The sequence below is a fragment of the Pleurodeles waltl genome, chromosome 5 (assembly GCF_031143425.1).
Source record: "Pleurodeles waltl isolate 20211129_DDA chromosome 5, aPleWal1.hap1.20221129, whole genome shotgun sequence".
Taxonomy (NCBI): domain Eukaryota; kingdom Metazoa; phylum Chordata; class Amphibia; order Caudata; family Salamandridae; genus Pleurodeles; species Pleurodeles waltl.
In genome coordinates this window covers 1,456,161,675-1,456,233,763 of record NC_090444.1, presented here as the reverse complement: position 1 = coordinate 1,456,233,763, position 72,089 = coordinate 1,456,161,675, and positions in this window count along the sequence as shown.

The following is a 72,089-nucleotide window of genomic DNA, read 5'->3' as shown; positions in this document are numbered from 1 at the left end:
AGCAACGCTTGAAGGGAAAACTGCAAGGGAAAAACCGTGACGGCTAACCAACCCAATCGGAAATGGCTGCGCCAATTCCACCCTCCTTGCAAGATACACTGGACAAGATCCTGGGTGCCATTGAAGAGTGTAAAACAACTCTCCAGTGAGAAATAAGTCTGATGTTAGTGGAACTTGGGTTGCTGCAAGCGGATCATCAGAAGCTTGCTGACAGAGTGCGATGTGCTGAGGCTACACTTATAGCTCTGGCGCAACAGGACCGCCATGCCAAGGTGGTGCAGTGAACGGACCGGGTCCAATGACTGGAACACCTGGTTAAGGATGCAGAGGGTCGCAATCGGAGCAACAATGTAAGCATAATTGGCCTTCCAGAGGGAACTGAGGGATCAGATGCAGTGACTTTCCTTGAGCAATGGCTACTACAGGAGGTTGCTCCAGATCTACTTACCCCCTTTTTTGCCTTGGAAAGGGATCATTGAGTACCTTCAAAACCTGTTGAGGCGGGACGACCCCCGCAAACAATAGTGGCCAAATTACTACATTACGGAGACAGAGATATCCTGCTCCAATGGACCAGGGAGGGTAGGCCCTTCCGAGTGGACAATAGCTCGGTGACACTATTCCCAGACTTCACGTCGGAGGTGCAGTCCAGGCGTGCTTCTCATACAGCAGTGAAAAGGTCCTTGAGGAACACGGGCATCAAATACTTACTCTTGCTCCCGACCAGACTCAGGGTGATATAGGAGGGATACATCACGTTCCTTCAGACGCTGGAGGAGGCCTGGGAATGGTTGGAGACACACATGGTGAAAGTCAACTCCGGTGCTCAAGTGGGACTGGCGCTTCAGCAAGATCGCAGGAGGGAACGGAGGAAGCGGAATAGATCACACCCAAGAACAAGACTGACACCTGCACAGAAAGAGTTGGACGGACAGGCTGTGCTGGAGGCGGCGGCCTCATTGCAATGGGCGGCTTCGGCTGAAGAGATTAGCAGAGATGAATCAGATTGCTGCTCTCACTCTCTTGACTCAGAGTCGCACCATTTGGATGTGGCTCCACGGGTGACACCCCAAACAGCTGATGATTTGTGCTAAGGTTCTACTGGGGGGCCCTGCACCCCACCCGGGGCATATGCCAGTCTATGGGCCCATAGAGGCCATGGTCCCCAACTTTTGTTCTTCACCGCTACTTGTTAGATGGCAAGAACACTACATGACTCATTGTTAAGGATTTGTTTTCTTTGCTTTTATTGGACAACCGCCTGTTTCGGCATTGCCACGGACAGTGGAAGTTGGGGTTTTTGGTTTCCTTATTTTAGAATGTGCTGGAGCTTGACAGTGTATGTTCTAACTATTGTAGTGTTCGTGTGGGACATGGGAGGATGATGAGTGTGGACGGGAGCGGGTGGGAGTGGCTGCCCCCTGCATACTGACTTATGTCACATGATGGCTCTTAAGTTGCTAACTTGGAACATCAGGGGGATAGGGTTTCCTACTAAATGGCATAGGATTCTGGCTTACCGCAAAAGAAGGGGGGGTACATATTGCAAAGCTCCAGGAGACGCATTTCACCACTGGGGAGGTAGACAGGTTAAGACGCAGATGGAGGGGGCAACTGTTTGCCACCACGTACTCAGAATTTGCGAGGGGCTCGCTGATCTGGGTGAGGGCTGGGGTCCCATTCACGCCTGTATCCGTGGACTTGGACACTGACGGCAGGTATGTCTTGGTGGAGGTTAGGCTACGGGGTCAACCTACTGTGTTGTGCTGTATGTATGAGCCCCACCAGCAACAGATTCCCTTTTGGCAGACTCTCTCGGGGCACTAGGCCAGCTCCATGAGTGACTGCTTTTTGATTGGAGGTGACTTTAACTGTGTATTGGACACTGATATGGACCGCTCCTTTCCACCCCTGCCTTGGCGCACAAGATGGTGAACATCTCGTTGATTGGTTGACTCACCAACTCCACACAAGAATAGACCATGCACGTGCTCCTTCTGAGTGAGGGGGGGCTAGTGCCTACTTTGTCATGGTGGCTGCAGCCAAGGGCTCTAGAGGACCCGGTATAGAGGGAAGGGCTTAGGTCGCACCTCTCAGAGAATATCAGTATCAACAGAGGCTCCACTGCATCACGCTGTGTGGGAGACTTTAAAGGTGGTGATGCGTGGTTACTGTTTGGGACAATCAGTAGGGGTTATACGTACGCTGGTGTGCAAGGTAAATCAGTTGGAAAAGGAATTACACGACAGGGAGGTGGAGCAGGGACTGGATCCGCCCATGCAGCGACGACTATGTTGGGCACAGAGTTTGTTCCATCAAACATTGGAGAGATTACATTGCCACAATTACCATTGGCCTATGATGTCCATACAGAAGGAGGAGGGTAAGTCGGGTAGGCTTTTGGCTTGGCTGGTGCACGCAGAGGGAGGAGGCGCCCCGATCGCGAGTGTACAGGGGGTGGATGGGATACATGTGTATGGCCCACTCTAAATAGCTGACACATTTAAAACATTCTATACCTCCCTTTATAGTTGGTCCGTAGAGATGCTGCTGCAATCTTTAGAACAACATTTAGGATCCCTCCCACTGGTCACACTACTGCCGGAGCATTGGGATTCGCTAGAAGGACTGCTCTCCCGGGAGGAGGTGAAAATCGCTATAACACAGCTGGCCGCGGGCAGGACGCTAGGTCCTGATGGACTCTCTATGGAGTTCTACAAGACCTATGTAGACGTGCTGGCCACTGTATTGGTAGATCTCCATGCTGAGGTCTACGACGTGGAGGCTTTGCCGGGAACTATGAGGGAGGCACTTATGGTCCCCCGCCTAAGACCAAGTCACAAGACGCATCAGTGTCCGATTTTAGGCCTTTGTCCATGCTAAACTGCAACTTCAAAATCCTAAGTAAAACCCTAGCTAATAGACTCCTACCCCATATCACTCGCCTCATTCATGCGGACCAGAATGGTTTTATACCTGTACGCAAAACCTCCCTGAATTTGAGAAGGCTCTTTACACTTCTACATCTCCCACATGGGGAGCGACCTCCCGGGGCCGTACTATTGTTAGTGGACCTTGAGAAAGCATTTGACTTGCTGCGATCAGACTTCCTGAGGGAGGTGATGGCCCGAATGGGATTGAGCAAGAGCTGGATACGATTGGTCGAACTCTTGTATTGTCTACCAGTGGCGAGGGTATGGGTGGGACGGGCGATGTCAACTTCTTATCCAATATTTCGGAGCACTAGACAGAGCTGTCCCCTTTCGCCTTTATTGTTTGTGCTAGCCATTGAGCCGCTGGAGGCGCAGTTCCGGATGGAGGGGAACGGCCAAGGGATACCATGGGGTCGCGAAGACCATATTATATTACTTTACGCAGATGACCTGCTGATTTATCTTTGGGATGGTGTATCCGGGATCCGGTGGGCCCTTACTTTACTTGAGCGGTTCGGTGGCTCGTCTGGTCTTCAGGTAAACAGGAGAAAGATATCTGTTTTTCCGATGACCGAGGGTGCAGAATGCCCTACCTCCTGTCTGGCAGATATTGCTTTGGCTCTTCGCACCTTCAAATACCTGAGTGTACAGGTCTTCCAAGACCTGAGTGACCTCCGTGATGGTAATCTTGGCGCAGTACTCAGATCCTTACGATCTTGTGTGGCGTTTTGGCGCTCCCTCGAGCTCTCCATGATGGCTCGAGTGACATTAACTAAGATGGTTATGTTACCCTGCCTGCTGTATTACTTTGCCAATAACCTGGTAAATATACCAGTGGCTTGGTTTAAAGACCTGAACATGCTCCTTCTGGAACTTGTGTGGGATGGGGATCGCCAGAGGACGTCCCTCGCCACCCTCCGCTGACCTACTTCGGTGGGTGGACTAGCTGTACCAGATTTTGAGCTATACTATTTGTCGTGTCAACTTCAGTGGGTGGCTAGATGACTGGCAGAGAGGCAGTGTCTGGAACTGACCACACCCAGTGGCGTGATGTGACAGGATAACCTTATGTCTGGATTGTTGGGTGCTTGGGATGCGTTTCCTAAAAGGATAGTTTTATTGCAGGTGGCTCTCTCTTGTTGGAAACGCTGCCTAAAGCGCACGCGTGCGAGGGTCCCTACTCACCCGGAATGCCACTGTCCGGTGTCCCTCTAGGGTTGCGGGGACACACCGTGTTGTGGGGGCGGTTGGAAGCCAGGAGCTGGGTGGGAGTGCAGACTATAGGGGATCTCTTTAGTGAGGGAATTGTACACCTCTTTTCGGAGCTCGTAGGGGAAAGAGAGGTTCAGAGAGGGCAGTTTTTGACATATAGAACGCTGGTACTGGCTATGCGTAGACTGTGAATGTATATTGTGAATGTAGAGCCAGTGAATGTGAATGTAGAGCCAGAAAAACACCCTATATTGCACCTTTTAGTTCACCGGGAGAGGATGCACACTTGATTACTAGGCTGTATGGTGCTCTCACAGAGGCCACACTGCCCTCTCTGCAGAGACTGCGGATGAGATGAGAGGAGGCAGTGGGCAAGGACTTGACAGATGTGGAATGGCAGAAAGCACTAGCGTACCCCTGGAGTGTTTCCAGGAATACACGCTTTCGATATATCCAATACAATTTTGTCCATCAAACGTATCTCACTCCACATAAGCTTTGATTGGCATACAATGGAGAGCCTAGAGTTTGTCCTAGATGCGATATAGTGGACCCGGGTTTTTATCATATGGTTTGGGAGTGTCCTATAATACAGAGAGGTTGAAAGGGAGCGCTTGAGGATGTGGGGGAGACACTTGCTAAGCAACTGAACTTAGACCCCTACTTGTGAGAGGACATGCAGGACTGGAGAGGACGGGGCACCCTTGGCTGCTGGTTGAGAAGTAGCCTAGGAAAAGGATGGCTCGAAGGGACACCATGACTGGCCGAATGCAAATGGTTTGGGTTGTACCACGTAGGAGAGAGGGAGGGGTGCCTGACTTAACCCCCCTGACACCTACCTTCATTTTACCTACATTACTAGCCCCAATGACTACTGCTTATTAAGCCAGAACACTTTTTGTTGTTCGATTTGCCGTTCTTTTACTCTTTTTAATTTAATTACTGCAAGGGTTAAAGTTTATATGGTTCTGGTTAGAATGATGTGGAAGCCGTCAAACCTCAATGTAGAACGACAACTGTAATTGGGCAGGACCTGATTAATGTGAGGTACATATTGCCATAATGTATATTGCCTGCGAGAGGGACGAATGGTTATGTAAATGAATAAGTATACACTGCTATTAGAATGTATGGATCTGGATGGATAACATGCAATATAGGGCCACCCTTGTATTGTATGTTTCTAAATAACAAAAATACCAATAAATAAATTACAAAAAAAAATTGAGGAAGGTGGAATCCCTACTCAGGCAAAAAAGACAAACCTTAACAAGGTGAGCCACAAAAGTCACAACATTAGCCTGTGTTTGATAGTTTGGCACAAAACATTCAGGCTTATCTTAAAGGGATATATGAACTATTTCTGCAGCATGCCAACAGTAATAAAGTGAAAATACACCAGAAGAAAAATCCCAAACCAGGTTAGATAAAGTAAATTTTAATAAATAAAATGGTACCAGAATAACAAATAATCAATCAGCAGAACCAGATATCCAATTTGAAGGCTTTAGTTCCATTCATGATGAAGGAGGCCATGAGAAACAGGAAGAGCATCGCAGATGGTCATCATTGTAGCACAAAGAACAGGCATGACAATGTGGATGTTCATCCCTGTAGTGCAAAGATCCAATTAGACACTGCAGACGGTTGTTGCCGGAGGTTCATGTTGGTAGTCACCATGAGGTGATAGTGCAAGATATTGTGATGTGCAGATCTCGTGTTGACAGTCATCACTGATGGTCACTGTAACATGAAGAGTCTGGTTCACTGGAGCTTCACATAAGTGCTACAGTCTTGGTGCAAATGGGCCAATTCATGGTCACGAAGAGCCTCAAACTTTGCGATTTCACCTTTTTCGCAAGAAGAGATCAACCAATGTCAAGACCTGGGGAGGCATTTCCTGAGGATCAGGAACTCACTCCAGCATAGCCCAGTAGGGCTGGCATTTCCAGTTGCAAGTGTAGGCAGAACCAGTGCAGAAGGTCAGCTGGGCAGTTACGGGGGGGCTCTGAAGCTTGTTGTGTCCCTGTAGCCCAGATGGGAGGTCAGCCAACTGGCCTATGGAGTCACTAAGGTTAGCCTGGGATGAAGGGAACAGGTCCAATCTTCATTCTTAGAAAGCAAAGCACTCTTCAAGCAATAGAGCAGTCAACTAGTAGCAGCAGAACAGTCCTCTGGTGGTCAAGGTAGACCTTCTTTTGTAATGTTGACAGATCCAGGAGTGTACTGAAGAGTAGCTCTGGAGGTCCACTATTGCTGGTTCCATCCTTTAAAGTGGATGATTCCTTGTACTACCCTCACATCTGGTTCTGAAAAGTTCTTCCCTTCCCCTAGCAAGGCACCAAGAAGTGTGGGGTGACAAGTGACTAGTGCCGGGTTCCTTTGCGTGTGATGGAGGCAAGCCCTTTGAAGTGTTGAAGGGGAAGGGCTCAGCTCCTCCTCAACCATCTTGGCAGGATGCCACATCCAGCCCACATCTAGTGTCATTTTGTGTTACTGGAAGGAATGCAGAAGCCCTAAAAGCAGAGCCATTCAAGGTCATGTGATCCAGGATAATGGCAGAAGGCACAAATGGTTAGGACAAGAAAATACCAACTTTCTAAAAGTGGCATTTTCATACATCTTCAGAAAAAAACAGAGTACACATCTTTACATGTGATCACTGTTACATGTTGTGTGTACAAAGGAGACTTAAAATCCTTTTTTTAAAGGGATTCACAGTTCTAGTCCCAGCCAGGATGACAAATGTCCCAAAAAATGATTCTCTTTTAAAAACTGGGAGACTTTTTTCATGGTAGAGGAGCAATATAATGGTTTTACTGTTCATGAACGCCAGGTTTTACTTGGTGGTGAGAAACAGTAGATAACAGGCTGGGCGGACATGTGACTATTTCTTTGATGCCCCTTGCTCCCCAGGGCTGTCAGCAAAGTTTGGCCATGGCAGGCACAGATTAGTCTCTGTGGTCAAACTTAAGGTCTGCCTGCATATAAATTTTGGGTGGACCACTATACTAGTGGGGAGTGAACTTCACCACAATGGAGTACCCTCTCTGCCAATATTAAATTAGGCCATTTCTTACTTTGTAGATTTCTGCCTTTTTAATTCCTTTTAAAATAATATGCCATGAGCAGTGATGTAGCAATTGTGCCATGGACCCCAGTTCAAGCAAGTAAAATTTGCCCACTTAATCCCTCCCACCCCTGCACAGCCCATTGGTTGTACAGTAACATACACCACACATTGGGCTGGTGGTGACATTGCACCTGCAGCACTGTGGATAGCAAATCCCCTGGCTGTGGAAGCTTCTCTTAACAGCAAGCAGGAAAATAACGAATTTGGAAGCAATAATACGTCTGAGAAAAATAGAGAGAGCAAACTGACTGTTCAGTGTTATTTGTTACATACACACAGTCTTCTTAAGCTATTAAAAACATATCCATTGAGATGGTTTTGAATTGTTAACTTAAATATTGATACCCCGCACACATACCTATAAAGGGGACCAATTCTCATGTACATGTATATATATTAAATAAAAAACAAACCTGTGCATACTGAGCACCAAGTGCGTGCATTACATATGAATTGTTCATTGCTCTCAAACAAAAATGCGTTTGGGTAACATATGAGTATGGATAGAAATGGTGAATATTTACAACATGTGCTAAAACACACATAATGAGCTTTAACATTACAGACCTATTAGTACAATGACGTTTCGATGTTTAAAACTTGAGTAAAAGTTGAGATATTTAGAAAACTTTGTTTTGCTCATGCTGTGAAAACTAATCATGCCGTGGTATTCTCAAATTTGCAATTTGCATATTGGACGACTGATAACAATTTCAAGGCAATCAACTAAAATGCATTTTAGATCATGTTTTCTTCACAGCATGCCATACTCTCAAAATTAGATTTAGCGATAGAAAATACGATTTAAATTTAGTTCTAGCCACATTATCTGTTTGAACTTTGTTAGAGTACATAACAGTTGAAAAACTAATTTATGGAAGTTGTTATTTCAAAAAAGAAGCACGTGTTTGTTTCTCCTAATACGTTCTCGCACATTGGTAGGTCGCACCCACTTCAGGAGAAACAGCATGCATTTTCAATAACTTTCATTAATATTGCTGCTACTATTCCGTTAAATCGTACAGAAATTGGCCTCTATGAATAAGAGGTATGACAGTATTACACTGCGTTTAAGCAGAGTAAATGCTGCAGCACAATCACACTGTATTAAAGTATGGAAAACTAAATTCTTGAAAACACATTTTTTATTGTTTATCTGGCATGTATCATCAAGTCAGTAGTATTAGTTATAAAAATTTGATCGCTATTGCAACTTTATATAATCTTGACAAAAGACAACCATTACATAGGTCCTCATTCTGAACATGGCGGTGTTAACCACCGTGTTCAGGCTGGCGGTCATTCAACTGACCGCCAGCCTCCCTGGGACCCCGCCAGCCGCATAAAGAACATTCTGCTGGGCCGGCGGGCGGAAACATTGTTTCTGCCCGCCGACCCAGCAGAATCCATGGCCGGGACATTCCCGGCGGCTCCACATGGAGCCGCCATCAATGCCTCTGTGCAGCGGGTGCAGCTGCACCTGTCTCGCAAATCACTGCCGACCTGTGCGATGGGGCACTGCACAGGGGCCACTGCACTGCCCATGCCACGTGCATGGGCAGTGCAGTGGCCCCAAGGGGGCTCCAGAGTACCCCTTCTGCCAGCCTTTCTCTGGCAGGGGAACCCGCCAGGGAAAGGCTGGTGGCAGTAAGGATCATTATCCGAGGGGCAGCAGCGCTGCCCTGATGGATAATGATTCCCTCCACCATCAGGCTGCCTGTCAGAGGCAGCCTGGCGGTCGAAGGCGGCCCTCCATGTGTTCTTTATATGGTGGTACAGACCGCCATGCAGGTGGCAGTCTTTTCACCCGCTGCTGCCATGGCGATCTGAACCGCCGGGGATCATAATGACCACCATAGTCTTTCTTTCTCTCACCTTGTCATTTTCCTTCTATCTCATCTCACTTGTTTACTTCTCTTGTTCTATCTTGACCACTTTCTTTAATGTCATCCTTTTAGAGCTGTCCTATTTTTCATATAATGGGTCTAACCAGTTTGGAGTAGCAGTTTGCCTCCTTGACCATGAATGCCACCAGGCGGCTGAGTGCAGTTGCTGGGTACAGTCACCCACTTTTAGGTTCTAATTTCTCCTCAGGAACCCCCAAGGCTACACTAGTTGTGGTGAGTGAGTCATCCAGTGGAGATGCAGTACATGCATGTAACTCTCTTTTGGGGGATCATTGACAGACCCTTCATTACCTCAGATTCTCCCTTAAAGCTGACCCTCTAAATGAACTAAGGGGCATATTTATTCCCCATTTGCACTGAATTTGTGTCATTTGTTTTAACGCAAATTCATCGCAAACCTAACTCCAAATTTATGCTATGGCGCTAGACCCGTCTAGCACCAAAGTTTTGGAGTTAAAGTCATTCTTTGCTAGCAGGAATCTACCTTGTGTCAATGAGATAGAAGGTAGGCGTTCCCGGGCAAAAACTGATGATATGGCCTTAGCGCCATATCTATCCCCCCATGCTAGCATCGAGCACGGGGGAGGTGGGCCTTAAATATTGGCGATAAGCTTGCTTAGAGCCATTATTTAAGCCTCGGTCAGGGCAGGCGTTAGGGGACCTGTGGGCCTATTTCCACCTATTTCCATGGTCAGAGACCATGGAATGAGCCCACAGGTGCCCTTCCCTAGCCCTAGGGACACCCCTACCCCCACCAGAGGGATGCAGGAGGATGGGGGACACCATACTCTGGCGAGTAAGGTAAGTACAGGTAAGTATATATATTTTTTATTTTTTAGAAGTCCCATAGGGTGACCTAACTTGGGCATGGCCAATGGGTGGTGGGCATGGCTCCTGTCTTTATAAAAACAAGAGTCATGTCCATGGGTGTTATGCATCAAAGGATGACGCTAGTCTGGCTAGAGGCATTATTTATGCCCCTGCCCATACTAGTGTCATCTTTTGACACACAACCTCCTGTTTCCCCTACGCCTTCCCCACCCAGCTAGCATTATACAATAAGCCTTACCTCCAGCTACCGTCATACCATAAATGTGACGCTCGGCCTTCGTCTTGGGAAGGTGCTAGCCTGCAGTATACTTTTTCACGCAAAACTGCGTTAGGGCAGTTTTGTATGAAGAAGTATAAACCAGGGCCTAAATGCATACCCAACTTATCAGCATATATGTAGTATGTCTGCACAGAATGTCTTTGACACTTCACATAATTTATCAGTATAGAGTTCACATATTGACAGAAGAATTTACTGATTTCCTTATGGTGCTTTTGAAATAGTGCTAATTCAGGATTCAAAAATACATCAGTGCTTTTAAAAAACATTTGCACAGAGGTTGCAGATTCTGTAATGTGTCTTTCTCTGCATTTAATATGAAACACAATGTCAAAGGGACAAATTTATAAGCACGTTATACTTAAACTGGGTTATTACTTTATAGGCTTGAAGACTGATTTAAAGAGAAAGAGATTATTGCCAGATATTTAGTGGAAAACTGCATTATGTGCATATCAGAACAGTACTGTAGGAAATTGGTTTACTGGTTGAGGGTTAGGGGTGAAACCCACAATTCCTCTCAGGATGAAGAAAAAGGCAACCTAAAGTTAACCTGTGCTTTATTCTCTGGTAGCTCATCACAAAAGCAGTCAGGCATAAGCTAGAGGCAATACATTAAGTATTTGTACAGCACTTCAAACAGAAGTAAAGTGAAACCACAACACAAGAAAAATTGCGCACCAATTTAGAGAAATCGAGTAAACTTCAATAAATTATTTGTGGCAAAAAAATAAAAAAACAAATCAGTAGAACCAGAGACATGCAATTCTTAAGATTTAAGTAAAATTAGTGTCTAAAGGCACAGAGCATCAATTGTGGTCTAGTCAAGTAGGACTGGGGTGAAATTACAAGTTCAGGTCAACCACAATGAAGTGCAAGCCAGTTAGGCTCCCTGAACAAAGTACCTTAAATCCTGTTTGTGGAGTGTTGCAAGATCCTGCATTGAGGATGTGTCGTGCAGCAGCAGTTGCAAGAAAGCTACAGGGCAGTAATGTGGGGTCCTGTATTGTCGTTCAGGATGCCGTCAATAAGGTGCTTGCGGTGTGAAGTCCAGTTTTGAGGATGCATTGTACAGTAGTTATTGCGAGGAATATGATGTGATTTCCTACGTCAGGGATGTATTGCACAGATGATGTTTTGATGCAACTGTGAGAAGATGCATCACGCTGCATGGGTTATGCTCACAGGGACACAGCTGGGGTGGCAGAACACATTCACACCCACTTACGGGTGGTTAAATCTATTTCTGTCCCTGAGGCTCTGAAAAAGAGGCTTGCCAACTAGCCCTTGCAGTCTCTCTGGTGGTCCAGTGTCAAGATGCAGGTCCAGTCATTTTCTCTCAGGGAGCAGGATGGTAGAGCAACAGATTAACAGTCCAGTCAGTCTTTCAGAGCAGCAAGTCCTTTGTGAGTGTGCCTAGGCAGAGAGATTGTGATGTGCAAGTGTGACAGATGATAACTTCTTCCTCTCTTCAATATATAGATGGCCCACTCTGCCAATGCCTATTCCATCTTTGTCTCACTTTCTAAGGAGCAATATACAACAACCAACTGCCAGCTCCACCTAGTCATGTGACCTAGGGTAAATGCTGCAGGCACCATATGGTTATGACAAGAGAATGCCAACTTTCTAAAAGTGGAATTTTCAAAATTGTGACTTAAAATCTAACTTTACCATTAAAGAGGGTCTAAAACTAAAATTCTTTAGACAAAGAACTCAAAATTTGCTACATGCTCCCAATTGAAAGTTAGCAGTTATTAAATGTAATAAGGTAACCCAATGCTATCCTAGGGAAGAGGTAGGCCTTGCAGTAGTGAAAAATGAATTTAAGAGTTTTTCACTGGCAGGATAAGTAAAAATTTAATGTATGTGCCAAATGTTTCACATACACTGCACCCTTGCCTCTGGGCTCTTCAGGGCCTACCTTATGGGTGACTTAGATGTAATAAAAAGGAAGGTTTAGGCCAGGCTAAAGGTTATTTTGTCAAGTTGAAATGGCAGTTTAAAACTGCACACACAGCCTGCCGTGAGAGGCACTTTACTAAGGAAGTACAAGTAATTTAAATGTGCCAATTGGGTATCAGCCAATTCTACCATGTTTGGGTGAGAGAGCACAAGCACTTAAGCACTGGTTATCAGTGGTAAGGTGCACAGAGTCCTAAGGCTAACAAAAAGAGTTCAGCAAAAACTGGACGGGTGAAGGCACAATGTTTGGAAAAAGACTACATTAAGGTTCACAGGTCTAACACTTGTCCCCCAGGTTACAGCAGGGAGATGGACCACCTCAATATTTTGGGACTCTCACCCCTCATCTATATCAACTATCTGAGGGGCCTGTGGCCTGTCAGAGCACAGGAATTAGTCCCAAAAAGGTAGGGTCTCAGCTTCTTCAGTACCTCAATAACATCAAAGGCTTCATTCTCAATAGCTCCTTCTCTGTTCCCAGGGAAGTACCCACCTACTAATGAAGGCTGCAGGTTGGTCTAGGCCCTCCTCATTCATCTGTGATAATACTGCCCCATACCATGCTCTGAGTCATACATTTGCACAATAATTTCTTTGGACAAGTCAAGGGCCTTGAGTACAGGGGCTGTACACATCACCTGTTTGAGGGAGCCAATGACTTTCTCACAGGTCTCTGTACAGATCACAATCATTGGCTACTTTTGTGAAGTCAGCTAAGTCAAGGGGGCAATAATGGTGCCATAAGCCTTGACAAACCTCCTTTAGTAACCGGTGAGATCCAGGAAGACCCTCACCTCTGTTTGTGTTTTGGGGACTCCCAGGCAATGATGGTTTCTAATTTGGCCTAGAGTGTCTGCCTCCCAGCAGGTATCCCAAATCCACCTCCGACCCCTGCTCTATGTGCCATTTACTGACCTACCTGTTGCAGAGCCTGAAACACTTCCTGCAGGTGAAATAGGTTGCTACTGAAAACTGCTCCGTCATCCAGGTACTCACAACTGAAGGCTTCCATTCTAACCAAAACCTGGTTCATCAGCCTCTGAAAAATGGTGAAATAATTTTTCAGGCCAAAAGCCATCACCTTGAATTGAAAGTGGCCTTTTGGTGTGAAAAATGCCAACTTTTCTTTGGACGCCTCGATCAGGGCAATCTGCCAGTACCCAGAACTTAGAAGGTCCCCACAAACCAATGACCTCATCAGCTTGTTGGATAGGGAGAATACCAGTCTTCATGAATTACTTGAGCCTTGTGGGGTAGCCTTGGGAACCAGCACTACTGAGCTGGACCAGTGACTAATGGAGTGTTCAGTCACTACCAACTCCAGGATCTTTGAGTCCTCCTCCATGATATTGGCTCGCACCTTGTTTCACGGTCTGTAGATTTTCATTTTAACACATGGACAGTCACCAGTGTCAATGTCAAGGGTACACAAGTGTGTAATCCCAGGAGTGAGGGAGAACAGAGAGGCAAACTGTCTCAACAGCTGACGACAGTTCCTCTGCTGCTCTGGGGTCAGGGTTAGGTGGAGAGTGACACCCTCCACTGGCTCACTTTTCTCCTTGGATGACAGGGGATCAGGGAGAGGTTCACTCTTCTCCTCTACTCCATCATCCATCACCAACGGCATTGCTACCTCAAAACACTCATAGTGGGTCTCGAGGTGACTGATGTAGAGGCCCTGTAGTGGGTTTCTTGGGGTCTTGAGGTCCACCAGGTAGGCGGCATCACCATTCCTCTCAATCACCTCATAGGACCCAGTCCAGAAATCGTGGAGGGCCCTGGGCTCTACTGGCTCCCTCACCCACTCCTTCTAGCCAAACTTAAACTCTACAGGAGTGGATATCTGGTCATGCCACTAATTCATCACCTCCTGGCTAGCTTCTGAGTTCTCAGAAACCTTATTCCAGAGCTTCTGTATTTGGTTACGTTTGGCTAGCATGTAGCTAACGACATCCTGAGGGGGAATTTTGGAGTTGCTCCCAACTCCCCTTTACCAAACTGAGAGGTCCCCTCATGTGGTGACCATGGCAGAGTTCAAAAGGGCTGAACCCTACACACTTCTGTGTTACCGGCCTGAATGCAAAGAGTAGACAGGGCAAGAGAATGTTCTACTTTTGCCTCATTGATTCAGGTAAGCCTATAACCATGCCCTTAATGGCTTTGTTAAACCTCTTATCAAGCCCGTTAGTCTGGGGATGATAAGGTGTGCAGAATTAGATTACCCCACATTCCTTCCACATGAACCTCATTTATACAGACATGAAGTTGGTGCCCCTGTCTGATACTTCTTCCTTGGAGAAACCCACTCTGGTAAAATCCCCATCAGGGGCCTCTGGGTACCTTTTGGCATGCGCATGGCCCACAGAAACCAGGATAAACCTGTTGCCCATAGCAGTTTTCAGGTCTAGGGCATAATATTGATGTCAACCCTCTCAAAGCTGGTGCCAATGACAGGCACGTGAGACGGAGGGGCATTAGGAGTCTTCTCTGTCTTCCCACTGGCTTAGCATGTGAGACAATTTCCGCACAAAGCTTCTGAGGCTCTCCTCATCTGGGGCTAATAGCCATGGGAGACAAGACTGGCAAATGCTTTATCCTGCACTGGATATTCTGCTCGGGGTATTTTGTGAGCCAAAGCAAGTAGGAAGTCCCTGTAACACTAGAGGGGAACATGGGGTGCCTCATACTCAGGTGCCTTAGCTTCACTATAAAGCAGGTTGTTCTCCCAGAATCTAAAGAAGTGTCACCAGCTGCTTGGACTGCAGCTTAACACCTCAGCCTCTCTGGGGTTGGGAACGCTCTCTGCACCTTGCATAACTCATCCCTGGTGGACTCACCTCAATTTGGCACCCAGCAAGCTCAGGTAAGTCCATTAGGGAGGCAATGCCCTCCCTGGTGGGCTATGGACTACCTCCTCTGGTGCCCTATCCACCAGTACCACTGAAACTCCAGAGGTCGGCTTCTCATGCCTCCTGCCCTTCCCCTTCTTTGCAGCTGCCTGGTTCTCTTGACTCTCCTCCTAGCCAGCCATGAACTGAGTGGTCACACAGGCCCAATAATGCAACCTCAAAATGTCCGTGTGACTTAAAATCCACATCCTTCCAGGTAGTGTGCTACAAGTCATTCCCTAGCAAACAATCCACAAGCATGACAGGGCTCACCGCTAACTTAAGAGTACCTGAGGACCCTCCCCACCACCCGACCATGAGATCCACTACCCACTGGCTCTGGTTCCTTTTGTCTGCTACTACATCCTGATGACATGCATTGGGTAGCACCTGCTTGGAAGATACCAGATAATACCTGACAGTAGTCTCAGTGGCTCCTGTGTCTCTCAGACCATCCACCCTCCGCCCACTGATGGTAAGCCACAGCAAATTTACCAGTATTTTTGTCTACAAACCCTTTATTTTGGTGAGCAGATTGGGAACAGGACCCTTTCCCCTGTGAATTGTTTTGGGGGCCTTGTGAGAACTACTTGCTTTTACCTCCCCCATCCTTTTTCTAATGGGAACCCTGACCAATGTTTTGGGATTCCTCACTGATGCCTTTTTAGAAACTTGGTAGTGACCCAGAGGTCAACCTTTTTAGCAAGCTTCCTGACATCAGCCAGCTTGCTGTCCTCCAGGTGCTGGTGCAGCTCTGTAAACCAAATATTGAGCATGTGCTCCCTCAAAAACATGATGAGCAGCTCATCATAATTGTACATTTTCCTGCCCCTCACTCAGCCCTAGCTAAGATAATCCATTAAATCCACCCAAGGCTGGTCTAGAAGTGTAGATGGCTCTGAACCACTGATGGTTCTTCTCAGGGTCAGCCCAAATTAAGTGACAGATATGGCTTTTATGGGACAATACCTTGCCTGATCACCTACCCCTAGTGTGAGAAGTACGTCTCTAGGCAATTGTTTCCACAGATTACTCCCCAATACTCCTCTGGGATCTTGTGTACCGTCTAACCTACTTCACATGTGGCAAAATATTTGCCAATATCAAATCCCACTGCATACTTAGACACTAGAGTTTTAGGGAGGTAGACTTTCTGCCACCCTCAGGTACTGCAAATCTGCTTCCACCACTGCTGGACTCGGCTTGCCTCGCTTTTATGTCCAGCTCACCTAGATGTACCTCAAGGGCCATTGTCTTCTTCTCCATCTTGAGCTTGGCCATTTCTAGCCTGATCTCCCTCTTAACCTGTCCTCAGTCTCCCCTAAAGTTCCTTTAAGATACAGTGCTCCATGCCCTCACATTGGGCTCTTTCAGTGGGCAGATGGTCTCTCTTCCAATGAAGCTCCTGCTACTGCTCATGACCCAGAGATAGGGGCATCCTCCACCCCTAAAACATGTTCCCCCTCATCAGGATTATCCTCATCAAGATCCTCCTCAGGCTCCTCAGGATTGGATTGCATCTTTGCAACCTCCTCATAGGCATGGAGAGCAGTCCGATGACTAAGCTTTGTGGCCTTGTTTTGTGCATGTTACGCCCTCTCCTTGCAGAATTTCTGCAGCCCAGCTCTGCTGAAGCTATCCACATTGAGCATCTACACTGCCATTGTATAAGACAAAGAGAGAGGGATCTTATATTTAGAAAAAGGAAACCATCCAATCAGAAAATTAGGGATAATTTGTAAAGGCTCAAATTGGTCTCAAATTACTTATCTAAGAATTCTAGTATAACACAAAATCACTGTATGGTACAGTACAAAAAGAAGTCCTAATCCTCACCACTGAAAAAAACAATGACTAAAAATTGTGTTACTGGTTGAGGGGAGTAAAACCCCACTCAAGAAAGAACCACAATTTTTGTCAGGGCGAACCTATGAGCAAACCCAAGTTAACCTGTGCTTAAACTTCTGGTAGCTTGACACAAAATCAGTTAGAGACGATATGCAAAGTATTTATGCAGCACTTCAAACAGTAATACAGAGAAACAAAGTATACAAGAAAAACATCACCAATTTACATAAATATAATAAACTTTAATAAATAATTTAGGAACAAAACAACAAAACTCCAATCAGTAGAGCTAGACATATGCAGTTTGAAAGATACAAGCAAAAATAGCTTCAAAAAACACAAAACGACAACTGGGATTATCTGATCCCGCCAGACCAGGATAAACTGACAAGTTCAGGACAACTGTGATGGTGTGCAGGCTGATTGGAGTGGCCTAGTCAGGCTCACTGAAAAAGAGTACCTTAATGCTGATTGCAGAGCTTCACAAGGCCCCACGTCAATGATGTGTCACACAGTTGAGATGATGCAAGGTCTTTGGGAGAGGAGATGTATCATTCAGCATCAGTTCCTGGAAGCTGCTAAACTGCAATGTGAGTCATGCATCAGCAACAAGGATATAATAAATGAAAGGCTTGCCATTCAAAGATCGGCACCAAAGATGTGTCTTGCATGGCTGCTTCCAAAAAGTTGCTGGGCTTGAAATGGAATGGCCAGTGTTAGCACCAAGGAGACAGTATACTAGGGGCTTGCAATGTGAAGGCCGGGGTTAAGGATGCATCATGCAGCAGTGGTTTCAATAAGATTGTGGGCTGCATTGCAAAGTCCTCCCTCAGGGATGTGTTGTGCAAGGGCTCTGATGCAGAGTTTCCTTGAGGTGACATATCACACTGCCCTTTCACTGCCATTTGCACTGCACCAGGTCACTTATAAGTCACCCATATTGCAGGCCTTATAGCCCTGAAAGCTGGGTGCAGAGTACCTGTGTGTGAGGGCACACCTGCACCAGTAGAGATGCCCCCACGACCTCCAGGACCATTGTCCCAGACTTTGTGAGTGCGGGGATGCCATTTTACGGGTGCACAGGACATAAGTCACCACCTATGTCCAGCTTCCCAAAGGTAACTCATAATATGGCCATGTTTGGAATCAAACATGTTCGACTCATACCCCAAGGCTTTTGCAAGCATTGGTTGTATGATTCCATGCACCCTGGGAGCTCCTTAGAGGACCCCCAGCACTACCATTACATCCTTCTGAGGTTTTCCACGCAACCCCATCTTCTGCCACCTCACAGACAGTTTTCTGCCCTCCTGTTGATTGAGCAGCTCAAGCCCAGGAAGGCATAACAAAGGATTTCCTTTGGGAGAGGGATGTTACACCCTCCCCCCTTGGAAATAGGTGTTACAGGCATGGGAGGGATGCCCCCCAGAGCCTCTGGAAATGCTTTGAAGGGCACAGATGGCGCCCTTCTTGCATAATCCAGTACCTGCTCTGGCATAAAACTGGACAAAGGAAAGGGGAGTGACCACTCCCCTATCCAGAACCGCCCCAGGGGTGGTGCACAGAGCTCCTCCAGAGGGCCCCCGGGTTTTGCCATGTTAGATTCCAAGGTGGCAGGGAACTCTGGGAGCATCTAAGTCACCAGTGCCAGCAGGTGATGTCAGAGCCCTCCTTACCTGTGTAGCTGACCAATCCCCCTTTCAGGGCTATTTGGGATCTCTTTCTTGGGTGGTTCTTCAGAATCGGATTGCACGACTCCAGCACGAATCCTCTGCATACCTTACTTCACCTTCTTGCCAAAGAAACTGCATGTGGACCCTCCAGGAACTCTACAAACTGCAACAAACAAACTGTAGCTGTTTCCAGGTAATGCATCCTCAAAGAACTGCCTGTCTTCAGCCTGCACCAGAAGAAAGACGCCATCTGCCTTGAAGAGAAGGAGTCACTCCCCTGCATTAGCAGGCACCCCTCTGCAGAGACGACCGGTGGCGTGGGTCCCATCTCCTGATGAAGTGCATGGATCCAGCAACACAGGAGGTGGACTGAAGTGGTTTCCTACGGTCCTGACGTCCAACTGTCAAAATTTGGCATCCCCACGCAAGACAGCACCCCCATGACCTCTGTTTTTTGTAGTTGCCAAGGTTCTTTGGCATCCTTCCATTAAGTTCTTTGTGCACCGTGCAGCTGCAGCCCCTAGCACCCTACCCTGTCATACACAGCTTCCTGAGTGATTCTCCGGCGGCATGGGATCCCTTTGTGCAGCGCTACATGCACCTCCTTTTGCACCCTCTTTGTCCCCATGCTATGGGAGTCCTGTGCATGCTGCCTGGTCCTCTGAGGGCTCCCTGAGTTGCTGAGAGCCCCCTCTGGCTTCTCCTGGGTCGAGTCCACCAGGTCCCTCCCGGTCCCAGGCACCAACATTTTCCGCTAACCGCATGCTTTAGGTGCGAGAAGGCTTGTTGGCGGAATGCAGCGACGCAAACCAGACTGCATCCAGTGTGGGACATCTGCAACAACCAGGAACCCACATCCCTTTTCTTGGGTGTAGTACTGACTGTTGTTCTTTACTGGAGATTCTTCTTTTGCACCTTCTTCCCAGTTAGCAGGGGCTCCTGTTCTCCTTCGACTCTTCAGTGCTTCTTTGACTTGTTCCCCTTCTTTCACAGGTCTTCAGGTCCAGGAATCCATCATTGGTATCTTGCAGTCTCTTCTGGTTCTTGCATAATCTTCTTTTTCGTGTTCTTGTGTGTTCTAGGAAAGTTACTGTGATTTACTCCTGCTTTCCTGGGCTCTGGGGTGGGTTCTGTTACTTACCTTTGTTGTTTTCTAATACTCCCTGTGCTCCTCTACACAGTACACTTGCCTAGGTTGGAAACTGACTTTCACATTCCACCTTCTTAGTATATGGTTTGTGTTCCTCCTAGGCCCATTTCTAACTATTGTAATTTTCACTATTTGCACTGGTTTCTCAGGTTTTTTTTTACAGCTATTTCTGCATGCTAGTGTATTTAATTTAGGTATTACTTACTTCCTAAGGGAATATAGTCTCTATGGTGTTTTTGGATTTTGTGTAACCAAAATAAATTACCATATTTTTGTAACGCTAAGGACCTCAACACGACCCTGGAGGTCGTTGATAAAGTGGCGGTAATACGACCAACAGGCTGGCGGTGAGTTCAGCCAAATTATGACCATGGCAGAAAGATCTCCAAAAGACAGCCAATGTACCACACCGACAGCCAGGTCGGAAACAACAGGCACCACGGCGGTAGCCATCTACAGCCAGGCGGAAGGCAAAGTTCCGCCCACCATATTACAACAAAACAATCCACCACCTTTTCCGGGGTGGTACCAATGACATCAAAAGCCTGGTGGAAACAGACCTCAGAAGTGAAAGGACTCACCTTTGGAGACACAGGGAAGAACCACGCAGCCATGGAACCAGAACTGCAGGTATTTCCGATTATATTCTATGTTCTGCTCCACCACGAACACCAACGCCGGAGAAGATGACGACGGTGAGTACAGCCGCCTAGCACACAAGGGAGGGAAGGAGGAAAACAACAGTGACACACACACACACACACAACACACACTCCATACACACATACCATACACACAACCAGATGCACAAGAAAACAAGTTAATCCCCCTAAATCAGCTGACTAATGCAAGGACAAAACAAATTTACCAAATTGATTGTAATATGATCAACACAGTATAAATAATAATTTCACCAATGTAACGGTTATTTAAAAAATGTACAGAACAAGGGACACTGCCCAGTCGTCAGTTTGCTTAGGCCACATGGCCACATGCCAAAGTCCAAGGCCCCACTTGTCACCTGCCTCAACACGGAAAGAACACTGCAGAGGCATCAGGTGGTAAATAGGCAGGAATCTCAGGGGGAGGGGGCACCTCAGCAGGGAGCTGAAACAAGACCACTGGTTTGAGAGGAGGCAACAGGCCCTGTGCTTGGTCCTGGGGAGTGATGGGCCACAGTCTCTTGAGTAAGGTGAATACCCCACTAGTTCTGGAGGAGGCAACATGCCCTGTGCTTGGTCCTGTGGAGTGCAAGGCCACAGCCTCTCGAGTGGGTGTCTTACCCACTAGTTCTGGAGGGGGCAACATGCCTTGTGCTTGGTCCTGGGGAGTGATGGGACACAGTCTATTGAGTGGGTGAATACCCCACTGTTTCTGGAAGGAACAACTTACCCTGTGCTTGGTCCTGTTGCGTGCAAGGCCACAGTCTCTCGAGTGAGTGTCTTACCCACTGGTTCTGGAGAGGGCAACATGTCCTGTGCTTGGTCCTGGGAAGTGATGGGCCACAGTTTCTTGAGTGGGTGAATAACCCACTGGTTCTGGAGGGGGCAACATGCCCTTTGCCTGGTCCTGGGGAGTGCAAGGCCACAGTCTCTTGAGTGGGAGTCTTACCCAATGGTTCTGGAGGGGACAACATGCCCTGTGCCTGGTGCTGGGGAGTGCAAGACCACAGTCTCTCGAGTGGGCATCTTAGCCACTGGTTCTGGAGTGTACAGGCCGCACAGCAGCCCATGGATGCAGGATTACATTGCGTTCGCTGCAAGTGATGGCTGCACTGTGTTTGTGGTGGTTGGAGGCTCCTGCACATCCCCTGCACCCTCAGATGGATGTACTGTGGTGGTGATGCTGGTGGTGGCAGGCTCCTGCACATGCCAATGACGATGAGGAGGCAGAGAATGAGGATGAGGACAACAGAACATCTGTGATCCGTCAAAACTTCTAATGACACACGTAGGACAGTGTAACTTTACATTTCAATTTTGGTTGTAATCTGATGGCATGCAGATATTAGCCACTTCTATGCCCACTTACTGTTCCCTCTGGCAATTCATTTTGTAGATGTTGGTGACCTGACATATACTCATGTGTGTGATCACTTCAGCCAGCTACAAGTCATTAATCTATGCTCAGTCTATTTACAGTTAATTTGCAGTGTTTGTACGTGTTTCAAATAATACATATTTGATGTACATGACATACTTCAAATGGATGTTTTTTAAAGGGTGTTTATTGAAGTGCTAACATGTAGGAGGCAAGTGCAATGGGATGGGGTGATGATGGAGGAAACTCCAGGGTATTGTCCAGTCTGTTTGTAGTACAGGTGCATTGTCCAAGGGGACCTAGGAAGGGGAGCAATGGCAGTTCAAGGTGGACAGGGTGACTGAGTGGAACACAAGGGTAACAATCAGGAGAGTTTCATTTCCTGGTGGGGTCTTGGCATGTGTCTCTGGCTTCTGTCTGGTTCACAGTGAACATTTGAGGGGTGGTTCACCTTCTGGAGGGGGAGGGATGCTGATTGCCTGTGAGTCCTGTGGTGGGCCTCCTGACCACTAGCGGGAGTGGAGGTGGAAGGCTGTGCAGCTTCCTGGCTAGTGGCAGGGGGCCATTGTTTTGAGACTGCCTCCCTCATAATGTTGGCCATGTCTGCCAGCACCCCTGCTGTGGAGATCAGGGTGTTGTTGATGGCCTGCAAGTCATCCATGATCCCCTGGTACTGTCCCTCCTGCAGCCGCCTGTTCTCCTGCACATTGTCCAGGATCTGGCCTATCGTGTCCTGGGAATGTTAATAGGCTCCCGGGATCTCAGAGAGTGCCTCCTGGAGAGTCGATTCCCTGGTCCTGTCCTCCCCCTGGTGCACAGCAGTCCTCCCAGTATCCCTGGTGGTCTGTTTCTCAGTCCCCTGAACCCACTGCCACTGACCCCAAGTCCCTGATTGTCTTGTGTGTGAGGTGTGGCCTGGGGTCCCTGTAAAGGTGGACACACTGCTGGTTGACGTGTCCGGGGGAAAGCGGTGTGGGTATGCTGGGTGGGTGCTGCGGTGGTGTTTCCAGATGGCGGAGGCTCTGTGGTGGTGTGTGGCTGTGCCTGGGTAACTGGCTGTCCAGTGGTCCCTGATGGGCCAGGTAGGTCTTCCAGATCCTGAAGACCAGAGTTGCTATCTTCACTGTGGGCCTCTTCAGTTAGAGGACTGGATAGTGCTGGCACCTCTCTGCTGACATTGGCTGGGGTACCTGTGGGGATGTAAATGATGTGTTATGGTTTATGTGTCTGACATATTGCACATCTGTGGCTTCCCCTCTATGGTTGAATTTGCCCTGCCAGCTTTCACTTGTGTATGTTGGTGTATGGTGGGATTGTTAGTTCTCTATGGTATGCATGCTTTAGTGATGAGTGTCCATGCAGGGCTGTGAGAGGTGTCCATGCATTGGTACAGCTTGCAGGGCTTGGCATCGGGATTCGTGAGATGTGATGGTGGAGTGTGTGGGATGAGTGGAGTTATGGGAGTGAGGGTGAGGGTATGTGATGGTACACAGGTAGGGGGGTGATAATAGTAGAGAGTTGACTTACCAAAGTCTAGTCCTCCTCTGACTCCGGCCAGTCCCTCAAGATGTAGTATTGCCAAGACTTGCTCCTCCCATGCTGTGAGTTGTGGTGGACGAGGTGGGGGTCCACTGTCAGTCCTCTGGATAATGAGCTGATGTCTTGTTGCTATGGAACATACTGTTAGACTTTTTCATCCTTGGTGTGGTCTCCCTTAACTTTTTGCCTCTGTTCCCCAGGTTGTTGATGTGTGCTGGACTCTGATTTTGCTGTTTATGTTATTCTGGGAACTTTTCCACTGCTAACCAGTGCTAAAGTGCAAGTGTTCCTTTTACAAAATGTGTATGTATTTGGCTTATCCATGATTGGCATATTTGGTTTACTAGTAAGTCCCTAGTAGAGGTGCCAGGGCCTGTAAATCAAATGCTACTAGTGGACTTGCAGCACTGGTTGTGCAACCCACATAGGTAGCTCTGGAATCATGTCTCAGACCTGCCACTGCAGTGTCTGTGTGTGCAGTTTTAACTGTAAATTCGACTTAGCAAGTGCACCCACTTGTCAGGCCTACACCTTCCCTTTTCTTACATGTAAGGCACCCCTACAGTAGGCCCTAGGTAGCCCCAAGGGCAGGGTGCAGTGTATAGTTAAGGTAGGACATATAGGGGGTCATTCCGACCCTGGCGGTCCATGACCGCCAGGGCGGAGGGCAGCGGAAGCACCGCCAACAGGCTGGCGGTGCTTCCTGGGCTCTTCTGACCGCGGCGGTAAAGCCGCGGTCAGAAACCGCCGGTTTTCCCCTGGCCCAGGGAATCCTCCATGGCGGCGTCTTCACCACCAGAACCAGGATGGCGGGAACGGGTGTCGTGGGGCCCCTGGGGGCCCCTGCACTGCCCATGCCACTGGCATGGGCAGTGCAGGGGCCCCCTCACAGGGCCCCATACAGATTTTCACTGTCTGCTTAGCAGACAGTGAAAATCGCGACAGGTGCCACTGCACCCGTCGCACCCCTGCAACTCCGCCGGCTCCATTCGGAGCTGGCTTCCTCGTTGCAGGGGCTTTCCCGCTGGGCCGGCGGGCGGCCTTTTGGCGGTCGCCCGCCGGCCAAGCAGGAAAGTTGGAATGGCCGCCGCGGGGCGGTCATTCGGCAGTAACCGCATGCCGCATGCCGCCCGCCGCGGTCAGAATGACCGCCATAGTAATGTGTTTTATATGTCCTGACAGTGAACTATTGCTAAATTTGTTTTTCACTGTTGCAAGGCCTGTCCAACTCATAGGTTAACATGGGGGCTACCTTTAACCCGTTCTGTGCCTTGGACGAGGTGACCTCGTCCAAGGCTACAGTTCCCGTGTACCTTGGACGAGGTCACCTCGTCCAAGGCACGGGAACTGGGGGGAGCGCTCGCGTGACCCCACTGTGCTCCCCACCCACCCCCCCAAGGCGGGGATGGAAGGGGAAGCCCTTCCCCTTCCACCACGAACCCCCCCCACCCCCTCTGTGACATCAGCGTTCGAGCGCGTGCTGATTAGTCACAGGGTCTCCCCCATCGCGCTGGAAGCTCTGCTTCCAGCGCAATTGAAAGAGAAATGCTCTGCATTTCTCTTTCAATCACGTGGGGGAGGCCCGGAGAGGCTTCAAAGGGAAGGAAATGTATTTCCTTCCCTTTGAAGTCTCTCCCAGGGTTTCAAAAGCCGGATTGCTTACAATCCGGTTTTTGAAACCCCACTAGACACCAGGGATTTTTTTTTTTTACTAAAACTGACAAAATGGAGCGACCCCTTGGGCAAGGGTCGCTCCCAGGGGGGGCATTTTTTTGGGAAGGCCTTTTCTGCCCCTCCTGTGGGCAGATCGGCCTATTATTAGGCCGATCTGCACCCTGGGGGAGGGGGCAGAAACCTCTAGGCACCAGGGATCTTTTTTTTTTTTCTTTTTTTTTTTATGTTTTCTTTTTTTTTAGGTGGGGAGAGTGGGCCATTTCTGCCTATTTTGATTAGGCCGATCTGCCCCCAAGGGGGACAGAAACCTCTAGGCCAGGACAAATTTTTTTTTGTGGTTTTTTTTTTTGTTTGTTTTTTTAGAGATGGGGAGCGACCCATTAGGCAAGGGTCGCTGCCCTGGGGGGCAAATTGTATTTGGACCATTTCTGCCCCCCTTGGGAGCAGATTGGCCGATTTTAGGTCCATCTGCCCCCAAGGGGACAGAAACCACTAGGCACCGGGGATTTGTTTTTTGGCGCCAATGTCACGCAGGGGGAGCGACCCCGTAGGCATGGTTGGGGGGGCAAATTTATTTTAGGTCATTTCTGCCCCCCCGGGCCACATTTTGATGTTTGCAAAGGATTCTGGGTAACATAACCAGGTCAGAGCCCCGCAAGTCACCCCAACTTGGATTCCCCCGGGTTTCTAGTTTTCAAAAATGTGCTGGTTTGCTAGGTTCCCCCAGGTGCCGGCTGAGCTACAGGCCAAAATCCACAGGTAGGCACTGTTTTCTATGAAAAAATGTGATGGGTCCACGTTGTGTTTTGGGCCATTTCCTTTCGTGGGGCTAGTCCTACCCACACAAGTGAGGTATCATTTTTATCGGGAGACTTGGGGGAACGCTGGGTGCAGGAAATTTGTGGCACCTCTCTGATTCAAGAACTTTCTGTCACCAAAATGTGGGGAACATGTGTTTTTTTTGCCAGATTTTGAGGTTTGCAAAGGATTCTGGGTAACAGAACCTGGCCAGAGCCCCACAAGTCACCCCATCTTGGATTCCCCTAGGTCTCTAGTTTTAAAAAATGCACAGGTTTAGTAGGTTTCCCTAGGTGCCGGCTGAGCTAGAGGCCAAAATCTACAGGTAGGCACTTTGCAAAAAACACCTCTGTTTTCTTTCAAAAAATGGGATGTGTCCACGTTGCGTTTTGGGGCATTTCCTGTCGCGGGCGCTAGGCCTACCCACATACGTGAGGTATCATTTTTATCGGGAGACTTGGGGAAACGCTGGGTGGAAGGAAATTTGTGCCTCCTCTCAGATTCCAGAACTTTCTGTCACAGAAATGTGAGGAACATGTGTTTTGTTAGCCAAATTTTGAGTTTTGCAAAGGATTCTGGGTAACAGAACCTGGTCAGAGCCCCACAAGTCACCCCATCCTGGATTCCCCTAGGTATCTAGTTTTCAAAAATGCACAGGTTTGGTAGGTTTCCCTAGGTGCTGGCTGAGCTAGAGGCCAAAATCTACAGGTAGGCACTTTGCAAAAAAAACCTCTGTTTTCTTTAAATAAAATGGGATGTGTCCACGTTGCGTTTTGGGGCGTTTCCTGTTGCGGGCGCTAGGCCTACCCACACAAGTGAGGTATCATTTTTATCGGGAGACTTGGGGGAACATAGATTAGCAAAACAAGTGTTATTGCCCCTTGTCTTTCTCTACATTTTTTCCTTCCAAATATAGGAGAGTGTGTAAAAAAGACATCTATTTGAGAAATGCCCTGTAATTCACATGCTAGTATGGTCACCCCGGAATTCAGAGATGTGCAAATAACCACTGCTCCTCAACACCTTATCTTGTGCCCTTTTTGGAAATACAAAGGTTTTCTTGATAGCTATTTTTTACTCTTTATATTTCAGCAAATGAATAGCTGTATACCCGGTATAGAATGAAAACACACTGCAGGGTGCAGCTAATTTATTGGTTCTGGGTACCTAGGGTTCTTGATGAACCTACAAGCCCTATATATCCCCGCAACCAGAGGAGTCTAGCAGACATAACTGTATATTGCTTTCGAAAATCTGACATTGCAGGAAAAAGTCACAGAGTAAAACGTAGAGAAAAATGTATGTTTTTTTCACCTCAATTTCAATATTTTTCTTTTTCAGTTGTTATTTTCTGTAGGAAACCCTTGTACGATCTACACAAATGACCCCTTGCTGAATTCAGAATTGTATCTACTTTTCAGAAATGTATAGGTTTCTGGAATCCATTATTGGTTTCATGTCCATTTCTGTCACTGACTGGAAGGAGGCTGAAAGCACAAAAAATTGTAAAAATGGGGTATGTCCCAGTAAAATGCCAAATTTGTGTTGAAAAATTAGGTTTTCTGATTCAAGTCTGCCTGTTCCTGAAAGCTGGGAAGCTGTGAGTTTAGCACTGCAAACCCTTTGTTGATGCCATTTTCAGGGGAAAAACCACAAGCCTTCTTCTGCAGCCACTTTTTCCAATTTTTGGGGAAAAAATGAAATTTTCACTGTATTTTGGCTAATTTCTTGGCCTCCTTCAGGGGAACCCACAAAGTCTGGGTACCTCTAGAATCCCTAGGATGTTGGAAAAAAAGGACGCAAATTTGGCTTGGTTAGCTTATGTGGACATAAAGTTATGAGGGCCTAAGCGCAAACTGCCCCAAATAGGCAAAAAAAGGCCTGGCACAGGAGGGGGAAAAGGCCTGGCAGCCAAGGGGTTAAATCTGACTAAAGTGTAGATTCCCTTTGGGAGCGGATGGACATATGGAGTTTGGGGTCTCTGACAACCCTTTATGACTACAAAGAATTGCAACCAGAGAGACACCAAGACCACTGACACAACTAGAGCCACACATTACTCACACCTATATACCACTCATGCACTCCACATCACATACCCCAACACATTACCCAACACACCCTCACCAACACACCTCACAGAACACCCATGGCACCACAAAGACAACCCCGTTTCACAGAGGAGGAGGTAAGGGTCATGGTGAAGGAAATCGTCAGGGTAGAGCAACAGCTATTTGGAGCACAGGTACAGCAGATATCAATAGCCAGGAAGATGGAGCTATGGCGGGGTATCGTGGACAGGGTAAACGCCATGGGACAGCATCCCAGAACTAGGGATGACATCAGGAAGAGGTGGAACAACCTACAGGGGAAGGTATGTGTTAGAAATGGGGTCTTTGGTTGACAGTCAGGTTACCCTCTGTTCAAGCAAGGACCCTCACTCTAGTCAGGGTAAAAGAGTATCACCCTCAGCTAACCCCTGCTCACCCACTTGGTAGCTTGGCAGAGCAGTAGACTTAACTTCAGAGTGCTAGGTGTAAAGTATTTGTACCAACACACAGTAACTTAATGAAAGCAGTACAAAATGACACAACACCAGTTTAGAAAAATAGGAAATCTTTATCTAAACAAAACAAAACGACAACAATCCGACATACACAAGTCAAGTTATGAATTTTTAAAGATTAAACTCAAAAATAGCGCGTAGAAACACAAAATGCTTCGATGAGGTGTTAACACAGCATCGTGACAGAGTCGTTCCCAACAAGCCGATACCAGCGGCGCCGGACACAGAGTTGCGTAGACCCCAAAGTACAGTACCTTTGGTGAAGAGTGAAAACAAGTCAATGCGTGAAGTCAGGGATCGCGGGGTCTGTACGAAACATTGAATCCGTGCACTTCGAACGGCGTCAGTCACGACGTGGTGCAGTGACTTCCACGGAGTCGCAGACTTCAGCGGTTGTTATGCCATTAATTGTATTTGACCACTGACTTTGTGTTTCACCACTGCGCATATTAGTTGTTCAATGTTCACCAGTAGCACATTACATGTTTTATTCAGGCTAGCTTCCTATTGGTTTTAATGTGGTATTAGACATTACATTATGTATTCAGTTTAGCTGCCTATGGGCTTTATCGTGGAGTTCGACATTGCAGCTGAGACGTTGCAGATAAGCTGTCTTTTTCCACATAGTAGACCAAGCTGTGTTTTTTCATATTTTGAATTCTCACCGAGCCCTAGCGTGATAAGAGAGCGCATATTTTGTGTTTTCCTCTCTGCTCAGCCTTGGGAAGGAGCATGGTTTATCGATCAGGCCAATCTCCAATGGCTTGTTTTCTTCCCAACTCTGCATGTTTTGACTATTTGAGGAAAGGACCTGTTAGCAGGCTTTTTCATTATAATATGGTGTCCCTGGGAAGCAGCAAGGGGGAATTTTCCAAGACTTCAGTCAGGAGCGGACGTCAGCTGCCTGACCTCCCGTTTGGGTGGAAAATCCCTTTATCGCAGTCATCAACTTGCAGGCATAAGAAAGATGACGAGCAGTGATAGGCCCTACGGTGATTAATTTTGACTTTTATTCTTTGCTTTGAAGTTATGCTATAATATAATCACATGTATTTGCTGTGTACATTGCAATTGAGAAGTACTTTGATATATTTTTCCTTTCATTGCTGTGACTACTTTTAAACGTGTGCTTCCAACCTACTTATCTCGTCTCTCAGGAACCTCATGGTGAAGTAATAATAATAAATGTCTTCTTTAAACTAAAAAGTGCATTCCAGAGAAGTTTTGTCAGCTCGGTCATAAGATAGGAAAGCAAAACAGTGGGGCTGCAGCAGTGTCGGGCCTGCGAAGGCCATCGCGTTCCAGCAAAGATCACAGAGTCGGTTGCAGGCGGCGTCACCAGATTCAGCAGAGGCGTTGGTCCGAAGTTGTCCAAAGTTGATTTCCTTGGATTCCTTTCAAGGGCCCTGGGACTGGATAGGGCACCACTTGTCAGAGCAGGAGTCTTTCCAGAGACTCCAGGTGCTAGCACAGAGACGTCTTTGCTGTCTCTGAGACTTCAAACAACAGGAGGCAAGCTCTAAATCAAGCCCTTGGAGATTTCTTCACAAAATGGAAGGCACACAAAGTCCAGTCTTTTCCCTCTTTCTCTGGCAGAAGCAGGAACTGCAGGATAGCTCCACAAAGCACAGTCACAGGCAGAAGAGCACTTCTCCTCAGCTCTTCAGCTCTTCTCCAGACAGAGGTTCCTATTGATGTCCAGAAGTGATCTAAAGTCTGTGGTTTGGGGTGCCCTTCTTATACACAATTTCTCCTTTGAAGTAGGCCTACTTCAAAGTAAAGTCTCTTTTGAATGTGAAATCCTGCCTTTCCCAGGCCAGGCCCCAGACACTCACCAGGGGGTCGGAGACAGCATTGTGTGAGGACAGGCACAGCCCTTTCAGGTGTAAGTGACCACTCCTCCCCTCCCTCCTAGCACAGATGGCTCATCAGGAAATGTATACTACATCCCAGCTCCCATTGTGTCACTGTCTAGTGTGAGGTGCAACCAGCCCAACTGTCAAACTGACCCAGACAGGGAATCCACAAACAGTCAGAGTCATAGAAATGGTATAAGCAAGAAAATGCTCACTTTCGAAAAGTGGCATTTTCAAACACACAATCTTAAAATCAACTTTACTAAAAGATTATTTTTAAATTGTGAGCGCAGGGACCCCAAACTCCACATGTCCATCCGCTCCCAAAGGGAATCTACACTTTAATCAGATTTAAAGGTAGCCCCCACGTTAACCTATGAGAGGGACAGGCCTTGCAACAGTGAAAAACAGATTTAGCAATATTTCACTGTCAGGACATATAAAACACATTACTATATGGCCTACCTTAACCATACACTGCACCCTGCCCTTGGAGCTACCTAGGGCCTAACTTAGGGGTGTATTACATGTAAGAAAAGTGAAGGTTTAGGCCTGGCAAGTGGGGACACTTGCCAAGTCAAATTTACAGTTAAAAACTGCACACACAGACACTGCAATGGCAGGTCTGAGACATGATTACAGAGCTAATTATGTTGGTGGCACAACCAGTGCTGCAGGCCCACTAGTAGCATTTGATTTACAGGCCCTGGCACCTCCAGTGCACTTTACTAGGGGCTTACTAGTAAATTAAATATGCCAATCATGGATAAACCAATCAACAATACAATTTACACAGAGAGCATATGTACTTTAGAACTGGTTAGCAGTGGTAAAGTGCTCAGAGTTCAAAAACCAACAGCAACAGGTCAGAAAAAATCGGAGGCAGGAGGCAAAAAGATTGGGGATGACCCTGCATAAGCAAAAAAGTCCAACAGGTAGATTAGGTTTTCCTTACTATAATCTAACACTCACACTACATCATGTGTGCTGCTGGGCCTACCTCTGCAATCATGGGTACTGCCTATGAGGGCATGACCTTCGAAGAAATGAAGGGGCTTTGCTCATAGAGAGGCCTAGATGTAGGGAAGAACCCTAAAAACATTTTTTTTTCTGAGCCATGTTCTTCAGGATGACCAGGAACATTCTACGCCCTTGGAGTCAGGGAATCATCCTGTAGTTTGAGGGGAGGGCTCGTCCCAAGATCTTCTCCCTAGCAAACCTACTAGTGTAGCTGGCAGTGGGAATGGTAGTCACTCAGGGAGGCCTCCCTTCACACTTAGCGGTCAGGTCACTAGGTTTAGCAAAGTTAGGGAAAGATCAACCTCTACCCATTCCCATATCACCTAAGTTTCTGAGGGATGCCATGGTTCAACTCCAGGTGATGACTCCATAGATAGGGAGCTCATGAAACTAAGACTGGAGGAGGCCAGGTTGAGGCTGCAGCAGCAAAAGCTAGCCCTAGATAGGGAGGCATTGGCTGTGGAAAAGGAAAGGCAGGGGTTGGGGTTAGTTCCCCATGGTGGTAGCAGCCGATTCAGGAGTTATGGAGTTAGGGAGGACAACATTTACTCTAGAAACTTGCATAAAATTGTTCCCCCATACAAAGTGGATGAAGATATTTACAAGAGGTTTGCTGCACTTAAGAGGGTCCCTCAAAGGCAGTGGGCTGCTATTTTGTGGTTGTCCTTTTCTGACAAGGGGAGAGATTGGCTTCTCATAGTCAGAGAAGGAGACTCAGAAAATTACAGTATTCTTAAAACTGCACTCTTTGATGAATTTGGCTTAACTACTGAAAAATACAGAATTAAGTTCAGAGAAACCGAAAAAGAGTCTTTACAAGATTGGATAGCCTTTGTGGACTGCTCTGTGAAGGCTTTGGAAGGTTGGTTACATGGCAACAAATTGTCTGACTATGAGGGCTTATATAATTTAATTTTGAGAGAGCATATTTTGATTAACTTGTATCTAATTTGTTACACCAATACTTGGTAGACTCAGATCTGACCTCTCCCCAAGAGTTGGGAAAGTAGGCAGACAAATGGGTCAGAACAAGAATGGACAGAAAAACTCATACATGGGGTGACAAAGACAAGTAGGAGGATGGTAAGTCAAATAACAAAGATAAAAACAAGGAGTCTTCCTAAGGCCCACAAAATCCTCTGGGTGTGGGTCTAAATCTTCTTCTAACCAAAAGAATAAATAACCTTTGTGTTTTATGTGTAAAAACAAAGGCCATTGGACAAGTGACTGTGCTTGTCCAACGAAACACACCAAAGCTCCCTCCACAACACACCCTACTGCTTCCACTAGTACCCCTAGTAATAGCAGTGGTGGTGGGAAAAGCAACACTAAAAATAGCCAGTCCAATATGTAGCAGGGCTCACTCTGGGTAATGTAGTCGGGGTTGGTTCAGTTAGGCAAACCACTGAGGCTGTTTTAGTTTCTAATAGTGGCATTGACCTTGCCGCCCATGTTGCTTGTGCCCTCAATATGGATAAGTATAAGCAAGAACCCCTAATAAATGGTTTTCAAGTTGAGGCCTACAGGATCACAGGTGCAAGTGTTACACTGGTGATAGAAAAACTGGTGGCCCCTGAGCAACACCTACTTGGTCATCAGTACCAAGTGACTGACACCCATAATAACACTGTTAGCCACCCTATGGCTGTTGTTGATCTCACCTGGGCGAGGTGGTTACTGGTCCAAACAAAGTTGTGGTATCCACACACCTACCTGCAGAGTGTTTACTAGGCAATGACTTGGAGACTTCAGCTTGGGCTGAGGTAGAGGTGGAAATTCATGCAGCAATGCTGGGCATTCATGGGCATATCTTTGCTTTAACAGGGGCTCAGGCCAAGAAGCAAAGAAGACAGGGAAACTTGGATCCTGGAATAATGGGACAAGAGCTTCCCAAAAGCAGAGGTAGAAAGTGTGAAAAGTTATCCACTATCCCTCTCTCAACTGAAGATTCCCCTTTTAAGGAGGAGGAGTCTACTCCCTGTGTAGAACCTACAACAGAGGAGATTCAGGCTGGCACAGCTGAGCTTTTGGGTGCAGGGGGACCTGCCAGGGAGGAGTTGAGTGTGGCTGTCCCACACTTGAGGGTTTAAGACAGCAAGCTGTCAAAGGGGCCGGGGATGTCAGTGATACCCATAGGGTGTACTGGGAAAATAACATCCTGTACACAGAGGCAAGGGACCCGCAACCTGGTGCGACCAGGAGAATAGTTATTCCCTTGCAGTATATGGGGTTTCTTTTGAGCTGAGCACCTGACTTTCCCCTTGCTGAATATCAGGGGCAAATAAAGACATGGGACAGACTGATAGCTCACTTTCAATGGCCACACATGTCAGAAGACACAAAATAATATGTTGTTGCTCTTGTGTCACTTGGAAAGTCAGTGATAAGACTGGTGGCACCCCAAAGACCCCCTTAATCCCACTGCCAGTGGTTGGGATGCCCTTTGAAAGGGTCGGGCTGACATTGTTGGCCCCCTTGACCCTCCTACTGCTTCTGGCAATAGGATTTTTTTGGTGACAGTGGACCATGCCACTAGATATCCAGAAGCAATACCTCTGAGGACCACTACAACTCCTGCAGTTTCAAATGCCCTCCTGCTAATATTTTCCAGGGTGGCTTTTCGAAAAGAGGTGGTGTCAGACAGAGGTAGCAACTTCATGTCTGCATACCTAAAAGCAATGTGGAAAGAGTGTGGTGTAACCTACAAGTTCACCACACCATCCCCAGACAAATGGGTTGGGTGAGAGGGTCAATAAATCTCTGAAAGGTATTATTATGGGACTCTCTGAAAAGCTCAGAAGTAGATGGGATGTCCTGTTACCATGCCTTCTTTTTGCCTACAGGGAGGTACCCCAGAAGGAAGTGGGCTACAGCCAATTTGAACTCCTTTGTGCTCACCCTGTTAGGGGTCCTTTAGCTCTTGTGAAAGAGGGGTGGGAGCAACCCTTCAAGCCCCCTAAACAATATATAGTGGACTATGTGCTTGGCTTAAGATATGGAATGTCTGAGTACATGAAAAAGGCCACTAAAAAGCTTCAGGCAAACCAGGAGTTATAGAAACAATGGCATGACCAGAAGGCTGTCCTGACTGTGTACCAAACAGGACACAAGGTGTGGGTACTGGAGCATGTGGCACCCACGGCACTCCACGGCAAATCGAGTGGCACACATGTAATAGTGGAAAAGAAGGGTGAGATCACTAATTTAGTGGACCTAGACACTCCCAGAAGTCTTCTTAGAGTACTTCATGTGAACCTCCTGAAACTCTACTATGATAGGGCTGTCGTAAGCCTACTCTTGGCCACTGATGAGGGAGAGGAAGATGAGAGTGAGCCTCTCCCTGATCTCTTCTCCAACACTGCAGCTGGTGGCTCAGTGGAAGGAGTTATTCTGCCAGACTGCCTCTCTGAAGAGCAGACTGAAGACTGCAGGAACCTCCTGGGTCAATTTTCAGAACTCTTTTCTCTGACACCTGGTCAGACAACTTGGTGTGAACACACCATAGATACTGGAGGCAGATTACCTGTCAAAAGTAAGATTTATAGGCAGTCTGACCATGTCAGAGAACATATTAAATCAGAAGTTCAGAAAATGCTTGGCACCTAGCCGTCAGAAAGCTTTTGAGGAGCTAAAGCAGGCTTAGTGTGCCTTTCCTAAAAATCCCAAACTACTCTAAGAAGTCTATTATCCAAACTGATGCTTCAGAGGTAGGGGTTGGGCTGTGCTATCACAACTAAATTCAGAGGGCCAGGATCAACCTGTTTCTTTTATCAGTAGAAGGTTGACCCCTGGAGTAAAGTGTTGGTCAGCCATAGAGAGGGAGACCTTTGCTGTGGTCTGGGAAGTTGAGACCATACCTCATTGGGACTCACTTCATTTTTTCAAACAGACCGCAAACCTCTCTTATGGTTAAAATAAATGAAAGGTGAAAACCCTAAATTGTTGAGGTGGTCCATTTCCTTTACAGTGGAACATAGACTAGGGAGTAATCATCCAATGTAGATGGATTCTCCAGATATTTCCACTTACACAATGAAGACTCATCTTGACAAGGTTAGCCTTATTATCCCTCTTTTGGGGGGTTGGGGATGTGTGTAGGAAAGCATCCTCCTTTTGGCATGTCACCCCCAATTTCTGCCTGATGTCAGCATCTTTGATTGTGTTCACTGGGTCCCTGCTAATCAGGACCCCAGTGATTATGCTCTCTCTTCTTTAAATTTTGTCATTGCATACTGGTAACCAGGTATTTCACCCAAAATTGGCATACTGGTCACCCCTTATAAGTCCCTAGTTTACAGTACCTAGATACCCAGGTCATTGGGGTTCCAGGGGATCCCTATGAACTGCAACATTTTTTTGCCACGCATAGGGAGCCCATGCAAAGGCTTCTACAGGACTGCCTTTGCAGCCTGTGTGAAATGGTGCATGCACACTTTCACTGCCATTTACACTGCACCACGTCACTTATATTGCAGGCTGTCTAGCCCTGAAGGCTGGGTACAGAGTACATGTTTGTGAGGGCACCCCTGCACTAGCAGAGGTGCCCCCACAACCTCCAAGACCATTTACCCAGACTTCGTGAGTGTGGGGACGCCACTTTACGCGTGCACTGGACTTAGGTCAACACCCATGTCCAGCTTCCCAGTAATAAATCTGAATATGGCCATGTTTGGCATCAAACATGTTAGAATCACACCCTAAGGCTTTTGCAAGCATTGGTTGTATGATTCCAAGCACCCTGGGGGCTCCTTAGAGGACCCCGGTACTGCCATTAAAGCCTTCTGAGGTTTTCTAGGCAGGGCCAGCTGCTACCACCTCGCAGACAGGTTTCTGCCCTCCTGTTGCTTGAGCAGCTCAAGCCCAGGAAGGCAGAGCATAGGATTTCCTTTGGGAGAGGGATGTTAACCCTCTGCACCATGTGTTTTGCAGTTGCTAAGGCTTATTGGCATTGTTCCACAAAGTTCTTCATGCCCCGTGCAGCTCCAGCCCCCAGCACTCTATCCTGCAAGTGGTTCTCCTGCAGCATGGGATCCCTTTGTGTAGTGCTCCTTTTGCACCTTCTTTGTCCCTGTGCTGTGGGACTCCTGTGCATGCTGCCTTGTCTTCTGAGGGCTCTTGCTGGGAACCTCCTCTGACTCTCCCTCCTGGGAAGAGTCCACCAGGTTCCTCCTTTTCCAGGGCTGCACCATTTTCCGCTATCCACGTGCTTTGAGTGTGCCAAGGCTTTTTGGTGGAATTCAGCGACGCAAACCAGACTGCATCATCCATTGGGCGTAAGACATCATCTGCACCAACCAGGAACCAGCAATCATCTTCGTGGGTGCAGTACTGATTGTTGTTCTTCACCAGTGGTTCTTCAATAGCATCGTCGTCCGGGTTAGCAGGGGCTCCTGTTCTCCCTGGACTCTTCAGTGCTTCTTAGACTCGGTCCTCTTCTTCCACAGTTCTTCAGGTCCAGGAATCTATTGTTGGTGTCTTGCAGTCTCTTCCAGTTCTTGCATAGTCTTCTTTCTCATATTCTTGTGTGTTCTAGGAAAGTTACTGTGATTTACTCCTGCTTTCATGGGCTCTGGTGTGGGTTCTATTACTTACCTTTGGTGTTTTCTAATACTCCCAGTGCCCCTTTACACACTACACTTGCACACTTTCGCATTCCACTTTCTTAGAATATGGTTTGTGTTCCCCCAGGCCCAACTATTGAATTTCCACTATTTACAGTTTTCTAACTATTTTTACAGCTATTTCTGCATACTAGTGTATATAATTTGTGTATTACTTACCTCTTAAGGTAGTATAGTCTTTGTGGTATTTTGGGCATTTGTGTCACCAAAATAAAGTATCTTTATTTTTGTAACACTGAGGGCCATATTTATACTTTTTGACGCAAAACTGCGGTAACGCAGTTTTGCGTCAAAAAAATTAGCGCCGGCTAACGCCATTCTGAAGCGCCATGTGGGCGCCGTATTTATTCAATGACGTTAGCCGGCGTTAGCCGGCGGCGCTGCCTGGTGTGCGTGAAAAAAAATGACGTACACCAGGCAGCGCCGGCGTAGGGGGATATGGAGCTTGGGCGCCAAAAAATGGGGCAAGTCAGGCTGAGGCAAATTTTTCGCCTCAACCCGATTTGCGCCATTTTTTCTGACTCCCAACCCCCATTGAAATGACTCCTGTCTTAGCAAAGACAGGAGTCATGCCCCCTTGCCCAATGGCCATGCCCAGGGGACTTCTGTCCCCTGGGCATGGTCATTGGGCATAGTGGCATGTAGGGGGGCACAAATCAGGCCCCCCTATGCCACAAAAAAAAATAAAAAAAATACTTACCTGAACTTACCTTAATGTCCCTGGGATGGGTCCCTCCAGCCTTGGGTGTCCTCCTGGGGTGAGCAAGGGTGACAGGGGGTGTCCCTGGGGGCATGGGAGGGCACCTCTGGGCTCCTTCCGAGCCCACAGGTCCCTTAACGCCTGCCCTGACCAGGCGCTAAAAAACGGCGCAAAAGCGGCTGGATGACATTTTTTTTGACCCGCCCACTCCCGGGCGTGAATTTTGCCCGGGAGTGTAAATACGGCGCACATGCCTCGGAGTCAATTTTTTAGACGGGAACGTCTACCTTGCATATCATTAACGCAAAGTAGGTGTCCACGCTAAAAAATTATGCAAACTCCATGGACTTTGGCGCTAGACGCGTCTAACGCCAAAGTATAAATATGGAGTTAGTTTTGCGTCGGAATTGCGTAAAAAAAAACGACGCAATTCCGGTGCAAACAGAGTATAAATATGCCCCTGAGTATTTCCTTTCATGTGTGTCAGTACTGTGTGACTACAGTGGTATTGCATGAGCTTTGCATATCTCCCAGTTAGACCTTGGCTGCTCATCTACACTACCCCGAGAGAGCCTGGCTTCTAGACACTGTCTACATTTTACTAATAAGTGATAACTGGACCTGGTATGAGGTGTAAGTCCCTTAGATACCCACTACAAACCAGACCAGCCTCCTACAAGCAGCAGTGCTCAAGCAGGTCCAGTTGGTGCTGGTCAGCTGGACAGTTGTAGGGTAGCCTCTGGAAGCTTGTTGTGTCCCTGTAGCTCAAACAGGTCATCCATCTGACCCTTTGAGTCATTTCTGGGAAGCCTAAGTTCAAGGCAAGCAGGTCAAATATTTCTTCTTCAGACAGCTGGGAAGTCTTTCTTCAGAATCTTTTGGAGGGCCAGCAGTTTTCTGTAGAGAGGTTTTGAAGGTGCTATTCTTATACACAGTGCATCCTGTGAGAGTTGGATGTGGTTCTTGTCTAACTCTCCCATTTTCCTGGGTTTGGCTCTGAACTGTCTAGGGTAACAAAGGGCAGGGAGGCCTAGGTGTCAGCTTTATGTGTCAGTGGAAGGCTAAGCAACCCATAGGAGTCAGGAATGGGGTGGGCATAACACTGAGGCTATCCTTTGAAGCTCAGAAAGGGCTGTGAACAAACCACAAAGTCATCCTGCTCAGAATAGGAATACCCTACACCACACTCAAGGTCTTTTTGTTCTCATATCTAGAAGGAATGCACAACACACCACAGGCCAGCCATTGACCCTGGACATTGGCAAAACACATATTTGGTTTAGGCAGAACAGTGGAAACTTTCTAAAAGTGGTATTTCTAGACTAGTAACCTAAAATCTGACTTTACTAATAAAGGGGATTTTAAATTGAAATTAGTGGAAGAAGCATTATTATTTTTAGTGAGGTAACCCAGTTTTAGTCTGAGGGAGTGATAGCCATGCTGTAGTGCAAACCAACTTTTTGTCACTGCCAGGACATTAAATATACATAGCATACTTTTGTAAATAACATGCACAATGCCCTGTGAGTATTTAAGGCCTACTCTAGGGGTGACTTTGAAGTATTAACAACTGGGTTTAGTCCTGGCAAGAGGTTTGTTTCACCAGGTCTAAATAGCAGTTTCACTACTTGTCTTACTGTGCTACTTTAGTGGGAGACACAATGAGTGCTGCAGCCCACTAATAGTATTTAATTTACAGGCCCTAGGTACATGTAGTGTCATATGCTAGTAAATTAAAAGTGTCAATTAGGGGAGGGAAGCCAAAACGCCAGAAGAATTACAACACTAAGGATCAGGTCTAACACCCACTCTGCTTGCTTTATATATAGCACATACGTTTGCTTTAAACCCAGCTTTCAAACATATTTTTCCCTGAGTTCTTCAGGTACTAAGGATGAAAATGCTTGCATTATTACCTTCTCACTTAGAGGTCAATCACTTACGAAAACAGATACCAATCGTTCGCTACAAGAATGATATCATAAGGATCTGATGAATGAGGAAAGAATATAGCTGTTATTCTATGTGGTATAACCATCTCAATCTGTATTTCCACATTATAAATTATATCCAGAGAGCTGACATGTCCAACCTGTATATGTTCTTTAGTTGGAACCACACCCAGATACTCCTTGAGAGCATAGCAAACTACTGTCACTTTTGCTGCGCTGCCCAAAAGTGCACCCAATTCCACAGAAATGCCCATAGTTTGCAGGCCATGTTTTTGTGCTAAATTGAAAAGATTATGGCACTCATTCCAACCGTGGTGGTAAATGCCACCTATCGCCGTGCTGACGGCCGCCAGCTTACCGTGACCGCAGCGGTATTCCGCTACAGGTATTATGACCTACACAGAGAAATCCGCCACTATACAGACCCCTACAGAAGTCTGCCACACCAAAGGTCAGTGATAAACGGGCGATAGCAAAACCCACACTGTTACTCCAACAGGAATACACTCACAGTATCACGACCCACAAATCAGCTTGACAGTCTTTCAACCATGGTAAACCATTGGCGGTACACACTGTTGTGCTCAAAATACACACACACTTACAAAACACCACCACATTGGACAATTTAAACTACACACTCCTGACACACATACACAAAGCACACCCAAACACTCCCACCACTATAAAACACACACCCACACTACCCCCAACCATTTCAATGAAAAAATAAGATTGCCAACAGAGAGAGACACAAGCCAGGAGCACCCACTCAATCTGAGCCACAAAACACCATCACACATACACTATCCACGCACCTCACACCACACACCCTAACACATCACCTCACACATCACCCCACACATCCTCACACATATCACTCACACCACAGTCATGGCACCTCGAAGACACCCCAAGGTTTTCAGAGGAGAAGCTAAGGGTCATGGTGGAGCTAATCATCTGGGTAGAGCTGTAGGAGGCTGGCTTGGCTTATAGTGGATACCTGATGGTACTTACACCTTGTAGCAAGTCCAATTATCCCTTATTAGTAGATTAGTAGTGTTCTAGCAGCTTGGGATGATAGAGGTAGCTATAGCATAGCAGCTTAAGCTGAACTCGGAGACATTCAAAGCTCCTACTATACCACTTATATCATGTAGCACTATATCATAAGAATCACAATACTCAGAGTTACTTTATTTTAGTGACAATGTGCCAAAAAATATCTCACAGGATATACTCCCTTAGGAGGTAAGTAAAATACACAAAATATACACACAAACCAAAATCAGGTAAGTAAACCGTTAGAAAAATAGTGCAAACCCTGTAGAATACAATAGGATGCAAAAGGCCTAGGGGCAACACAAACCATATACTAAGAAAGTGGAATGCGAACCACTTAGGGACCCCTGGCCTAGTGTAGTGTGTAGAGGGTCACTGGGAGTGTAAGAAAACACTAAGGCCCATATTTATACTTTTTGACGCTAAACTGCGCTAACGCAGTTTAGCGTCAAAAAATTTTGCGCCGTCTAACGCCATTCTGAAGCGCCATGCGGGCGCCGTATTTATGGAATGGCGTTAGACGGCGCAATCAGACCGGCGCTGCCTGGTGTGCGTGGAAAAAAACCACGTAGACCAGGCAGCTCCGGCGTTGGGAAAAAATGACGTTAGGGCGTCTTAAAATGGCGCAAGTCAGGTTGACGCTAAAAAATCGTCTTAACCCGATTTGCGCCATTTTTTCGACGCCCAGACGCCATTTCATGACTCCTGTCTTAGTAAAGACAGGAGTCATGCCCCCTTGCCCAATGGCCATGCCCAGGGGACTTGTGTCCCCTGGGCATGGTCATTGGGCATAGTGGCATGTAGGGGGGCACAAATAAGGCCCCCCTATGCCACCAAAAAAATTAAAATATAAAAAAAATTATACTTACCTGAACTTACCTGTACTTCACTGGGATGGGTCCCTCCATCCTTGGGTGTCCTCCTGGGGTGGGCAGGGGTGGCAGGGGGGGTCCCTGGGGGCAGGGGAGGGCACCTGTGGGCTCATTCTGAGCCCACAGGTCCCTTAACGCCTACCCTGACCCAGGCGTTAAATTCAGGCGCAAATGCGGTTTTTTTTGACCCGCCACCTCCCGGGCGTGATTTATGCCCGGGAGTATAAATACGACGCATTTGCGTCGCCGTAATTTTTTTAGACGGGAACGCCTTCCTTGCATCTCATTAACGCAAGGAAGGCGTTCACGCTAAAAAATGACGCTCTTTCTTCATACTTTGGCGCTAGATGCGTCTAACGCCAAAGTATAAATATGGCGTTAGTTTTGCGCCGAATTTGCGTCGAAAAAAACGACGCTAATTCGGCGCAAACGGAGTATAAATACGGGCCTAAGGGTGTCCAAGATACCCCACCCCAAGGCCCTGAAAAGTAGAAGTAAATTGACCCTACTTCCCCAGAAACACACTCTGCAAGGACAACAACTGACTGCAAAGCACTGAAGACGGATTCCTAGACCTGAGGACCTGTAAAGGAAAGGGACCAAGTCCAGGACACACAAAAGTGTCCAGGGGGGGCAGGAGCCCACTAAACCCTAGATGAAGGTGCAAAATGGCTGCCTCTGGGTGAAAGAAGCTGAAGATTCAGCAAAAACGGAAGATACCAGGAAGTTCTCCTTTGCACAGAAAATGTCCATCGGCGTGCTGGACGACACAGAGTTGTTTCCTTGAGAAATACTGCAAACAAGCCTTGCTAGCTGCAAAGGTCGCAGTTGAGGAAAATGGGTGCTGCCCAGGCCCAGGAAGGACCAGGAGGTCGCCACTTGGAAGAGGAGACAGAGGGGACCCTCAGCAACACAGAGAGCCCATGCCAAAGAAGGTAGCACCCACAGAAGTACTTGAACATGGGTTCTAGAAAACTGAGCATGGCGGTTGTCTCAACACTACAAAGGAGGGTCCCATGAAGTTGGTGGTCAACTCAGAGAGTTGAGCAATGCAGGGCGGTGTGCTGGGAACCTGGGCTGTCCTGTTCATGAAGGATTCCTTGCAAAAGTGCACAGAAGCCCTAGCAGCTGCAGTTCACGCTTCCAGTGCAGAGTGAAGGCAGACAGCCCCCAGAGCATGCACCACCAGGAAACAGTCAAGAAAGCTGGCAGGATTAGGCACTAAAATGTTGCAGTTTTGCAGGTGTCCTAGAGCAGTTAGCGGTTGATCCTTGGCAGAAGTCGAAGAGGGAGATGCAGAGGAACTCTGGTGAGCTCTTGCATTTGTTATGTGAGGAAAAGCCCACAGGAGAGACACTAAATAGCTCTCAGAGGAGGATTGACCACCTAGTCAGGTAAGCACCTATCAGGAGGGGTCTATGACATCACCTGCTGGCACTGGCCACTTAGAGGCCTCCACTGTGCCCTCACACCTCTGGATTCAAGATGGTAGAGGTCTGGGATACACTGAAGGACCTCTGGGCACCACCGCTGGGGTGGTGATGGGCAGGGGAGTGGTCACTCCACTTTTTTTGTCCAATTTCGGGCTGCCCAAACCCCAAGAGGGCAGAAGCCTGTCTGTGGATTGGCAGCAGCGGTAGCTGTAGTGAAAACCCCAGAGAGCTGGTTTGGCAGTACCCAGGGTCCATGCTGGAGCCCCGGTGATGCATGGGATTGGCACCCCAATACCAGATTTGGCATGAGGGGACAATTCCATGATTTAAGATGTGTTACATGGCCATATTTGGAGTTACCATGCTGACGCTACATATAGGTAGTGACCTATATGTAGTGCACACGTGTAATGGTGTCCCCGCACTCACAAAGGCTGGGGAAATTGCCCTGAACTATGTGAGGGTGCCCTGGCTAGTGCCAGGGTGCCCTCACACTTAGTAACGTTGCACCTAACCTTCACCAAGTGAGGGTTAGACATATAGGTGACTTATAAGTTACTCAAGTGCAGTGTAAAATGGCTGTGAAATAACGTGGGCGTTATTTCACTCAGGCTGCAGTGGCAGTTCTGTGTAAGATTTGTCTGAGAACCCTATGGGTGGCAAAAGAAATGCTGCAGCCCATAGGGATCTCCTAGAACCCCAATACCCATACAGACACACCAACGTCCATTGCCTCCACTGTGTCCCCCTCCTCTTCCTCGTCCACCTCCCTCCCAGTAGCATCTCCACTCACACCTGCATGCACTAAATCCTCATCCACTACCTCCATCACCAGAACGCCCATCACTACACACCTCTTACGAGCAGTCACCACCCCCACATCCATGCGCATGTCCCCTGTGTCCTCTCCCACTTTGTCTGTGACCCCTCCTCCCAAAGTACACAAACGCAAGCACCCACCCACCCAACAGCCATCCAGCTCACAATAGCATCCAACCCAGGCACCTTCACCCAAACTCAGCAGACAGACACCTCCTACAACCACTCCCTCTTCCTCCACTCTCAAACCCTCTCCCTCTTCCCACCCCAGTGTTTCTAAAAAGCTTTTCCTGGCAAACATTGACCTCTTCCCTACCCCTACCCCCCCCGTCCTTCCCTCGGGCCACGGTGTCCAAAACCCAGGCCAGCACCTCAGCCACAAAGTTGGTGTCCGCTGTGGTACCTGCAACTCACAGAGGCTCAAAGGGGGCACCTGTCAGCCCATCCTTTGTGCCACCAACCCCTACAAATGACAAAACCATTCTGCCACCTGCCAAGGTGAAGAAGGGGACAGCATGCAGCAAGGGCAAGAAGCATGAACCACCCAGCAAGGCCTCCTCCAAAACTCCAGCTGCCAGACCCAAGGTCACAACTCCATCTGTCAAGGTGAGGAAAGGGCAGAAAACACCAGGCAAGGCTATTCAGCTGTCAGAGGCTGCAGGTGAAGGCCTGGTGACCACCAGCACAACTGCCAGCCCCGCCACCTGCACTGTGGCCAGCACCGCCAGCAGCCCTGCCGCAAGTACCGCCACCTGCACCACCACTATCACCACTACTGTCAGCAGCAGCAGCCCCAGTGGGCAGCCATCCGAGGCTGCAGGAGAAGGGCTGGAGCCTCCCTCCACCACTGGCAGCACTGGCACCTGCACCACGGCCAGCACTGCCAGCAGCCCCGCCGCAAGCACCACCACCTGCACTGCAGACAGTAGGACCACTATCAGCAGCAAAAGCCCCTGTGGGCAGCTCTCTGAGGCTGCAGGAGACGGGCAGGAGCCTTCCACCACCAGTGGCAGCGACCCCACCAGCACCGGCACTACCACCAGTTTGCAGCCTTAGCCGCCACAGGATGGAGTCTAGTCCTGCCTCCATGGACTATCATGCAACCTGGTCCCTGCAAATCTTCTGCCTCAGACACGCAGGTGAGGGAATGTGAACTGCCACACCCCAAGTGCTGCATCACTGGACACAAGGCCCCCTCCAGAACCAGTGGAGATATGCATAAACTCACCCCCTCCTTGGCAGGTTGAAGCACACAGGGCACAAGGCCCCCTCCAGATCCAGTGGAGAAGCCATCCACTAAAGAAACTGTGGGTTTGCACTCCCCAGGACCAAGCAGTGGGCAAACACCCACTTGAGAGACTGTGGCTTTGCACTCCCCAGGACCAAGCAGTGGGCAAACCACCCTCTTGAGAGACAGTGGCTTTGCACTCCCCAGGACCAAGAAGTGGCCATGGAGTCCCCTCAAGGAGCAGCGGCATTATTCCATATTCCGGCTGAGTTTCCCCCCCCTTCCCCGTCCCCCTGAGGTGCCTGTGTGTTTTCGACTTGATGCCCCTGCAGTGTTCTCTCCATATTGAGGCAGGAGTCAAGTGTGGACTTGGCCCATGATTTTTGGCCCAGTGGCCTACAGACATTTTGAATGGACAATATACAGCCTTCTGGACATATTGTATATTTTTGTAAATACTGTTTTTCTACTCATTACATTTATCTGCCTCTTTCTAATATATCACTGATTTAACTCAATTCCTTTTGTGCTTGCATTCTTCCATGGGGTTACAGGGTGTAAATGTAATGTTGATGCATGTTTTTGTGTGTATGGTGTTGTGGGTGAGGGCGAGAGTGTGGGTGGGGGTGTTGCGTGGTGCATGTGTGTCTCACTCTCTTTTTCCTCCCCCCTCCCCTGTGTACTAGGTGCAGTACTCACTGTGGTCATCGCCTTTTGTATTCCTGGTAGATGAGGATGTAGACCACCATAGGCAGGACCTGTAGCTCGGGCTCCATGGTGTACTGGTTCTTCGTTGAGTGTCGAGAGGCGAGTGGTTTCCCTTCAGTGTTCTGTTTCCACCTTGCTTTTGATGGCGTTGGTACCAACCCGGAAAAGCTGACTGATGGGCAAGTTGTAACTCTGTGGCCGGTACATTGACTTCTGCCTGTCTGTGGGCGGTGACAGCCGTGGCATCCACTTGAGAGGATGTGGCTTTGCACTCCCCAGGACCAAGCAGTGGGCAAACCACCCACTTGAGAGACTGTGACTTTGCACTCCCCAGGAGCTAGCAGTAGGCAAACCACCCTCTTAAGAGACTGTGGCTTTGCACTCCCCAGGACCAAGCAATGGGCAAACCACCCACTTGAGAGACTGTGGCTTTGCACTCCCCAGCAGCTAGCAGTGGGCAACCCACCCACTGGAGAAACTTGAGTGACTATGGCTTAGCAATCCCCAGGAGCTAGCAGTGGGAAAACCACCCACTGGAGAGACTTGAGAGACTGTGGCTTTGCACTCCCCAGGACATCGCTGTGGGCATGTTGCCCCCTCCAGAAGCAGTGGCATAGTACCATCTTCCGGCTGAGGTGCCCCCCTTCCCCTTCCCCCTGAGGTGCCTGTGTTTTTTAAACCTGATGCCACTGCAGTGTTCTCTCCATTCTGAGGCAGGAGTCAAGTGTGGGCATCACCCATGATTTTTTGGTCCACTGGTCCACGGACAGTTGCAATGGACAGTGTACGGCCCTCTGTACATATTGTAAATATTTGTATGAACTGTTATTTAAAATCGTTACCTTTATATGCATTTTCTAAATATCACAGATTTGACTCGAATCCTTTTGTCATGGTGTTCTTCCATGGGGTTATGGGGTGTGAATGTGATGTTGCTGCATGTTTTTGTATGTATGGTGCTGTGGGTGAGGGTGGGGGTGTTGCATGTTACATGTGTGTGTTACTCTCTTTTTCCTCCCCCGTCTACTCTGTGCTAGGTGCAGTATTCACCGTGGGTGTCGCTGCTGCCTTCTTTGAAATTCCTGGTGTATTAGCAGATACACCAGCATGGGGAGGACCTGCAGTTTGGGCTCCATGGCGTCCTGGTTCTTTGTTGAATGTCGAAAGGTGGGTGGTTCCCCTTCAGTGTACTGTTATTGCCGTGCTTTTGATGTCGCTGGTACTGCTCCGGAAAAGCTGGCATATTGGTGCCTTGTAATACGGTGGGCGGTACATTGTCTTCTGCCTGTCTGTTGGCGGTGAGCGCCGCAGTGTTTGTTGCTACTGCCGTGGCGGTCGCAGTGTTAAAGTGGCTGTCTGTGTTGGCGGTTTCCGCCGAGGTCGTGATCCCATTTTTTTTACCGCCGGCCTGTTGGCGGTATTAGCGCTGCTTTAACACCACCAGGGTTGTAATGAGGGCCTATGTTCTTAAAGTGAGAGTCCGAACCTGTCTTTTCCTACTTTATTTTTACGTCAGCTTCACATCCTGATTCACTTTTGTGAATAATATTATCTTTATTAAAATGCTGAGGCCATCCACTTTTTTGTCCTTTTACTGTCCCCTGAGTCCTAAAAAATTGGAAGAACAGCTATCAGGATACTGCTACCGATCAGTCTACTTAATATTGCCATGGTTCCTGAAATTAGGGAGCTCCGGTCCTTTCTTTTTGTTTCACTTTCTGCTTTTTTTGTCTCCAGTGCAGCTTTATTTTTACCTGAAACCTCACTCATATTTTTTGCTTCAAGATAAAATTTAATATCCTGTTAGGCTAAGGAGTCATGGCCCACAGAGGTATAGTTTTCTTGAATAAACTTTGGGAGTTCCTGTTCATGATCCTGAAGAAGGACTACTGTGAATGACTTGTTTAATGCCAGAACTCAAGCTCATCAACACATTTTACTGAGAACTATTGAGAATAATGTATTGGAATTGTATCCGTAAGTTAAGAGCAGGCAAAGCCCCATGCTTATTTTGTACTTGTAGCAACTCTAGTAGCACTGCCAATGAAGGTTTCCTGTAGTAGCATAGAAACTCACAAATACTGTTCTGCAATTGGTACACTCTTCTGCATGTAGTACTATCCCTTGGAACACCTGGTAACCTTCAGTTAATGTTGGTTCTTCATTGCCTGTCTCATTTTCATCGAGCATGATGGTTCCTCTCTAACCCTTTGCAGCCTATGAATGGTTTTCATACCATTATTTAGATGTTGTTGACCTCTTATGAAAAAAAAAAATGTATAAAATGGCCTCATACCCTTTTACTTATTCTTAGTCTATAAAACGGTGTTCTTTGAATATTACTAACAAATAAGACAGACACTTATTACTTTTCGTAAAACATTGCTCATAATACAATTACAATTATCTGGGACAAAATACAGAGTCAGAATTGATTAAATACTCAAAATATACTTCAGCAGAATTGATTAGCACATTGCAAGGAAAAAGTAGCATAAACTAAATGTGCATTCACTTCTAAATGATTAACATGTCACCTGAAAAGTGGTTCATCTAGAAAAGACGTGATAATCATAACAACATGAGTTGCTCTTAGATGTGTTCTAGACACATATCAACCATTAGTGTCGGTCTAATGCTGATGGAAGAATGTATGCATAGGTGATGTGCTGTGAAATATGATTCTAAAGTACAGAGATGGAAGAATGATGAAAAAACTGTCAAAAATTGCTTCATAGGCCTTATATTTAGTAGCCTTTTTATACTTTTTATTTTCAAGACCCAAGAATCAATATGACTTAGCTGATCCTGGAATTGAAAACAGTCCAGCACCTGACCATCAATGAAATGGCTTCATTTATTATAATTATTCATCTAATGTTGGAATGAAAGACCCAAGTTAACAGCAATCCTTGGATTTTGACTATTAATAAAGCAGGAAAAACAAGCACATTGTCATTTAGGCTTAGCTTCTTTTTGCTGTAACAGGACCCTACTACCATGAGCTAAGTGTTGTTCATATATAACCCTAGCTAGTTGGTGTTTACCTAATAATTAATGCTGCAGCCATACCTTTTTAATTACATGGTATCCTTGGCAGTATCACACATTTGGGAATATCAGAGCTGTGTATCTTAAGCATCTATATGAAATCCATCTGCCTCACACATTTTTATCAGCAATCTATGGAGTGACCACAAGTTGATGTTAAAATTGGTTAAGGATTAACCCTGAAGACCATCACAAGGCACAAAAGTGACGAGATATGTTCTATATTACAGCTTGGCTACAGAGCCATTTTAAGTCATGGGAAAAGTAAGTAACTGTTCAAAATTCCTATCTTCCAGAGAGCCCTCCCTTAAAATGACAGTGATGAGTCAAAGTCTCATTTTCATAAAACATGTGCCCAAAAAAAACATAGCGCCTGATTCACAAAGGTAATTTACACTTTTGAGTATTTTACACTTTGCAGTGTATTTACTATGTTCGTATTCAAAGACTCTGAGTGTAAACTTAGTACCAAAGTATAAGTTAGAAGTGTCTGCCACCAAAATGATTGAATTGGTTTGCTCTAGTGTGGGTGATTGGGTGATGCCCCTCCCTAACTTCCTCCCTGGTCTTCCATGAACCCCTCTGACCCTTCCCTAATCCCATCCCCCTTTCTAGGAAGCCTGCCCTGTCTTTAAGCAACTTCCAGTGACCTTCTCATATTTACTACTAGAACCTTTTCTTAGGTGTGCAGAGATTCTGCAGTCAAGGTGCACAATTCTGCACACACAAGTATAGCTAGTGCAGAGGCCTCAAATTCCACATGTAGTTTGTGAATTGCAATTTGTAGTATATTGTATAGTATGTCAAAGTGTACACCATAGTGCAGTTTGTCAATCAGGCTCATTATTTTTCATTCATTAACCACCAGTACTAACCAATGGAGCATCTTATTGGTTGTAGCCTTGAGATACAGTAAGCCAAGGCCTGTGGAGTAATCTTCTGAGTAAAGAGTCTTCACTCCATGCATTAAAGTCAAATGCATGTGAATTTTAACAGAAGCACAAGACTGCACTTAAAGCTTCCACTCAAACTCCCTTTGACCTGCAGTGTTATAATTAGGGGTAGGTGTAACTTGCGTAAATCAGTGTAGTTCAATCATGAGGAATTACCTAAAAACTATGGTGGTCATTACACCAAGCATAGTAGTCCAGGTAGTGCTCCAATTAAGTCAGTGGAACACTGGGCCCACACGGTATGGGTGAGGCCCACACAAGATCCCCGACCATGACGGAGAGAACACTGCAAGAGCATCAGATAGCAAGAAAACAGGCACCTCAGGGGGAGGGAAAGGGGGGGCACCTCAGCCGGTTGAGTGCACGACGCCAAATCCACAAGGGGGCCACACGCCCACTGTTCAATCCTGGGGAGTGCAAAGCCACAGTGTCTCAAGTCTCTACAGTGGGCGGGTTGCCCACTGTTCCATCCTGGGGACTGCAAAGCCACAGTCTCACAAGTCTCTACAGTGGGTGGGTTGCCCACTGTTCAATCCTGGGGAGTGCAAAGCCACAGTCTCTCAAGTCTCTACAGTGGGTGGGTTGCCCACTGTTCAATCCTGTGTAGCGCAAAGCCACAGTCTCTCAAGTCTCAACAGTGGGTGGGTTGCCCACTGTTCCATCCAGGGGAGTGCAAAGCCACAGTCTCTCAAGTGCATAACAGTCTCCACTGGTTCTGGAGGGGGCATTGTGCCCAGAGTGCTTCATCCTGCTAAGGAGAGAGGTAGTGGATGGATCTCACCAGTGGTTCTGGAGGAGGCATGGTGCCCAGAGTGCTTCATCCTGCTAAGGACAGAGGTAGTGGATGACAGTCTCCACTGGTTCTGGAGGGGGCATGGTGCCCAGAGTGCTTCATTCTGCCCGTGACGGACTCAGTAGCATCAATGCCCTTGGCGCTCCTGGGCCAGCGTTGCTTGAGACGGCGGTGCCCTGTTCAGCAGTGCTTGAAATGGCGGTGCCCTGTTCAGCGGTGCTTGAGATTGCGGTGTCTTGTTCAGGGTTGCTTGAGACGCCGGTGCCCTGTTCAGCGTTGCTTGAGATGGCGGTGCCCTGTTCAGCATTGCTTGAGACGGCGGTGTCCTGTTCAGCGGTGCTTGAAACAGCGGTGCCCTGTTCAGCGCGTGCTTGAGACGGCAGTGCCCTGTTCAGCGGTGCTTGAGACGGCGGTGCTCTGTTCAGCGGTGCTTGAGACGGCGGTGCCCTGTTCAGCGGTGCTTGAGACGGTGCCCTGTTCAGCGGTGCTTGAGACGGCGGTGCCCTGTTCAGCGGTGCTTGGAGCGGAGGGCTCCTTTGCAGTCACTCAGCTGCTGGCGGTCCTTCATGGCCCAGCGGGGCTTGTGCTAGCGGTCCTCTGTAGCCCAGAGGGGCTTGTGCTGGCGGTCCTTCATGGCCCAGCAGGGCTTGTGCTGGCAGTCCTCTCTAGCCCAGCGAGGCTTGTGCTGGCGGTCCCCTCTAGCCCAGCGGGGCTTGTGCTGGCGGTCCTTTCTGTCCCAGCGGGAATGAGGGCTGTGGCCTCCTGGGCAGCAGGGCTGGTGCTGGCGGTGGCCTCCTGGGCAGCAGGGCTGGTGGCGGTGGCCTCCTGGGCAGCTGGGCTGGTGCTGGCCTCTGGGCAGCAGGGCTGGTGCTGGCGGTGGCCTCCTGGGCAGCTGGGATGGTGCTGGCGGTGGCCTCATGGGCAGCTGGGCTGGTGCTGGTGGTGGCCTCTTGGGCAGCGGGGATGATGGCGGTCTTCTCCGCCTTGCTGCTCTTCCCAGACTTGCTGAGTTTCTTGTGCCCCTTTCCCACCTTGGAAGGTGTCACAGCTGACTCCAAACTCCCACCTGTACCCCAGGGAGCGGCTTTGGTGGCTGGAGTCTTCCCCCTCTCCCGCCGGGCACTGTCCAACTTCTGATGCTTCACAGGTGGGGGACTGCCTGTGCTGTGGCTCCGTGCCACACTGGCTGCCCTTGTGGCCAGTGCACTCCAGATTCCGGTGACTACAGACACCACTGGTCCCGGAGATGTTGTGGCTGAGGTGCTAGTTCCGGACCTAGGAGACGGACGGGGTGGGGAGGTGTGGGAAAGAGGTCAAGGTTGCACAGGAAAAGTTTCTTGGAGACACTGGGACAGGTAGCTGGAGGGGGTTTGGGAGTGGAGGAAGAGGTTGTGGTTGTAGGAGGTGTTCGTTTGCTGACTTTGGGTGAAGTTGCATGCGCTGGAGGCTGTCGGGAGGTGGATGGCTGTTGGGTGGGTGTGTGCCTGCGTTAGTGTATCTTGGGAGGGGGCATCACAGACACACTGGGAGAGGACACAGGGAACGTGTGAATGGTAGTGGGTGTGGTGACTGCACGTGAGCAGGGTGTGGCGGTGGGTGTGCTGGTGATGGTAGTAGTGGCTGTAGAGGTAGTGCATGTAGGTGTGAGTGTAGACGAGACTGGGAGGGAGGAGGGAGATGAGGAGGAGGGGGACACAGTGGAGGCAGTGGATGTTGGTGTGTCTGCATGTGTGATGCTTGCGTGAGTGCCTGTGGGATGTGTGGTACTTATGTTTGCCTGAGCTTCCCTTGTGTGTTGACGTGTGTGCATGCTGGTCTAGAGGTGTGCTTGGGATAGGCTGGGGTACAGGAGATTGGGTCTGGGTGGTGGAAGTTGGAGGGGGGAGGCTAGAGACAGGGACAATGGCTGCCATCAGTGCTGAGGCCAGAGTCTGAAAAGTTTGCTGAAGGGCCGTCTGACCAGAATGAATGCCCTCCAGGAATGCTTTGGTTTATTGCAACTGCCTTTCTATACCCTGGATGGCATTCAAAATGGTAGACTGCCCAACAGTGAGTGACCTGAGGGCAGCAGGGGTGACTGGGGAAGGGCCTGAGGTGCCTGGGGCGAAGGTGATGCCCACCCTCCTGGGTGAGCGGGCACGGGACAAAGGCTGAGGGGCTGCTGGAAGGGTGGTGCTGGAAGGGGGGGTGGTGGCTGCACCTGTAGATGGGGGGGCACAGATGTTGCCGCCACCACAAGGGAGCTCCCATCAGAGGACGAGTCCGTGTCACTGGTCTCAGCTCCTGTCCCCGACGTGGAGCTCCCCTCGCCCTCCGTCCCACTGGTGAAGTTCGATTCCGTAGTGTGGCCCTCCATGGCCATGTGGGATGCAGCCCCCTCGTGCTCCGGTGCCACTGCTCCTCCGCCTGATGATGCTAATGCACACAGGAACAGGGAGACCACAAAAAGGGGGGGACGACAGAAGAAAGACATGTTGAGTGAATGCATTACCGCTACCATTGGCGGACGCGACAGACACAGAAGCCCCCTGCACTACGCTGCGCTCTTGGGCTGCACTGTTCAATTTCTGGGAAATGGCCTACTAGGCTATGGACGACATCTGTACACATGGATGACACAGGGGCATGACTAGGTGTAGTTGCCACTCTACAGAGGTGCGGTGGGGTGCCACATGGCCTGCCTTACGGAGGGACCTTGCCTATGGAACTCGCCCTGGCCTAGGGAAACCCACAGCCCACCTCCCCCACTCAGACCCCTCCACTGTGTGCAAAATCAGCAGAATGAGAGTGTACTCACCCCCTTGTGGATGCTGTGATGCCCTCAAGCGCCCATCCAACTCCAGGTATGCCACTTCCAGGAACCTGAACATCCGGGGCGTCATCGTGCGACGGACACCCCTCCCACGTTTGAAAGCCATCCCCAGCTGAGCATCCGCCATCTTCTTGCTCCAGCGGTGATTGTCCTCCCATCTTTTACGGCAGTGGGTGCTCCGTCTGTGGTAGACCCCCAGGGTCTGGACGTCCTTGGCGATGGCACACCAAATATATTTCTTCTGGTGGGTGCTGACTTACATGATTTGTACACGGGGAAGAGAAACTTATTACCAACTGCACCGTCACAGCCATTGGCCCCCATCCCTACCCTTGGCATGTGGCACATGCACTCACTGTCGTTTCATGCACGCCACACTCTCCCCCCTTCCTTCTTACATCCATCCCTCTCCACACAGACATAACCCATACAGCATGCTCCCAGTGTACTTTCCTGTTTGTCTGGAGGACCGTAGAGTAGCGTGTACTGGGGGAGGACCCCATCCACGAGTTTCTCCAACTCCTCCGATGTGAAGGCAGGGGCCCTTTCCCCAGACACTCGAGCCATTGTCTCTTCCAGACCGAGGTCACAGCAGCACTTGCAGTGTAGGTCCTCTCCTGTCGAAGATCAGGTATCGAGTGATTGAAATGAAAGAAAATGGCGGTCACTTCCACTGCAGTGCGTACCGTCACCACCGGCGTACATCGTCATTGGCTCCTGGAACCCATAGGGTCCAATGTTGACCAATGCAGCATTGCACCTCAGTCTTCGGCCGCCTACTGCGATGTTGTACAACGCCAGTGCAGTTACATCACATCCCATTGTCCCACTTTACAGGTCAGGCAGCAGTCATTTCAGGGGCCCACATGGCTTCGTTTTCAACTGCGTCACACATACCTAGGCCTAGACTCAACACACATACAGGCCGCTTTTTAGATTATGATTGGTGTTCTGTGTAAGCTGGGGGTGCGTACCTCTGAGTAGTTTGACTCTGTGCTCGCTGTTGTCCTTCATAGGCACCGTCTGCTGGGACATGTGAGGAGATGGCGGCAACCTCCGGTGTACCGACTGTTGGTGGACCTGTCGACAATGGAGGAAAGACATGTGATCATCACATACAGGTTTGACCGTGCCACAATCCAGGAACTGTGTACCCAGTTGGAGCGAGACCTGATGTCAGCTATCCGCCATCCCACAGGAATCCCCCCTCAAGTGCAGGTGCTCTCAGTGCTCCATTTCCTTGCAAGTGGGTCATTTCAAACAACAGTGGCCATACCATCAGGGATGTCCCAGCCTATGTTTTCCAACATGTTGTCCAGAATGTGGTCTACCCTGCTGAAACACATGCGCAGCTACATCGTTTTCCCTCAGGTGGAGGATTTGCCTACAGTGAAAGGTGATTTCTATGCCCTGGGACATATCCCCAACATCATAGGTGCCACTGATGGGACACACGTTGGACATGTGGCTTTGGTCCCCCCCCACAGAAGTGAACAGGTGTACAGAAACCGGAAGAGTTATCATTTGATGAATGTACAGATGGTATGTTTGGCCGACCTGTACTTCTTCCATGTGAATGCCAAGTTCCCTGACTCAGTGCATGAAGCCTACATCCTGCGGAATAGCAGCATCCCTTACGTGATGGGTCAACTCCAGAGGCACAGTGTGTGGCTATTAGGTGAGCACCTGGAAGCTAGTCAATGGGAATGGTTGTCTGGGTCTGGGGATATCCCTCCAGGTTAGTGTGTGTCTAACAGTTGTCCCTTGCCATTTGCAGGTGACTCTGGTTACCCCAACCTGTCATGGCTACTGACCCCAGTGCGGAATCCCAGGACAAGGGCAGAGGAACGCTACAATGAGGCCCATGGGCGAACTAGGAGGGTGATCGAGCAGACCTTCGGGCTCCTGAAGGCAAGGTTCAGGTGCCTCCATATGACAGGTAGATCCCTATTCTACTCACCAACGAACGTGTGCCAGTTCATCGTGGCCTGCTGTATGCTTCACAACTTGGCTTTTGCGACAACAGGTGCCTTTTCTGCAGGAGGATGGTCCAGCTGGTGGTGTTGTTGCAGCTGTGGAGCCTGTGGACAGTGAAGACGAGAAAGCAGAAGAAGAAGACATGGACTCAGTGATCCAGCAATATTTCCAGTGAAACACAGGTAAGAATACTAACCGGCCTACTACATGTACTTAAACACTACTACCTCTCTACTGTCTGTCGTTTTCACCCAGTGTATGGTCTCTGAGTTGTCACTTTCCTTTATGATTTCACAGATGTGGGTCCCACTGTGTGACATCTGCTTTGATTCCTCATGGACTAGAGCTGTGTAACATATGTTGACATTACAAATGAAAGAGCTATTTGCCACAGTTATTGCTAATACAGTATTCTGAAATCACAGACTGACTCCAGATTGTTTTGTGCTTTAAGGGTGTTTATTTTAATGCTCAAAATTGGAGGGGGTAGCAAAATGGTGAGGGGTGATGGTGGAGGAATGTCCATGGCAGAGTCCAGTCTATTAGTCTCACAGGTGCATTGCCCAAATGGGCATTGGAAGTGGAGCTGGGACAGTTTAAGGATGGACAGGGTGACAAAGTGGGACAGTAGGATGACAATCAGAGTGGTCTCATTTCTTGGCGGGGGTCTTGGCATCGTTCTCTGTCTTTGTCCTGGATCTCAGGGACCACTTGCTGGGTGGTTCTCCCTCTGCAGGGGGTGGGTTGCTGGTGTGGTGGTCCTGTGGCGGTGCCTCCTGTCCACTAGCGTCGGCGGAGGTGGTGGGCAGTTCATCATCCAGGCTAGTGTCATGGGCCCCTTGTAGTGCCACAGTTTCCCTCCTGGTGTTGAGTACTTCCTTCAGCACCCCTACGATGGTGCCCAGGGTGGAATTGATGGATCTGAGTTCCTCCCTGAAGCCCAAATACTGTTCCTCCTGCAGGCGCTGAGTCTCCTGAAACTTGGCCACTACCGTTGCCATCGTCTCCTGGGAGTGGTGGTATGCTCCCATGATGTTGGAGAGGGCCTCGTGGAGAGTGGGTTCCCTGGGCCTGTCCACTCCCTGTCGCACAGCAGCCCTCCAAGTTCCCCTGTGTTCCTGGGCCTCTGTCCCCTGGACGTGTGCCCACTACCACTGCCCCCAGGTCCCTGTGGTTGTTCGGGTGGTGGGTTATCCTGGGTTCCCTGTAGTGGTGGACACACTGCTGATTGACGTGTCCTGGGGACGAAGGTATGGGCCCGCTGGGTGGGTGCTGTGCTGGTGTTTCCAGAGGGGGGAAGCTCTGTGGTGGCCTGTGACTGTGTGAGGGGAACCGACTGTCCTGAGGTCCCCGATGGGCCGGGCTGTCATCTAGATCCAGTTGGACAGAGGTGCTGTCATCACTGTGGGCCTCTTCTGTTGGTAGTGTGGACATGTGTGGACCCTCCTGTCCGGTGATGTTGGGTAGGGGTCCTCCAGGGGTTTAAAAGGATGTTTATTACATCTGTGTGTGCCATGGTGTGCAATGGGTGGGTGACCGTGCACCCCAGTGCTTGCATTCCTGTGTGGGACCTTGTGTGATGATGGTTTAGGGGGTGTATGTGTATGTGCATTGGCCATGCTGTAGTGATGGGTGTCCATGCTTTGTTGTTGCATGCAACGCTTGGGGTTAGGATGTGTGGCTTGTGATATTGGGACATTTGTGAGGAGTTAGAGTGATGGGGGTGAGTGTGAGGGTGGGGGTATGTGCTGGCATGCAGGTGGGGTGGGGGATGTAATAGCTAAGATTTGACTTACCAGAGTCCATTCCTCCACCTACTCCTGCGAGGCCCTCAGGATGCAGAATTGCCAAGACTTGCTCATCCCATGTTGTTTGTTGTGGGGGAGGAGGTGGGGGTCTGCCGCCAGTCTGCTGAACCGCAAGGTGGTGTCTTGAGACCACGGAACGCACCTTCCCCCACAGGTCATTCCACCTCTTCCCGATGTCCTCCCGATTTCTTGGGTGCTGTCCCACTGCGTTGGCCCTGTCCACTATTCTTCGCCATAGCTCCATCTTCCTTGCAATTGAGGTGTGCTGCACCTGTGATCCGAATGTCGAAGTAAGCCTCAGCAAGTCCTACTAGTGCAAGGGGTTCGCCCTTCTCTGCACAAAGTCCTCAGACCATATAGGAAGAAGTTGGCACAGAACCTGAAATAAAAGACAAAGTTTATTAATCCTCATGAGGTGATGAAAGACCACGTTTAACATACATATCTCTATTGGGCATCCCCTCTGGGGGTGCCGGTTGCGATTCTTCCAGTCTCAAATTGGTACCATTACAAAAGCAACACATCCTACGAAGTGCGCTAAAAACAGGCATGCCAAAAAAAGTGCAGAATATGCAGTATTATAATCAAAATAGCACTTAAGGTGCCGTTCAAATCAAAATTAAATTGGAGAAAATTCTCCTCATTACCTGCCTATATAAATTGCAATTCATATATCAATTCAAAGGACATAAATTGACTAGTCACCCAAAACACGAGAGCCACAGTAAGTGGTGCTAAACTTCATTACCAAACAAAGGCATCAAAACCCACAGCAAGTGCCGTAAAACAGCTCTTACCAATCACAGGGCGACCAGGTTCCACCTGCCAAGTTCTAAAATCGACCAAATGGTCACTGCATGACGAATGAACAAAAAGGATCTCAGTCGAGGACCGGCGCCACCTGGATGGTAAAATCAGAAAGAAGGGAAAAACACAGTGGTTGCCAAGACTCGGGTCTCCTCAGGCATTGATCGTCCGCAGCAAGATCCAAATCCTTCGTCTCGACCAATTCGTCGGGCGTCCGAGTCGCCGTTGAGTCCCTGTTCGGGTGCCAATTTGTCTAATTAAGCCTCAGCAAGGCCTACTAGTGCAAGGGGTTCGCCCCTCTCTGCACAAAGTCCTCAGACCATATAGGAAGAAGTTGGCACAGAAACTGAAATAAAAGACAACGTTTATTAAACCTCATGAGGTGGTTCTACAGTTCAAACAGCACCCTTCAGTAATGTTTGAAGTAGCACACTGAACTAAGAGAGCATGGTCCTTTTATACCCACGCAGGGGCTAAAAGAAGGTGGTACAATTATAGAAGCAAGACTTCCATACATATAAGGTCATATGGAAATGCACAGTCGACAGATAGGAGGGGTTAACAGTTTTCAAGGACTAGTTGACACATTACTGTCTTTTACTGATTACTAACAGCTGCAGATCTTACTGGGCATGTTTGAAAGTGGGAGATGCTAAATATAACTTGTCAATAGACAGATTTTCAAGAGTAGTTAACAGAAAGGTAGGACAGAGCACATAGCGACCACATGGCAGAGAAAATGGCTGCCATGAATACAAAATGGATTCAGCGAAATGTTCACAATAGTTGCTAAATAAAAGATGTCTTCTGCTAATGCGTAATCTAATCGCTATTAAATTACAACAGATGACCCTTTCAGCATTAGTTGAAGACATTCATCTTTCTGGGATAATCTAAATATTCATCTTGTATATTTATGCTCATCATTTCAGCTATTTCCTTATCTAGCATGTGTTGTGCTTTCATTTCTGTAATATTTCTTTTGGTAGGCATACAAGCAGTAATACACATGGAGCAGAAAATTGGACCACACTGAATACAGATACAGCATGTGAAAAATATTGCAATCATTACACAAAGGAAGGTCAGTAGTTTCCAGCCCCAAGCGGAAACAAGAGCCCAAAACCATCCAGAAAAAGTCCAAGTACCAGTCTCTGTGTGGATTTCTGCAGCAATTTTATGCAATTCAGATATTGCATCATATACTGAACGTGAGTGAGCTGGAATGAAAATGCAGCAACTACTACCGATGATGCGGCATGCACCACCTCGATCAGCTAATATCACTTCTAGTACCATACGATTTTGGAGCGCTACAAGTGCCAGAGCTGCCTGATTGGTAACAGCTTCCACAACCCTAGTCAATCGTCTCTCTTTCCTACTGTTTAACGCAGCACCCACAAAGGAGAACAACACTAAATTAAAATCAACATATTGTTGCAGGCTTGTGTCCGTTTGGTCTACCTCATTTGTACTTATTGTCCTTTTATATCTATTTGTAATGATGTGATTGAACAGTTTAAAATCTCAGTGATATGATGCAGGGGCCAAAAACACAGGGGGTAATAGAAAAGATACATAACACACACCTGACCACCCAACAGATAGTTGGTAATATCCATAGTTACCACAAACAAAATATGTATTATGTGAAGCTGTAAAACTACTATTATTTACACCCTCAATAGTCAAAATCAAGGTACAATCGCTTATCCCCACTGAAATTCGCCCAATGCTACGCATACATAAATCTGCTTTAGTTTCTGTAACAGAAATCACAAATTGTTCTTTCTTGTCAGAGTCTCTTATATTTGTGAAGACATTTGGTATTGAAACATTGTCCGGTTGATACTCTTCCCATTCCCACATAGTTCCTTTGGCTTGGTGATACCCATATTTGTCTTGGTAGCATACTTTATTAAGGCGAAAAAGAAGTCCGCCCTCTGTACATTTTCCAGATGCAAACAAAAGCGTATACCAAGCTTGGCAAGAACCATTGTGTGAAAAAGGAAGAGGAATGAAAGGTGTTCCTCTTTTCTTTTGATGTGCAGGTATCATTCCACATACCCAACAGTTAGTAGTATTTGTAGCATTATGGGTATGATGCAACATCTGAATGAAAGTATTATTGAAGTACGATTGACGGTGCTTCTGCTCCTGATAGGGAAGTGTAAAGTAATAGTGATCCTCTGGTACTGGAGTAGTGGCAACAAAAAAACTCACACGCAGGAGCCTTCTTTTCAACAAACCAGGTGATTATTGCTATAACCACCAAAACAACAACAAACCCCATAGTACTAATGATCAGTTTGTTATTCATTTTAGCAACAGTGATAATCGACCCTTTCAGAAATTAATTAAAAACAATCGTTGGAGCTCTTATCACTGGGCAGCCGCTGATTTCTTCACCACGGGCCAAGACGGGTGTCACTACTCTAATGCATAGCTGATCAACCCCCCTTGTCACATTGGCTCTCTGTTTCACTAACCCAGGGTGGAAGCTCAACCAGTTTTTTTCAGCACTACGGGGTCTTTCCTCGGTCTCAAATTATATTGCGACACACCAGAAATCGTATGGTCCGGGAAGAACTCCGCAGATTCATCAGGTGATATAGCACGGCCTTTCTCCGTAGTCAAAATCTCTCGATGGTCGGCCAGCACAGCAGGTTCCACCAAGTTAGGTAGCACTCTCTTGCAGTGAGTACTACTGACCCAATTCTTTTGGTTCGTCTCTCGAACTGCTGTCCTTGTCGCAAGGAGAACCTGCTCTGGGCCTCGCCACCTTGGTTCCAAGCTGCTTGATCTTTCAAAGGACTTAATCATCACCTGGTCACCAGGTCGGAGTTCATGGCCTTCACCTGTAGATCTGTCAGGAAGTGCTTCTCAAACCCAATCCTTTAGGAGGAACATACAAAGGCACGGCCTCCCGCATTGGTTTCGCGTGAACTATTGTAGTCTTATCTGTTCCAAAGATGGAAGCTTGCACCCCGCCGGTCTGAGATGTCCGTGCAACTACGTCCATGGCCCTTTTCTCCTCTTGCAAACGGACTGCCACAATACATAATTTCACCAAATGGCTGATTGCATCAGCCACCTGGGAGAAAACAAAAAGACCATCACGCATTTGCTTATGATCAGCTGCTACATCATCGGGCTCTAACTCATCAGAATATTTCCGAAATAATTCAATAACTTCTGTGCCAAATGCCTCAGTAAAATATAGCTGCTCCTTTTCCGTCCACTCTTTCATGTTGTCTAAAAGTTCAGAAGCAGAGACAACGCTATGAATTGTTTTATGAGCAATAGATCTAAGCTCAGACGCACGGTCAGCAGGCAACATAGAGCGACTGTCTCGTATCTTCTGTTGCTCCGTACCGGAGACCTCAGCTAACTCATGAGGGGCAGAAGGAATGACATACGGAGGTGGAGGGGGATCTAGTAACAAAAAAATCATCGTGTGGTTTATTAAGGATAGGATAGAGAGGTTGCCTAACAGTGTATTGGCCAGTTACCTGTAATTTACTTTCTTTCTCTTCTAGCTCCTTTAAGTCATTTATTTCTTTCTTTCTCATTTCCAATGTATTCACATATACATTCTTCCCCTGCTCTTTCTCAAGCAAGGCTCGCTCACGCTTCACTCGTCCACGCACTTCTTTATCCCACATTCGTACACAGTCAAACATATCTTGCCTAGACCTTCGCTTACACATACATTGTTCCACATACTCAATCTTTCACAAATCAAATGACCCATGCATAGGCCAACGTAACTCAGGATCCACACGAGTGTATTTATTCCAAAATGTGCTGTACATTATAGAAGAAAGACCACGTTTAACACACATATCTCTATTGGGCGTCCCCTCTGGGGGTGCCGGTTGCGATTCTTCCAGTCTCAAATTGGTACCATTACAAAAGCAACACATCCTACGAAGTGCGCTAAAAACAGGCATGCCAAAAAAAAGTGCAAAATATGCAGTATTATAATCAAAATAGCACTTTATGTGCCGTTCAAATCAAAATTAAATTGGAGAAAATTCTCCTCATTACCTGCCTATATAAATTGCAATTTATATATCAATTCAAAGGACATAAATTGACTAGTCACCCAAAACACGAGAGCCACAGTAAGTGGTGCTAAACTTCATTACCAAACAAAGGCATCAAAACCCACAGCAAGTGCCGTAAAACAGCTCTTACCAATCACAGGGCGACCAGGTTCCACCTGCCAAGTTCTAAAATCGACCAAATGGTCACTGCATGACGAATGAACAAAAAGGATCTCAGTCGAGGACCGGCGCCACCTGGATGGTCAAATCAAAAAGAAGGGAAAAACGCAGTGGTTGCCAAGACTCGGGTCTCCTCAGGCATTGATCGTCCGCAGCAAGATCCAAATCCTTCGTCTCGACCAATTCGTCGGGCGTCCCAGTCGCCGTTGAGTCCCTGTTTGGGTGCCAATTTGTCTAATTAAGCCTCAGCAAGGCCTACTAGTGCAAGGGGTTCGCCCTTCTCTGCACAAAGTCCTCAGACCATATAGGAAGAAGTTGGCACAGAAACTGAAATAAAAGACAACGTTTATTAAACCTCATGAGGTGGTTCTACAGTTCAAACAGCACCCTTTGGTAATGTTTGAAGTAGCACACTGAACTAAGAGAGCATGGTCCTTTTATACCCACGCAGGGGCTAAAAGAAGGTGGTACAATTATAGAAGCAAGACTTCCATACATATAAGGTCATATGGAAATGCACAGTCGACAGATAGGAGGGGTTAACAGTTTTCAAGGGCTAGTTGACACATTACTGTCTTTTACTGATTACTAACAGCTGCAGATCTTACTGGGCATGTTTGAAAGTGGGAGATGCTAAATATAACTTGTCAATAGACAGATTTTCAAGAGTAGTTAACAGAAAGGTAGGACAGAGCACATAGCGACCACATGGCAGAGAAAATGGCTGCCATGAATACAAAATGGATTCAGCGAAATGTTCACAACAGTTGCTAAATACAAGATGATTTCTGCTAATGCTTAATCTAATCGCTACTGACTTACAACACCAGGATTGCCTTTCTCACACGAAATCAAGTAATCCTTAAGGGGAGAGTCAGTCTCCTGTACAGTTGTTCCCACCAAGGGGGCGTTAATAGGCACAGGCTGGAGGGAATTAGGGGGTAAAGCCTCCCTAGGTGCACCTTGAAACTGCAAAGGCAGCTGCACCTCAGGATGCGCCTACAATTGGAAGTCAATCGAGGGTCTTTGAGATAGTTGGCTCCGTTTGCTGTTCTGTTGTTTGCGGAGTCTTTTTTTTTCCTCTTGTTCAACGAAGGTTGAGCCACAGGGTCGACTCCTGAGGACATTGGTTGAACTAAAACAGGTTGCACAAGGGTGCAAGATGGATGAGAAGAAGCAGGCACCACGAGCTCAGGTGCGGAGGATGGAGGAGATGTAGAGGCACCCTTGGCCTCGATGACCAGCTCCAGAGCTCCAGTGACAGCTGACCGGGGAGAGTTGATAGAATTTACACTCATGACTGGACAAAGTTTGTCTAATATTTTCGGTTTGGTGGACCTCTGAACCAAATCAATAGGTTTCGACAGGAGTGCCGATGGCACAGGCGGTGAAGATAGTCTTTTAATTTCACATACAACTTAATTAAAAAAGGTAGGGAGAGATGACAAACTTTCGATGATTGGGGAAGAGCAACATGTCGGTTGAACATAATTGGCACTTGTCTGTGCTCTGGAAATAAGCTGATTGAGGTTCTCAATTTTTTTATCAGTAGCAGCTACATAAGAAGCCAATGTGTTCAGCAGATCAACTTGGACGTCCAGTTTATCAGAATGGTAATTCAAAGCCAGCTATGTCGAATGAAGGGTTTGCAGAAGCTGAGACCAGGCAGAACTGGTTTCCATGAGTGTAGGGGAGGCCACATGATTAGATTCCTTAACAACTCAGCTCAAGGAATCAGATAAAAGGCACAAGAGATCAAGGAGAGATTAATTGTTGAGTTTGCCTTTGATGAACTTGGTTTGGGAACTGTGAGCGGCCCCACTTGAGGACCTTAATGGTAATATTGGATGGATACTGCCTGTTGAATTCCGGATCCAGTGGGCTGCAGGGGGCTGAATAGCAAGAATATGTCCTGGTCCTGCAGGGAATCGTGGCAATCTGCAGTCAGCCAGCTGGTGAAAAGTTGCTGGAGATGCCACTAAGAAGGATGCCCCCTCCCCTGGATTTAAGGAATGATCCCTGACGATAATAGTTGGAAGGGGTTCGTGTTTTAACGAAGGTGCAGCCCGCTGGTCCACAGGGAGTGGTGGATGACACACTTCACTCTGAGGTGCTAACTGGGTGAAGACAGATGAAGTGGGTGAAGCAGGACAGTAAACTTGTGCCACAGTTGTAGAATATCCGTGAGCAGTATGTAAAGGATCGATGACTGCAAGCTCCGTAAAAGTGCTCTGGCCTAGCTCCAACTTGATCTCCACTCCATTAACCAAGACTTCCAATTTAGGTTTTTTCTTAAAATACAACAGTAGAGAAGATTTGCGAAGATCCAGGGAGCATGGATGAGGCGTGAGAGCAACAGAAGGATAAGTCTTGGGAATCTCAGAGTTGGATAAATCAGCAGCCGATGAAAGGGGTGCAGCAGAAGTTGCAGAGGCTAATGCTAACGGTGAGGGTGGAGTGACGTTGCCCGCAATGACTGCGCGACGACATTTTTTGCGCTTTTGAGGGGGCTTTTGAGGGGTTATGTACTCCTTCCTTATTTTGCCAGACCTCATGGTGCAACAAGATCCTAGCCCCTACCTTGAAGCAAGGTAGCCTTTGCAGCAGAAGCATCCGGTGTCTCCAACAACTGCACAGTAACCCAGATACCGCCTCCTAAGTGACAGTCTGCACTCTCTGCAGGCAGACTTCAGCAGGGTCAATGTCAACTTTTGCCCCAATTTTTTTTTTTTAAATGGCGTCCTTCGGGCTGCGGGCGTCTGGTGGATCAGACTCCATGAGTGCCAACGGTGCCAAGCCAAAAGATCACTCCGGCCCTCGAGATCCCAGTGGCGGTGGCAGGGAGCCGCCCAGAGCCAACTTGAAGGGCGAACAGCTGCGTGAAGTGCCGCTTCCAGGGGCAGCCTTTCTTCCGAGGTCCGGGCGGAACAGAGAGGCAGAGCGTGAAGGAGTCTGGAACGGGGAAGGCAGCAGGTCTGAAGCAGCGGCGCACTGGAGGGCTCTCTTTGTACAGGCGGCTCCTGGATCTGCCCGTGGTCGTCCAGACACCTTGCCTCCCTGGTAACTGAGCAGCTCTGTCAGGTTAGGGCACGGCTCCCCGGCCGCTGTTGGACTCGGATTGCCTCTTCGTATCACGGGACTTCTCACCCAGCCCCGTTCACTGGAGGCACTAAGAGAGGAAGCAGCAACAGTGCAAACAGTGCTAAATGAAACAGAAGATGAATAGCAAGCGCAAGTGGCTACTCACTAATTGTGCTTCATGGTTTAGATTTTCACGCAATTTACTCCCAGCATTTAGCTCCATTTTCTCACCACAAAATCTCATATACAAGAGGGGATGCAGAAGGTATTTTACGCCAAGAAATAGCACCCCTTGTGCAAGTGGGCACTATATCCTTAGCACAAAATGCACCTTCATTTCCAAAATGGAAATGAGGATGCAGTTTGCTTTAGTAAATTTGTGCTAAATGTAACAAAACACAAACAGCGAGCATTAGCGGCTACTCATGGTCACTAAACGTACTCTTGCAGTACGATTGTTTTCCCCCAAAATTAGTTTTAATTACATACGCAGGAGTAATGACATTATTATGAGTAATTCCGTGTCAAAGAATAACACGGAATTACAGAAAACACTCAGATTACATCAGCTTAATTAAAATAACACCTGGCCCTAGTTCTAATACATCTCACTTCCAAAGATCCTGAGGACCATACGCATCAATAATGAATATAGCTCATACCAAGATTGCATACTCTGAACACCACTTTATTCTTGGACACTTCTACCTCTTCCTATAAGTAGGCAATAATAATTTCCCTTCATAGGCAAGCTATGAGCCTAGAAATGTCTCCTTGGTACTGGCCACCACCAAAGTATCCTAATGCATATCTGTGGCTCAGCTTCTTGAAATCCAATAATGTGCACAACAGTTTTTAGGTTGGATTTAAAAATAGTGAATGATTCCTGTCAGTCCTGGATGATCTCACAATTCAATTGATGTCAAAAAGCCAAGGCCTTTTTTTCTAAATTACTGCAACATTTATTACTGTCAATCACATCAATCTAGTAGGTCATATGAAAGAAATGTGTTTTGGTAACTTTGCCTTAGACTGATTTAGATATTTTCCTACAGGTCAGACACAAGCTGTTGATATCCTTTCATATTCATCTGTGGTGTCACCTAGTGGTGTGGCCAATAATCCGGGAATTCTGACATATAATTCCTATTCATTGTCATTGCTTCAAAGCTATAACAGTGTAACTTAATAGTATATTACTATTTTTGTGTAATAAATATATTTTTATTGAGTATTTATATTGTCTATTCCTAGATCAAACTCTACACTGTTGTGATGGGGTTCGATCTAGTCCCCCAATAATCTAATTTTATTTTGTGGACATCCTCTAGATTTATTCATGTGGAAATTGAGATACATTGCTTCATCAGTTTAACCAATCCATAGTATTTGGAACCACTCTTCTTGCAAGTGTTCAGGTATGTCTTACTTTTTAAAGGCAAAATATGAGGTGCATCATAGTTCATTTGTATTTATGTGTGTGTGAGTGTGTGTACCTAAATGGAGGAGCACACATTTTAGGGCTATTCGAGTACAGCACAAATTTTACTCCAAGTCTTAAACAACATGAAGATGTGACCCTCCCACATGACTATACTTTTGTTGAATAATGTATGCTCTATTTAGGCTTTAGTGTTGGATTACTTGGATTTAAGTGGCAAGCACAATCTCCTGCAGACCATCTTGGCCGCCTGCCATTCCCTATTTGTAGGCTCGCCGATGTTTCTATCCTATACCTCTATAGGTTAATCAGCTTATACAAGATGGACATCTTCCTGCTTTTCATATCTTCTATCAATAACATCCCATCCAGTGTATTAAAATCAGGGAGATCCACAAGTCTTTGCTTGTGAGGAAGAAGGGTACCCCAAAACTATAAATATTTGCAACTTTGATTCCTGTGCATATCAAATTTCCCTTGCGACTCCTCAAAGGAATCTAAGGGCCTGATTTATGTAAAGTTAGCACCGCCTTTGTGTCATTTTTTTACACAAAAGTGGCGCAAACGTACAAAATATAATTATATTTTGTTTGTTTGCGCCACTTTTGCGTCAAAAAATGACACAAAGGTGGTGCTAACTTTTCATCAATCAGGCCCTAAGCGTATGCCAACCATCATGTTACCCAACTTGAATATACCAATAGCATCACACCCTTTAAATTCTTGTAAGTGTTGTACCTGCCCAAGCAGTGCTCCCAACCATTACAGAGCTTCTTTTGCCCAATTTCCTAACCAGTATTTCCCAGACCTTTTCATCACAGTGTCATTACTGTGACTGCAACTTGAAAAAGGTGAGACTAGATTCCAATCACATAAATTGTGCAGTGGATATGTCATCCCGATAGTCCACTTTTGCTTTGCATAAACAGGGTCAAAAAGTGTGTCATTCGGCCCTTCATTTATTGCGATAAGTTGGATGTGCAGAAGCCCCCATTTAACTATCATACAGGGATTTGTAAAATGTGGCTATTACAATGTGTGGATTTGTACCCTCCCACAGAAACCCATGAATCATTAAAATGAAACAAAAGAAAAGTCTATGTAGGATCTCATATGAGCAATTTTGTAATTTAATATAGGAACTGTGGGAGGATGACCGTCTTAATGGCTGCTAATCATATTAATGACAGCAGTGTGGGGGGGATGGGAAGTAGGCCAGATCAACTTTGCTATTCATTTTCATTGTGATGTCATTGCAGAATTATGATGTTTTATGTATATATGCATTTATTTAGGAATGTGTACAAATTAAATTACAAGGATTATATGGAAAAAGGATTTTCAGAATTGTTACTTTCTTTTTACTTGTAACTTTTTCATGTTTTTATGCAGACATAATTGCCACAAATACATCCTGAGCATTTATTGAGAAACAGGGGCTGCCTTTCCACAAATTTTATTGTGCAACAGTGAAAAACTTCATATTCTAACTAGCTACAAAGAGAAAAGGAAAATTAATATGGAATACTTAGCAGAGGGTACTGTAGAGGACACTGCTCATGGACTTACAACTTCTGATAATGTGAGGCATGTGGCCTGTGCAGATACATTTGAAAGGAGTGGTTTATTTCTGATTCAATTCTCTCTGTAGGAACAAAGCAATGTAGAGTTTGTCAGCACAATTATCCATCATATTATAAATTTACTTGTAGTTTAGCATTGCTGCCTTTGTGAACTTTCTAAAAATCATGAAATAGTCGCTTTGAATTTGCTATGTATTAGAATAGTTTGTATCACTTGAACCATACCTCTACTCACACTAAGCACGAGCCAAGCAAACCTCACCCTTGTTAGGAGAGTAATCATCATCCATCTATCCATCTACCACTCCATCCTTTCATCCCTCCATCCTTACATCAATCCATTCACACATCCACCCACCAATATGTTCACATATCCAAGTATTTATACTTTCACCCATCCATCCTTTAACCTTCTCCCATCTTTCCATTCTTCAATCTTCCACTCATTCACCCTATAACCGATCAATTCTTCTGGTCCACCTACCATCCTCTCATCAATCTTCTACTTTACTATTCAGCCCTTCACTTTCTTTCTTAATTTCCTTTTGCCATTCATTCAATTAATCTTTCCTTTCTCCTCCAATTCTTTTGTTTTCCTTCCATTTACCCATCTTTATTCTTTCATCATTACTTTTTCTTTTTCCCCTTTTTCCATACTCTGGAGCTCACTCCTATCAACTCATTGTACCACAACCTCATTTGTTATGGAGTTAAAATTTCTCTTTTTCAAAAGACACTTTGGGGCATATTTATACTTCGTTTGCGCCGATTGTGCGTCAAAATTTTTGTCGCACAATCAGCGCAAACGTTGCCCCGTATTTAAACTGAAGCCCGAGCCCGCGGACGACAAAATGCCGCCGTGTGCGTAATTTCTTGGATGCGGCAACCCGCCCTGCGTTAATGATATGCATGGTAGGCGTTCCCGTCCAAAAAATGACTCAAACGGCCGTGCGTCGTATTTATGCTTTCGGGCAAAAATGACACATGGCTGGGAGGCGGAGCCAGAAAATGACGCACAGCCCGATTTGCGTCAAAACAGCAGAGCAGCAAAGCAGCAACAGGGAGTCATGGAGGTCATTCTAATCCAGCGTGCACACAGACGCAGAGCCCAGCAGCAACAACAGCAGCTACAACAACACCAGCAGGGACCCCAAAGGCTGCGCAGAAGGCAGGAGAGGATATTCCGCCCAAGAACCACCCTTCAGGGCCTCAGGGAACACAACATCATACAGAGGTACTGGTTGAACTGGCAGGCCATTCAGCAGCTGCTGCGCAACATTGAACAGCAGTTGGCCCCCACTTTGGTGACACCCCACACCATACCAACAGAAACAAAGCTGCTTGCCGTACTCCACATGCTGGCAAGTGGCTCTTTTCAAACAACTGGTGCCCTGGTAGGCGGAATATCACAACCATCATTCTCCGCCTTTTTGCCCAAAGTACTGGATGCCATCATTCGACTGACACCCCGCCACATCTGCTTCCCTAACACACTGCAGAAGCAGCAGGAAACTAAACAGGGGTTCTATGCAATTAGTGGCTTCCCACACGTCCTTGGTGCAATCGACTGCACACATGTACGCCTTGTGCCACCTGCTGCAACTGAACACCACTACCGCAACAGGAAGCACACACATTTAATCAACGTGCAGGCCATAGTCGATCACCAAGGAATGTTCACCAACATTGTGGCTAAATATCCTGGAAGTGTACATGACTCATTCATCTTCCGTCACTGCACCATCAACCAACACTTCCAGGATGGACGGTATGGCAATGGACTACTTGTTGGTAAGTACAAAAACCTACTTATATACACACTGCACAGCAACCCTCTAGGACACACAACACATACACCACAACAGCAACATCTAGACAGGAACACACTGAGGTCCTGACATCACTAGCCATGTTTCTTAAGTCACCATTGAACCTGTCACACATCAGAATTTACTGTACAGCCTAATGTGAAGACATTAATGAGTGTGGTTGCCGAAATGTCACCTTGCAAATTGTAAATGTCCCAATGACCTTTACATTAATACATTGCATAAGCCTAAAGGTATGGGATGTCCAGGGTACTTTTATATGGACGTGTAAATAACACTTATAAATTAAACTCTACATTGAACTATCACTCACCCCAAGTGAAGACACAAGGACACCTGTATCACAAGTCACAATGCTAGGGAGGGCACACTGCACTAAAAATCCCAAAACATACTGATGACAAACGGTTAGCAGACAAACACTTGCTCAGCCAAGGAAACAACACAATGCAGATGGTATAGCCTACAAGTATAGGATGTCACATCAGTACACAAAAGAGTCACAGACAACAGAAGACAACTACTGCCATTAAAGGTCTTTTCAATAGTGGCAGCTACATCAACATGATCCCATTCTTTTTCTCTTTCAGCTGATCAGGGGTATGGTATCCAGCCATGTATAATGACACCATTTGTCAACCCGAGTACTGCTGCAGAGCGGGCATACAACGAGGCCCATAAGAGGACACGCAGCATTGTCTAGCGCACCTTCGGCATCCTCAAGTCAAGGTTCCGCTGCCTCGACATCACTGGTGGTAGCCTACTATATTCCCCCGAGATGGTCTGTAGGATCATCCTCACATGTGCAATATTGCTCAACATTTGTGTCAAAAGGAACATTCCCCTCCTGGAACCAGACCCATACATGCCTGAAGACGAGGAAGAGGAGGATGCTGCCCTGCAACAGGAGGGGGAACAACCAAACACGGCTGCTGGAGTGCATAGGCACCAACAAATTGTGAACAATTTATTTAAATTATTATCACCATCACCACTTAATGAACTATTGTAAATAAACACTGATAACAAACACCACATCATGGTCTGGCTATTCATTTCTGCACACCTTTAGCTCTAAATATCAGAAGAAGAATGTCGCCTCATTGAGCATTAATGATATAACAATCAGGACACAGAAAAATACACTACAAATGTGATGCCTATCATACAACGGTCACATACATACACAATGTAAATGACTGACATCCTGTACAGTTCACCTTTGAAGGGCAATAACTGGGGACCACACCTATTACACACATACATGTAGGAAACATGGTTCATCGCAGCAGATGGCACACAACTAAAACACCATCACTCAACTAGGGGAAAGCAGGCCTCATACATCAGGCAGTTGACATGCTTTTGCTTTAGGAACAGGAATGTATGACCAGACTCTTGGCAGCAGTAATTCCAACTACATACAATCTTTGCAATGACTATCTGTCACTAGAGTCATAAGCAGAACATACACAGCACAAGTGCCACACATATGACAAGCATCCAGCACATCACATCCCATCTACATGTCAGCCCTTTTCTACAAACCTTACACACCCATGCACCTGGTCAGACCCCACCTGTCTGAAGAGGTCCCTGGAATGCTGATGTGTGTACCCTGAGATTCCCTCATCTACATACACACACTCACAAGAGTCATCCAGTGTGCCACACCCTTTCCTATGCTTACCATTGTCATAGTACCATCTCACTGAATGGAAGTCAGCTCAAATAATACACTGGCTTGGAGTTTTTAAGGCCTGGTATCACCTGTAGATTGATTCTCGTGTGAAAGGTACTGTAGGCCATTTTAAAGCAAATCTCATCCGACAGGACTTGTGAGACACTGATGGAGGCCACACCAGTGATCCCCTCCATGCACACCACCCAAACATGAACCGTCCCTGCTGATGCCTCCTACAGCATAGATGTAGACATTTGGGCAATTACACCACTAAGCATTGCTACTAATGTTGCCATGTAACACTGTATCAGGGTTCATGTGTCACCTTCAAAA